Here is a 53,491-nt window from a genome sequence, read left to right on the forward strand (position 1 = left end):
AAGTTGTGTGCTGGCAGCTACTAAAATTTTCCATTCGATTAAAAGTATATAAATAATAAAATCAAAAGGGTACATAAAAACCGCCATGAAATCATCGCGCACGTTGTCTCAAATGGGAACTTAACTCATCTAAGATTACATAAGATGAATCATGCATAAAAAATTCAAAGTTCGTTATTTAAATCTATACGAATTAGTATAACTAAAACACTTACCATTTCTAAACATTTTTTTGGTATTCAATTTGGAAATTGAAGAAAACTTTTCGACAACCGATTACATTTTGATCGATACTAAAGGCTAATTTTAAAAACAAATGATCATGTACTAGTGTTTTAAACAATAGTTCAATTAAAAAGAAGGATGTTATTAATTTGGTTGCGCTTGACGAAAAGAACTGGTAAAAAATAAAAGAGCAGATTGCATACACATGATTTAAAATGCTCTTGAAAAAGCATTCTATGGCGTCATAGAATTCAAATTTAGTTTCTTATCCATTGCATAACAATACAGTCCTTTTTCAACTTATAATCGCCATATTTAAAGATATTCTAATCTCACTGAGTAATGTAAAGAAACATAATAAGAAGCGGACCAAATTCGTTTTTAAATAACCCCAAAAACAAACATCATGTATATCTATCAGAATATGGATCAACATGTCAGATGTATGTAAATCACCTTTTATTGCATAGAATTTTCACATTTCTATGCATGCCGTTATTCTAATATGTTGTTCATTCATTAATGCTTTATTTTCTCTATAGAGAGTTAATGATATGATACACATACAAGAATTGCAGAAAAGTAGCAAGCGTCAAAAATAAATATATAAATTGCTTCAGAATAAAAAAAAAATACAAAACGGTATGAAGAGAAAATAAACACATATAATTATACACGTATCTATAAACTGGTTGAATTCAAATAGAATGTAGGAGTGGAATGTAATGGTCTTATAGCAATAATCCGTCTCCCTGAGTAACAGAGGAGAGTTCGGTTGAAGTGTGAAAGTTGTTCATGCAAACAAATGCATACGCCGAGTTGCTCAAGTAAATAAACATTTTAAAATAATTCTTGAAAAGCCCACTGCGCATATCTATGGGTCAAATGAATGCGTCAGAAAACTCTGACAAAAACGCCAACAAAAACTAGCTTGCATATAGCTGTTCACTGTGAAACAATGCATATATTATGAGCTAAGCGATGAATTAACATGAAGTAAATTGGTTGGGTTTTTCCTGGTTGTTTCTATATTGAGCTAGATGAAATTTTGGAGAAAATCAGGATCATAAGACATGCACTCTCCCATCCATTTTGTCAGAAGATCCACTGCTCGCTAACAATTTTCCCCAGAACTCTAGTTTGGAAAGCCTCCTTCGCCCAGCGAATTCTGCAGGTAACACATCAAATTGTAAGGTTGAAAGATAAACTAGTACATGTATATGATATCAGAAATAAATCTTTTTTGCTTTTTTTGATAATTCAAGTGAAAATGACGTCAACTGAGTGCGAAAATTCTTCTTTGGCCGATGATTACAGTCCAGTCTCTACAACCTACGAAGGAAGATCTAAATAATTTAGGAAGATAGAGAGAATTTTGGAAACAAAATGCTGAAGTGTGTTAAGTTGACTGATCATTGTGGCTCCAAAGTTCACATCCGTAGATTTGTAACGGGAAGACAATGCATTTATAAATATGAGGTATTGTCACAGGCCAGTGTTGAGATTTTGATCCAATATCAGATAGTGTAAAGTAGGATTTTTTTTACCCTGCTGCATGCATCCAAGGCATCACCGTGGATCGTCATCCTAGGCTAGCGAAGATGGCTTCCGAGATCCTTATGGACAGTTTGCATTTCGAATGAATATTCTGTCAAATGTGGTACTGGAGTTTGACTGAGATACGTATGGATTTATGTCAAGATATCTGCCATTAGCTGGATATGTAAACAACCATGATTTCGATGATATGAATTTTAAACGCCACGAGCGAGAATAAAGTAAGAACCATTGATATATACATTTTCCAGTGTCTTTGTCTGTGATGACACTCCAACTCGATTTTGTACTGTACAGTCAAATGAATCTTTGAATATTATAAGGTGATAATTTTCAGTAGGGGCTAGATCAAATCTATCATATATCCCTTCGGGCTTTACAGGAATTGACCACGCCCTGACCAAAATTACCACTCACAATTACTCAAAGAATGATTCCTTCGTCGTTAAATAAAGACTGGAGATATATGGATGATAGTTTCCGAACGATAAGTCGTCTGCCAGTGAGGGGCAGTTTCTCATTTATATTGAAACCACTGATGTTTGGACTGTAAAACTGCAAAAAAAATCTGGTTTATATTGATGAGGTCATAGATATATGCTAGGTATTAACACGTGGATATAACCTTGTCTAATACCTTGCTACAAAGAGAATCAACTTGATTGTTTTGAACCACCACGACGTAGCTATTCGTTTTGAATCAGAGATCATGTTTTGCTGCAACGCCAAGTTTTAGAGGTTAAATAGAATTCAACTGCTCCATGTTATCATGTATATGAATTATATAAGCATTTTCATTCTGATATTTATCACCAGAAATTAAAAAAAAAGACGGAATCTCATTTCAATAAAAGTTGAATGAATCCCATGTCATTTATTTTCATTTTTGGTTTATTTTGTTTGTCCAATAAGAAATACGTAAGAATCTTATAAAGACGGACTAAATTCGTCTTTTAATAACTCCATGTACAATGTATGCTATGCAGAGCATGTAAGAATCATTAGTCACCCTTTATTGCATAGACTTTTCACATTCTGTAAACATATCGTTATATATTAATGTATAATATAATCATAAATATAAGAACACAACTCACGTTATACTATACAAATAAACTGAGGTTTTGCATCTTTGACACAGTGGTGATTTATTTACACTTAATGTTGTGTACAAAAATTCTCAAGATATACATGTTTCATGTTTCAATAAGCATACCTATATGGTCACATCAATTTTAACAAACAAGCTTACTTTCATCTCAGACTTACTATATATATGTGTGTCTGTTCTTTGATACTATTACAATGTATATTCACAATCTATCGTATCAACCCTCTGAAAATGGATATGGGACAAAATATTTAAAGAAATTCCCATAAATTCATAATTATATATCAAATACTAGTATGAAGAAATCAGATTTCATTATAATATTAATTACTACTGGTCCATACTGATAGATATGGTTACAAAAGGTGTCTACTTAAGCTGCAGGCGATGGTTCCCAGAACACATATACAAGCCAATAAATGATATTAAATACAAGAAAAACGGCGGGAAAAATTGCACGTGAAATTTTATCAAGCATTCGTGCACGCTCTTTATCCTCAAGTTTTGTAAAACACCATGACTGCTGATTCTGTGTCTTTTCTTCCTATTTAAAAAAGAAAATATAACATTCAAATTGTACTTATATTTATTGTTTAAATATGTTTCCTCTTTGACTTATATTACTGCTATAGTTTAATATATAAAATACTAGTTAACTATTTTAGAAACAGTATACTTGTATGTTAGTAATAATCTGTCTGATAAAACGAAAAGTTGATAGCTCACCTCATCTTCTTTTGCTTCATTTAACTTTGAAGTCACCGAATTTACTTTTCGCTGATCAACCCTTGCTAAAACATTCACATAAGCAAACTCTATCAATGCTGCAAACACAAAGAACAGACACGTTGACATCCATATATCAATGGCCTTTATATAGGAGACACGTGGTAGCGATGCCTTGGCTCCCTGACTTTGAGTTGTCATGGTCAATACTGTCAACAGTCCGAGGGAAATTCGGGCTGGAGTGGAGTCTACGTTTAACCAAAACGACACCCAGGACAATATCACGATGAGGAAGCTCGGAATGTACACTTGAATGATGTAATAACCCAGATTTCGATGAAGAAAAAGTTCTAATTTCAAACATGTGTATGTCACTGAAAGAAAAGAGACAGCATAAAGTTTCATCAAGTTCAAGAAGTAAGTGTTTTGTGGATTTTTTTTAGATGATTGACGGTTTGTAATTGTAATTTTTTCATCTAAGAATAAAATAAGATTATTCAAACATGTTTACTATACAAGATAAACATTTCTCGCATTATCACCGGTGTGAGATCGGTTTGTCCGGTGTGAGACAGCAGTGTGAGATTTTCTGTCTTACACTGTGTATTACTACGCCGTTTTAAAACGTAAACAAACGTTGTCTGCTGTTGGGAAATGAAAAACAGTGCATTGAGATTATCCATTAAGTAATTGTGTTGCATAATTAATTACAATTTTTCATATTTTAATTGAAAAAACTGTCGTATGCTTTCATTTAACTTGCACTATTTGAAGCACGCGGAGGGATAAACCGAAAGTAATCTTTTGAACGTCACAACAGAAAGTTGTCAAACATCATTTTTTAAGCTAATATAATGCGAGAAAAATAATCAATCATTATAAACTCGTGTGGGATAGTGAAATTCCACCTCGGGGCCAAGATTCACGGTCTAGGACTCGGCAAAGCCTCGTCTTAGACAGTGAATCTTGTCCCCTCGGTGGAATTTCACTATCCCACACTCGTAATAATGAATGATTCTATTAGTATTTTTAACTTAACAAACGGACAAAGCAGGAAGTCTAGCTCTTTTCTCTAATTCATACTATGTAATGGAACTAAACCCATAATAAAAGTGGTACAGATGAAGATTTTGGTAATGGAATAATCTGATTTGTGTTTGATTCCCGAAGGCCATGTCCTTTAGTTTACTAACAGTCCGAATTAGGTAAGGACACAAATTGTCCGAGAATGTAGCAATGTAAATCAAAGTACTGAAGTACTGATGAGAATTTATTATTTATCATTTATTCTAAATTCAACGATACGTAATTTCTCATGGCAAGTAATTTCTTAGCAGTATTTGAATAATAACGCAAATATTTATTCCAATACGAATTATCGAGCTTTTCAACAAGAAATCCGAGCTATAGACGGAAAACCCTATTTGAAAGATGATGTGTAATATTGAAAGATAGAATTAATGCCATCGAATTCTACGGTACATTTGTATCAGTAATCGAAATATTTCGGGCTAATCGTATCCAATCAACATTGAACTCTGGAGTAGGAATACATACGACCACAAAATTATCGAAATTGTCGTACTACTTAAAACTTCAAGTTGACTATTTAAGGTCATTACAAATAAGTTTCATTAAAAAACATTGCTTCTGAATACATTACATCGTATACTATTTTCAAGTATTTTGTTTTGTCAGCGGTGATGTTTGTGCGTAGGTTTAAACACTTTTTCACTTCCGGTTAACTAATAAAAGTAACTGCATAGGAGAGTTGATTAAAACTCCGAATAATCATGGTAATCGCATTTTATCCTGATTGGGATATCGGTCTACACAATAAGTCGTGACAGTTTTAATTCCGTGTCATAGTCAGTTTGAAAATTTCAAATCAATTACTAGAACTTTAAATAATCAATAGCTATTGAATATTAGATTTCACTTTTACGCTTGCCAAAACAAACAAACAAACAAACAAAAACAAAACAAAATGCTCCCTTTTCTTACGATGACGTCGTTTTGGTATATAATGTATTGTTGTATAATTGTATTACATACCACCGGCGTATGTCACATCGCAAATGTAATCCGTAATATTCTGTAGTTCAAACTGTGGTAATTGTAGATTGTCCGCTTTTTCAACAGGATTTGGATGCCATCGCATAACTAAGGTTTCTGTGCTGTAACCATCTGCATGGTAAAGTAATGATTACTATTAATCCAGAGGTGTTCTTCCATTATAAAACAACATATAGACAATATATAGCCAAAAGTAAATTTTCATGCAATAACTGTTTTTGGTTTTTGGGGGTTTTTTTTGGTCGGGGGGGGGGGGGGGGGGGGGTTATTAAATATGAAAAAAATAAGCCTCTTTGAAATTAATAATGTTTCTTTGAAAATGCGATAATCGACTTATTATAGTAAGTTTTTAAAAATAATCAAAAGGTCCACAAGTGTTTATAAATTGGTATTATATATTAATTCAGGCACTGAAAATGTCTCCTAAACAATGAAAAAAATCGCAATGTTTTGTTTCAGATTCTACATTTATTTAATTCTTGATTAATAAAATTACTCTATTTGAGATTTAAGAAAATCTTTCTTTTCAAAACACAGCCATATGTTGTACGAGAAAATAATATTTTTCTTACAGCTTTCAAGAACTATATAACACTTCTGATCGTCTAAAGGATACTTCTGAAGGTCCATTGTACACGAAAACACAGCAGTAACCCTGTTAGGATAAAAAATAAAAGTAACAGGTTGTTACATTATGCCTCTTCGAGTTGGTAAACGCGTCATGAATCTGGGTAATAATCAAATGCATCATTTAGAGTATAATCAATTTCCTTGGTTCCGAAATATCAATTATTCCAAACGATCTAAAATCTAGACGTACATTGTAAACGGAAATGATTAAGATCGGATAAAAGATAAAACTACAAAAAATGAAAAACCGTGACTGTTATATAATGACTACAATTACCTCATACTGTAAACAACGAGCCCATCTGGATAAATGTGCATGAGTTTGTTTGGAACTGTGACGTGATGGACGTCTGCTTTCTTTTCGTTTACAAAGTAAAGATCAGGCACCCACACGTTTGACATTCGCTTAGTGTCCAGTTCCAAGCGAGACATATTGAGAGTTGGAGTATAGTTCAAACGGTTGTCCACCCATCTTTGTCTCACAAAAAACGACATTGAAAAATCCTTAAAATATAAAAACAAACGAGGAGAATATTATTCATTGAAGTTTTTGAGATTGCGTAGTAAAAATATTGCTTGGTAATATTAAAACTATTTGTAAAAAAAAGATATCAACTTTGACATATTATTCGTCATGTTTTTAGAATGCAAAAACAATGGCAAGGAAGTAAAATGATTTTTTTAAAATCTTGTCAGCTGTGTTAGTTTTCCTACATGTGGTACAGTACATACCATTGTAGCTTCGTTAATTGAGTCAATTCCAATGATATAAATCTGTACCGAAGATTTGACAGGGGTATCTGGAATACAACAATAATTGCTGCATGATTAAAATGCCGAGTGCCCCGCACTGAACAGATATTTCTTATACGTCACAATCATTTGGTTATTAATTAATATGTTTGAACGTCGAGAAAGTGAAAGTACAGTATAGGGATTTGTTATATATAGAACTACATTGTAATTAATTAAACTTTATTTGTATTTAAGAATTATGAAAAGGGTAAAATCAACTCTTTTTTGGATAAAAAGGAATTTATTTAGCCCTTTTATTTTTTTTTTAATTGATGAATCTTACAAAAATAATTGTTTTGTTAAGTACAAAGTTTTTTTTTTGAAAATATCTTAGGTGAGTGAATTTCCAAAATATCAATTGTAATCATGACTCACTAGTATAATTGCGTATGTGCAACATGCTTTGTACAAAAAAGTTACCGTTGTCATAGTTCGGCGGGATTTTCCCATCATAACCGTTAAAGATCTCGGTTAATATTTTTTCCCTGTCAAAAGAGAAAACATGTCATGTAATGTTTTAGTAAGTTTTAATATTGAAAAAAAAGCTAATTATACAGTAGTAGGTGTTTTGAAAATACACAAGTTTTTCTAATGATGGACATTTAAAAAAAAACCCGTACACAATCTATCAATAATATATAATTAAAGAAGCAGGAGAGATAGAAATACATCGTACATGTATACTAGAAACATTGATAACAATGCGTTCTATAGCATATGTGTACATTTTGATGTCTCACTCTCTGTATTATAAGTGTTTTAGTCTTTACAAAAGAATGTATACATGTACATAAAACCTTAAAAAACAAAGATATTCAGGACTTTGATATAAGATCTCAGATTCAGAGGATCATGATTCTCTTGCTAACCTTTATTGTTTCTTGTTATATGTACAAACCTTTGATTTTAGAAAATATCTAATTAAAACAGCTACAACGTAATCTTTTTGAAATTGCATACACGATTTATAAGCTAACAAAACAAAAGAAAAATCGAACAATCAATATATGTTTCAGGTGACACTTAACACACTTGCTTTGAAAGGTGCGTTGAAATTTCTACAAGAAATTGTATTGATTAAATTTATGTAAGAAGCTGTTATACATACGGTTGGTTTGTTTTTAATTTCCTAAAAAAATATGCGTTACATGGCCTAAAATCCATATAGGATTTTAAATTAGAATTAAAACAAAGAAACGAGCCGTTTAAAAATGCAAGTGGTACTTGCAGATAAGAGACAACATTTCATTTTATCGAATAATTGTAAGACTCTTCATTCGCTAACACAAAGGGTTTTGAAAGATTTTCAATTAAAGCGAACAACTCTGAAAAGAACATCGATTAAGAAATATATCGTTCGGGTTAATGACTGGAAATCATTAGCCAAAAAAATTGATAAATAATCTGACCCAACACATTAGGAAAAATTTTAACAATAAAACCTGTACATGGTTAAAATATTTAAGTTATCATTATTATTTAATCACACTTATACCGAGTCGAAGTACAGAATTACAGATAAAGCGGATATGATAAAAAATAAAGCATGCATGCATTTAGTGACATATACACGTGTTTACATACATGTATATTTTCTACAGACTAGAACAAATAAAGTTTGAAATCAATATATCAAACTACTTACTTTCCGCTGTTTGTAAAAAAATACAAAATAAAAAACCTAATTATATTCTACTTCACAAACAAGGAGAGCAATTTTAGTAAAGAGAGCAAGAAAGCTATAATTTATTTAATAAACGTTTTCTACAAAAATATACAAAACACTACTCCCCAAACATGACATTCAATCAACAAAACTCATTAACATAGTAAATTACTTTAATACAAAAATAAAGCAAACAAACTGAAAAACTATGTAAACTACAAAAAGTTAAATTGCAATCAATCACAGCAGTATATATGTTTGCATCTTGTTACTCCTTTCAAATTGCTTTAATAACTTAAATATCTTAACAAGAGAGGTGGGGCATATATACATCTAAATACCTTGCGTTTTCAGCATAACCCATAGTGACCATGCAAAGAAAATAGATGCCAACGGACCTGGAAACAGAACTGAACACATAAGTAAAAAGGCAACCGTAGGTAAGTAATTAAAACGAGCATATAGTATAAAGTATATACATGTAATAATATACAAAATAGGAAGAAAAGTGCGTTTTACCGCGCGTTACTAAAAACTGTAATGTCGCCATAAGTAGGTCGTACAACAGCACCGAGAAAGGCTCCCAATCCGAGGCAGGCAATCAATCGTACCATTTCGAATTCTATGAATGGAAAATTGAAAGATGTGAAATTATGGCCTATGGTAAAAATCGGATAATTATTGTACAATCAACAAAACTTCGTCTTACCAGGAACTATGACTGTGTTAAATCATCTCTCACTCTTTTTGGATTAAGTATTACACAACAGCTTTTTGATTGCTTTCAAATTAAATATTTTTCATTGTAATATTTTTAGTTTAAAATGAACAATTTTTACTATTAATAGCTCATATATAACTCTGGGGGAAAAAAGAAAATATGGTACGAACGGAATGTCAACTACTGCAATTTTGGTCCTACATGAAGGCCTTAGTGAGTTATTAAAAATGACAACCAACCGAACTTTACAATTATATTGATAATTAGAAACGGGTGAACATATTGAAACCAGCCGAAAATCCCCATCAAGCCCTTATTGAAAGAGTTTCAAAATTAACCTGATAATATGAAGGAATGCTGAAAAATTCAAATTGGAGTGTTGTGTGATGTTTTATTTGGTATTGGCGCAGTTTTATCTCCACTTTGACACATAACTTCAAATGATCAAAACGATGCTATGGCCACGGCATTTTTTTTAAAAAGACAAAATGACGGGTTTCAGTTTGCGCTATTGCAGTATATTGTCATTTTAGAGATATAACTTCAAAAAATTAAAACTATACCGAGGCATTTTTAACACAGAGACAAAAACAAAGACTATAATGTTTCTACTGACATAAGATAGCACTAAAAGTAGCATTTCCTCTGAACATTGTCATTATGAAACAAAATAAACGCTGATGTCAAAGGATTTCTTTTCTCATAAGTACATTGTTTATGAAATAAAACAAACTGCGTGATTCCTTGAAATCATCTGAACAGAAATGCTATAAAAAGCTAACTTTCCCCTCTTTTGATCGAGTGTGAACAACCTTTAGTACAAAAATAAATTGTCATTAAAAAAAAAATTAAATAGATGCTCTCAGTCATACAGTGTCTCTTTCATTTAATTTTTTTTTGTTCCAACTAAATTAATACGCTTAAATTTCACTTATTAACTTTTGAGCATAGCATCTTATAATTTTTTTTAAACTTTATTGTCAACAAAATTTTGGCCATTCTTTTGGCCTTTAAAGAACCAAATATTTTTTTCCTACAAAGTTTAACATTCTCTCAGAAATTACAAGAATCGGTTTTTCTTTAGATTTAGAAATATTTGATTTAATTGATTCAAATGATTTCTGTTAAAATACACAAAAACCAATGCGCCTGTGTAATGAAGTTGTGAATAGAAAGAATTTAGTTTTGTCATTCACTATACATACGTCAGTGGGGTAAACAGTTTTATACTCTATGACATATGTTTCTATTAACACATTCAAAGGCTTTTAACGCTGTGAAATACCAATTTAATTGCTATTTACAAAAAAAAACCCAACAGATCTCAACATCAGGATAAATATAAAATGTTGTTCTGTCAAGTCTTTGAATTTCTTAGGAAGCATATCATTGAGTTACAGTGCATTAATTTGACCATTTTGCAACTAAAATGCAATAAAATGCATTTTCAGCCTGATTGACATTAATTTCCAGTATTTTCAATGACAAAAAATAAATACATTAAATAAAATTATGATCAAGATGATCAGAATGAAGATTAAGAAAAAATTATGTATATAGCTGCATAACTTTTGTGTGTGACATTTCTGCTCCTAAAATCGGCATTTTTGTTAGTAAAAACAATTTGATTTGGAAAAAAAGAGCTTTCTGAATATCAAGAGTTGTATAAAAATAAAGCAATTTGTCTAGATATGTCTCATATTGTATTGCCATTATAAAACATGGACGTTTTTGTCGTCGAAGTCTTCCTCTAATGCTTAAATGTATATTCTTGCAAATTTGGCTGGTGAAATTTTAGACTTTTTCTAAATGTTTGCATGGTTGCTGCAAGTATATATATATACATTTTTTAGATTTTGATTTCTACATGTGAAGAGGGCCTACAGTAGATGTTCCAAACCTATAACATGTTAAGGTTTTGGTGATTAATAAATACTTAAAGGAAGAGAATAATGAAATTCAACAGAATTGCCCTCCCAATAAACTTCCGCACAAGAATTCCTCGAAAAAACGTATCTGGCAATTAATATTAGATGGCCTTTCATTATGAATGTTGTGTTATTATGAGATAATGATCTTTATGTGCTACATGTAAATAAAATAAATTAATGCCATCTTACTTATATCAAAAATAATGACCATCAGGCATGTTCACGAAAGTTTCGTAAGATATGACCTAAGTGTGTTCCTAAGATATGACTTAAGAAAAAAATTAGGAACATCCTAAGATCTATGGTGGCATATCTCTGCCCCTTGTGTGCAAGTTATTTTTCTACTAATTATGTCAACATGCAAGATAAATATGTTGACATGCAAGATAGTTATGTCAACATGCAACATAACTATGTTGACATGCAAGAAAACTGCAATCAAATAAGAGTTATAAAAAATCTCAAATATCACACACGTGACATCCAAGATGCTAGATACGCTACCTATAGATGTCAACATGCAACTTATTTATGTTAACATGCAACTTCTTTATGTTAACATGCAACTTTTTTATATCAACATGCAACTTATTTATGTCAACATGCAACTTAGTTATGTTAACATGCAAGATAAATATGTTGACATGCAACATATTTATGTCGACATGCAACTAAGTTATGTTGACATACAAATTATAAGTTGCATGTCAACATATTTATCTTGCATGTAAACATAACTAAATTGCATGTCAACATATTTATCTCGCATGTAAACATAAGTAAGTTGCATGTTGACATAAATAAGTTGCATGTTGACATAAATAAGTTGCATATCAGCATATTTATCTTGCATGTTAATAAAAATAAGTTGCATGTCAACATAAAAAGGTAGCAACTAGCATCTTGGATGTCACAGGTGGGCGATATTTAAATGTTTTTGAGATTTTGTAAAATTCTTTTCTAATTGCAATTTTCTTGCATGTCAACATAGTTATGTTGCATGTCGACATAATTATCTTGCATGTCAACATATTTATCTTGCATGTCGACATATTTGATAGAAAAATAACTTGCACACAAGGGGCAGAGATATGCCACCATAAAGATCAACTTAGGACACGTCTTAAGACGTAGCTCGACGGTTACTTAGGAACGTCTTAAGTTAGGATATCCTAACCTTCTATTACCATTCTTATTTTTCACATTTATTCATACAGGTCGAATTTGAGAGACTTTTGCAGGGATAAATCGTCAAACATGTTGCCAGAGAAAATTGAACGAGTCAGTAGTTAACACAATAGGCCTAAAACTAGTAATTTTAACGTATACATTTTTAAAAATTTACATTTACTTAAATATATATCAGTGAACAATAACAACTTCATTAAAAATACAACCCCCCCCCCAAAAAAAAAAAACACAACAAAAAACAAACAAACAAACAAGATAAGACAAAACAAAAATAAAAAAAATTAAACAGCACCCCCAGAAATCCAAATTACTGCTTTTTTTTCGTGAAAATATTATCAGAACAGAGTTGGCTTACAAGCAAGTAATTATTTAAACAACACTTGTCCATTCTTTGAGTTTAAATTAACATTTCATAATCTTGTCATTCAAGTATTTGTTATACATAAAGATGAGCTTTTCATAGAATTTAACGTAACATGTAGAAACATAATCAATTTCCCTTTAATCTGCTATATATAGAATACACGATAGTAAATAAGAAATAAGTTGTAATATATCTAGAAAATTCATAAATACAGTTTATTCAACATTACGATTTTTTCAAAGATTATTTTCAGAATGAAGTTAGCAAAATTCGAATGATCATGCATGGCTTATATAAACCGATGTTTTACTTTTCAGACAAAGAAATTCGAATAATCTTATCCAAAAGTAATCAAAACTATGAATGTAACTTACTTAGTGTACATTAAAAAAAAAATAAGCCAATAATTTTCATTCGTCAAACAGAGACAGTATTTTCGCAAAAAAAAAATGCTTAATTTGTTACACACCAGGCAAGCATGTATCAACCGGGACACGGGGGTTGGGTGGGGGTCGGGACCCCTCTCCAATTAATATTGATAAAATGAACGTACATGATAGAATAAATGACTAACCCCCCCCCCCCCCCCCTTCCAGGATTAGGAATTAGACGTTTGTCGGAAAAGCTGGAACTGTAGAAAATATTGCTTAATTCTACCTGTCTTTAGAAAAAAGCGCCACAACAGCCCCAGTATCACCCAAAACGTTATTTTTATAGCCTTAGGATGGTCTTAGGACAAGGTAAGTGATGTCCTAAAGTTATGACAAAGTTATGGCTTTTCTTAACTTTAGGAAAGCTTCGAGAAACAGACTTAAGACTAAGAAGTTTCCTAAGATGTACTTAGGACGAACCATAGTACCTTCGTGAACATGCCTGCATGTGCACAATGAACTAAAAAACGGGACGAGCGAGTTTACCCAATTCCCTGTTATCCTTTAATTTCTGTCGAATTCAATTAAGTTGAAATAACACACCTAGAAAAAGTCACTCAAATTAACTGTTAATTATTTGATTATAAAAGAGATATAATGAATAAATAAACTGTGTATATGTCAAATAAGCGAAAAATTTGCAGTTTGGGGAACAACAGTAACAACAAAAGCCCGTGCGGGATTCGAACTCGGGATGAACGGATCACAACATCGACACTCTATATACTAGGCTATTGAGCAAACTACATATTAAAGTCGATAGAATCCTTTTTATAAAACGGAAGGTCGTTCCGATCAGAGGTCAGTCATTTTGTGATGATGTGTTATTTCACCTTAATGAAGAATCATATTTGAGACATTGGTTTATACGATTTTTTGAGAGGAAAAAGAACTACATTCAGAAAAGTTACACGAAATACTGAAATTGAGTCAAACACTTGCATTCTGAGTCTTAAAAGATGTGTATATGAAGAGCAGAATGAAAGAATGTTCTGTGATCAACACATGTACTTCTAAAACTAGTATGACATTTTTAACAAGAAAACCTTGAGAACTTTAAACTGTTCTACAACTGAAACTATTTAACTCAAATATTGAGAGGGAGTCGTTTATGATGCCTATCAATGTATTAATAATATATGTCCTTTGGACTTGTTTATATATATATACCGGTATCAATTTTTTAAAATAGTTTTGACGTATAAAAAAAAAATTCGGTTATGGTCCGTCTAAAGGCGTCATTTAATATTTAAATAGTCTATATAATGTATTTTACGCTTCAAGTCAATCCATTTTTTTTTAATAATTAAATGGGTGGAAATATTCATTACGTAATATAAATTGCTTGCTTAAGTATATATTTGCTATTGCTCCAAGAGGGTATTTGGTGTGTCATTTGATATATACATCTGTCTGACGTACCTAAAATATAAAAGATCTATGGCAATGGCATTTGTTTGTATTTCAAATAAAAGCTTAGCATATTTACTGAATGTTTTACTTTCATTATATGTTTCTCTCTAAATATTCGTAGATTAAAATCCGTGTCATTTTTTCCCTTCAGGTAAAGAAAATACGGATTCATTCAGACCCTTGTTATTTTTTAGCTTCACGTAACCTAGGTATATTAAAAGAAATAAAATGAATTCGACTGGAATTTAGCTACCTCACAATATAGACTATTCAGTTGATGACATTAGCGTTCTCGTAAAAATTTTCATCTTTCGATTCGTTTAATCTAAAAATATATTTTCTTAAAAAAAAACACTTATCACGACATGAAATATTCAGTTGAGTTTGCAATCATTCCTAATTTTAAAAGCAGGTCAAAATTGTTCAAGAGTAACACAATGAGAGAAAAACTAGTTAATTACTCAGTAGTACAGTTTAATAGAATAGAAATAGCATCCTAGGTTTTTCTCCTAATTATAGATCATTTTACCTACCTTTAGTATTGATGGTGAACGGCGTCGGAACTAGTCCATTGCATCAGTTCAAATACAATTTATACCTCACTGAAAACAAAAATAAAGGTATCAAGGTGACAACCTCCGGTAAAAATAACAAGTGTTCTCAAGTAAACAATTTCATTTTTTTTAAACCCGATTCCTTTAAACGACTGAAAGTGAAAGCGTCTTTCTGATCATATTCATCCGAAAATCAGCCCACGATCGGGATCAATAATTATTACATTCATATGAAAAAAGGGGTCCCTTAAAAACCTTTCGTAATGTTCTAACTCTCCCGCGGTTCCTGAATACATTAGGTTGTTAATTGATTGGGAATAATGAAGAAATGAAGTCGCCCTGTAGATGTCTTCACACATCGCCACAAAGGCACGCTGATTTACGCATTTTCTTGTTTGATAAAAACGGTTCGCATACTTAATTCCGAGCACAAGACACGAGCAATAGCACACTGCTTCATTTTCTTATTAGCGTTATTGAAGCTCCTGGAGACGGAATAAAGGGGTTTTGTGTTGACTCTTGAATAACTAACATAAGATATTGCTAACGACAGTAATCTTAACCTTTAAACGAGGTATTTTGTTTTATTATCAGCAAATCTGTAATCTTCACGCGACACAATGGACAGTATGAATTTTATACCAAACATGTAATGGTCTGTATATGTAAGGGTCTGCTTATAGAATAAGGTTTATAAATAATAATGTACGATTGGAAAATCCCCTGACAAAAGAAAATGAAACTTTCAAAATAAAAAAAATGAAATAAAGTTACGCGTAAATAATTCATTCAGTCATTTTTAAAGATACACAAAGGGATTAGTTTACAAGATTTTGCATCAACATTCATGAAATAAGAAAATCGGATCAATGTTAAAGGGGTATGGTCACGATTTTAGTCGAATTTTATTCTTCTGTTTTTATTATTTACAATGCTTTAAAAATTCATTTTTAGTGATCAAATGAAATTTGAGAGTCAGTCGTAAAGTTATAAGCAAGATACATGGCTCACAATTTAATGTTTGGTCATGTAAACAAGGCTCGTGCCCTGTTTTTGTTTACGTAGGTTCTATACACCACTAAAAATCTTTTTCAAGCTGATTTGTCTATCTTCGTATTAATTTTAAGCAAAAGTAAACAGTTCCTAACGTTTAACACATTTATTTTAGGTCTAAAACTGGAATTTTCACTCTGGCATTCAAAATGTAAACAAAAGCTTTGTTTACTATGCAAATAATTGTAAGTTCTGAAACTCGCCTATATCTCAACGAGTGACTCTAAGATTTTGGTTGCCTACTACATGTAAATATGCCGTACTGAGGCATCATAGACACTAAAATCGGAAAAATAATTTTGATCAAAATCGTGCATGACCATGCCCCTTTTAGAGTGTATTGCTTGAATCTGTCAAGTTGAACATTTTACACCCATGTTTCATATCGGGGGGGGGGGGGGGGGGGTAATAAACACAGTCTCTGTGGGGTTTTATTTTAGGAATAAGAAAGCATTTCTTGAGTATTATTAGGCAATGAAATATGCTCAGGGGTGATCAAATCCAATAAAGCCAGAAGGGCATTATGATATTAATTTTCATCACGCCCAACCAAATTTGATCACCTCATAAAATTCAAAGAATGATTCCTTATCACTTATAATCATGTAATTTTCTGCAGATTAGATTTTTTTTTTAAAAGTCATTCTTGAAATGTATTAGAACATACATAAGAAAATCGAGTGTTATCACTGAAAAAAAAACAACTTATGTCCGTTCCATGTCCTCTGGTTATTGATCACGTGTATTGTTTGAGATTGACAGGAAAATGCTAGCTATTACAGTAATCACTTTTGCCAGAAGTTAAAAGTTGGACGACTGCGGTTTGGCAAAATTCAATTAATCATACATACGACTTGTTTTAGGTTATTCAGTGTTTTGAACTCATCTGTCACCCTGTTTCAGATGCAATTTGCCAAATGGCACTCGTGTTTCTTAAAATGTAAATCGATTGTTTACGAGCAAAATACTTTCCAAAATAAAGCAGAGAGAAAGTGTTTATTTTTCTAATTAAAATTTACATACTCTTAAGTTTCTTCATCCACCACATTTTTGCTAAAATATTTAGATAATCATAAATACCTCTGTGTCCAAATTACGTTTTTTTTTTACTTCAACGGATAAAGATAAAATTAACTGTTTTACCCCCACCCCCCCCCCCCCCCCCTCTGCCGCTTCATGTTTCTACACACATGGAACCAAAAATTGCATTGTAGTAGACATGAAAACACCCGGATGATAACGTTGATAAAATTGGTTGCGAGGTGTTCCGAATTATTCCGAAAGGAGTTTCGGAGAAAATATATAAACATTTCCCACGTAAATCTCCGTAGGAAATTTGTTTTCGTTTATGTTAATTTCTCCGGGTAAAAAATAGATGGTGTCAATGAAGAAAATTTCGATCTTTTTCTCTTATATCGATTTCAAGTTTACTTCTTTGACAGGTACATGTGTGAGTATTTTCGTTAAAATTCATCAAAAAGCGAGGGAAGCAGTAATCTTGGACATACTATAGGCGATATTTGTCGCTTATCGAGTGAAGTTTCATGTAATCTATATAAGCTTTACGAGTACAGAACTACAGGTAATTACAAAACTCGGACAATGGACGTGGACATAGATTTAAGTACAATATTGCTGCAGGTGTATGCTTAAAAAAAACTGGTCATATTGAGCATTCATGCATAGTAAAGAATGTTCCGCTGTAAAAACATTCCGTATCCGCAGCAGTATCGCGTTCTTTTCATCACTATGTCTTAGTGAGAGTGTGCGAGAAACCTATCCAATTGCTACCAATTGCTGAGAAATTCATATGATGAATTGTGAATACCAGGGAGGAAATTACGCATAAATGCTTGCATTTAAAACGAAGTTGAGTGTAAGTGGGGATACCTTCTCTACTTTAGATTTTTTATCGAATGTACGTACATGTATTTCTGAAATAACAAATAGCTCTCATTTTTTCGCACCGGTTAGAAAGAAGTAATTAACAACAGCAATACAAATAGGAATTAGGAGTAGAAATGTGGCAATGAAGCAACAAATATGGATTACATTTACGAGCTTAATGATATTCACGAATCGATAAATGGGGTCATTTTTAGAATTTATAAAACAAATTTTGAATGTGAACATTACTTACTTTTGTTATCAAGTAAATTAAGAAAAACATTTGTTAAAAGAAAAATTAACTATCACCTTCCTGTGGAAGTAGGAAGATGAAGCAGTGTTCAGAGAAGTAACTAATATTGTAATTTGTGTAATTGTAACAAAATTTGATACGAATTACATTTTATTTTAGAATGTAAGACATTATGTTACTTACGTAGTTAGTATTGAGCTAAATATTGTGTGTTCACCCATTTACTTTTTTTGACATTCACAACAATAAAGTATAATGTGAAAATGATATTTTTGTTCATGTACCTTGTGTACCATTAGAAAGTCTTTAATTAATTAATCCGTGTGAAAATAGCGCCAAAAATGTAAAGCATGATTAATATTTCGTTCTTCCATACCTTGAGTTTTTTTTAGCTAATTATATAAATGCATCATAGAAACAATATCTTATATAACAATCATATATACAATTTTAAGATTCAACTTGAGTTTTTCAAAAACATCTTAATTGAAAATAATTTTGTATATATTTCAAGCAGAAACATCCATATGCCACTGAATAATGACGCATTGGATGTTGATACCATACAACCTTTAGATGATCTGTCTCATCTTGTTAGTAAGGAACAGAAACTCTACCGCGATCAAGAGAGCTTGCCAATGCCTAGCACCAGGAAATTGTTTTGGTTACTTGAGCGTGTTTTGATTTCTATGTAGGGCGCATGAGATTAATTATAGGTGCATTACACTGAGATCTTTAATAATTTGAAAAGCACAGACATGTAAATATTCTGTCATTTGATTCCAGGTGTTTCGCCGATCGAAATTTCGTCTTTTTTATTTTATGCAGAGTCACTTCAACAAACAAAGATTCACTACTGAGACTGAGCAATATAAAGCTGTACAATGAATAGTGTGCGCCTCTTCAGCCAACAGTAAACAATTATTCTCTTTTACACATTGAACTTTTTTTTAAAATTATAAATATAAACTTTAATCGAAAGGACAAATGAATATAAAAATTTCTTAAAGTAAACTCTAAGTAGATAAAAAGAAAACATGACTCGATTTCAGTGCATTCAGCATGAATAAAGAACTTGATCTCGTAAAACACAATTTCATCCCATTTAATCCAACAATAAATTTTTGTTATAGTAGAACAGATTGGATCAGACCAGAGGCTCCCATCTCACTCTCTGTGTTATCTGGGATGTTTGTTAAGTGCATCAATAGTTAAAATGCGTGTATTCTGTCCGAACAGAAGATTTATCAGATCGTTCGATTCTTCAAAACCCGAGAAGGAATATCTGAGGCGTGCACGTTAGTATCTAGAGGAAGTGCACTTGAGAAATCGCCAAAATTTTGGTTGCAGATATCGTGACTGCGAGGGGTCGTAGAAATATGAAATTTTGGCGACAGCTGAACACGCCTCGGGTATCATGGTATAGAAGTGCAAATATTTTGAAATTGTTATACAATTATTACTTTCTCTTGATAATCTTTAATCTACAATGCATGTACAGTTTGTCATCATTTGGTGTTCTTTATTTGTAGAATATTTGAGACAAAGACCGGTTAAATGTTTGGTTGTGCTCCATGTCCGTAAGATTACAGTCGATCCTGAGATTACTGCACGGGTATTTAAAAAGGAATAAAGTCAATTATATACGTGTTGAATCATTAAACATTAATATAGAAAATATATATAAAACTAGATCCGTTTTAATAGAATTAAACCTGTATTACATCACAAGCAACAAAAATAAGGCTATATATAATTTTTGAATTATTGAAACTTTTCAGATTTTCAAATTGTAAAGAAAAAATACCTATCTGGAAGTAAAAGAATTGGCACTAATATGAATTTCGTCGAATTGCTCGATCAAACTATTAAGTACGTGTTTAATTCTGTACTTATTCATCTTTCAATTCCAATCGGAACCGCGTTAATTTTGTTCTGACACATGGTTTTTTTCTACAGTTCTCTTTTCATTCTTATAAAATCGGCGCGTTAATACTGTTTTGACACACACGTTTTTGCAACAGTTCACCAGACAGGCATAAGGTAAGTAAACAACAGTCACTCAGAATCAATGCAAAGAATGCCCAACAATTCCTTCACTGTCTGTTGTGGGACCATTTACCCAGAGAAATGTCAGAACTGATGCCATTTACTGCCGTTGCGCTGAGGAATACATCAATCTCCATACCCCCACCTCCCCTCGGTTTTAAGCCTCGGTCAAGAAGGAGTTCTAAAGCTTTTTTATTGATTAAGAACACGAAGTTCAGTTTAACTCTAAATTACAGATTTATCACTCTCACGAGAGAAAAACCTCTCAAAGCATTAATAATATTGTTTCCCGCCAAAACAAAAATTTGTGCATGCAAAATGACCTTTCCTTTCAACTATTATACCATACTTATTCAGAGTTTCCATTAGAGGAAAATATCATGCACAAATCCAATACCAATTTTGGAAAACGAAATTTCTGCCTAATTTCCTCGCAAACTCTAATTACAACTGATTGTGAAGTAGTCTTGATGACTGTAGATTTAGAACATGGCTTCATTAAGGTCTTTTATCGAAGACTTTGGAATAATGTCCCAGAGCTTTCAATCTATAATCTAATATCAGAAGTAAAATCCATCGGTGAACTGTTAATTCCAATTTGTATTAAATTGTCATAAATTGACATCAAAGACCCAGTGATCATTTACTTTTTACAAAGTCTTCTGAATTATAAAGTCTGCGAATAGCTTATTCGTCACAATTCAGTGCATTTTGTCGGTAGAGGCAGATTTGTTCTGAAAATTGTTTCTATAACTTTTAAAACAAAAAGCGTCAATAAAACCGACAACAAATCGTGAGTATAATTACTAGTCTGAACTCCTGTATACAACCAAGCATGAAACTTACCCCTAGAAGTCACTTTTCCTCCATTATAACAACTGCTGTCGCACTAAAAGCAGTCGCTGGAACATCTGTAAGTATATACAGTTTAATGCAACACGTTTTTTTTTTTACAGTAATCCATACAACGAGGTTCATCAATATTGAATATATTATATTTTCGGTTTGATTGCCGCCACAGAATCACTTTGAAGTAGCTGAGCCAGTGAGTAGTTCATGCGTTAGGGGCTTTAACACACTTATTTACAGGCTATTTGTCGTGATCTTATCAACGTCTGCGTGAAGCAATCTTTCGAGCAAGCTTTAGCCTTGGTCTTGATTATTTCAAACCGATGTGTATACTTATTAAACTCAGCTGCTAGTAGATGCAATGGTTCAATGACTCAACTAATCCTCTGTTCATTTTGAAATGAACATTACATCGGAACTTATTAACAATCGATTTTTTTAGTTGATTTCGGACATTGTAATCTAGTTCAAAACAAACCATAGAGCGCGAACGGGCATTATTGGATCTAAGGTAGATATGATACGCTATCCCCCCTAACCATGGAGGTGCAGAATAAGTAAATATTTACACATGTAGACGTATGTTAAATAAATAAGAAGTTTGCGTTGAACCCCCACCATTTTCCTCGTTAACACAAACCCTTTATAAAGTTTTATTATTTAAAAGATCTACACGTATTTTTAAAGTATGATTTGTTAAGTTATACACCATTATTTGATGAAGGAAAATCGATATATTTTATCCTGTAAAGGAATATTTCTTCATTTTAATATAGAGCTATTTTAAATTCAAAGGAGACCAATACCGTCTTAAAATGGCCACGGCCATCGAGCCCTTTTAAAGTTAGCTGTTAAAAGCATCGGATTTTTGATCTAATATATATACGTAATCAAAATCTGAAATAAAAGGTTACCAATAATTTTATTATTGATTCTTATACTAAAGATACACTACGACTTTCCAACAATTACAGCATTAAAGTTAAATGCATTACAGTCCCGTAAAAAAGTATAAATCACATTTTTTTTTGCAGGAATGTATTTGTCAATTCTTATTAAATTATCAATGTATTTTGGTAGAGTTTATAATATTAATTAATATCTGACGTCCGCAAGCCTAGCAGACATATCACCACTCTATGAGAAAAAATGGTCCCCAAAAAATGATATAAGAAGAATACAATTTTCAAATGCACGTTCTTTGATGTTTTCATGGCCAACGAATTAGGTACACTCTAAAGACCAATTGCAAAACACCGGAATGCAGTCTGCAATCAAAGTTACATGTATTGTTGAAATTTACACGTTGATTTTCGTTTAACTAGTAGTAAACCACACAAACTTTAAAGTATGTGGTTTTTTTAATTGATACAAAATGAGACTCGGATATTTGTTACAAGTATCGACTTATTTTGATGACAATTCCATTTTCTAAAAAATTGTCTGTGAATGATGGTAGAAGGAAGCGAAACAAATCACATTGACATTTTGTGTTAGAGAAAATATTTTTAGCAAGAAAAGAAGAAAACATTGTGATTCCGTTTTGTTATATTTCTACATTCAAATCATACTTCTTTGTAGACACAAATATTAAGTAGATGCTGTCATTAGACAATAATACCCGCACCAAGTGTTTGCCCCTAAATAACACTGTTTTGTACCAGTGTAATTAAAAATGAAGGCCTCATGCAAGTTCCGGTAATACATTTAAAAATTATAATTTTCATAACTGAAGGATGAGATCCCTTCCCATATGATAATACACTTGAACAGCACTTTATGTGCAATTTGGGGTTGAACTGTTTGCATGTAAATTTTAAGTTAATCAATAATCTTAACATTTCATGTCATAGAAAGTATAATGGTCTATATAATTATTACAAACAAAATTAAATTATGCCCCCTCTCCGCGGCGGTTGTCGGTTTTAGATTTGCTTCTGTGTGCCTACATGTACATCACTGTGTGCACAGATTTAGAGAAGGGGTGGGAGTGAGGAGACCAGACCCCCCATCCCAATGAAAATTCATTTATATCAATAGTAAAATTACCAAAAATACACCTAGGCTCCAATGCCCTTACAGACATGTAATTGCTCTAACCCATTGCGCTTCAATGTTAGGTAACATTATTTTGGGGGAAAATATGATATTTATTCTTTATTGTTTATTTCAATAGGAAGCATACATCACAATATGCAGGTGTCCTGCAGCACCTTAAAGCTGTTATTTACCTAATAAAATAGTGCAAAGGGTTTTGAAGAATAGGTCATTAAAATACATGCATGTTACAAATAACTGATCTTTGGCTGAAGTTACGTACACAATACAGGTCTGCAGGTCTCATTAGCGGGTACTAGTTTTACCCAGCTCTTCGATTAGATGGGTTTCACGTGGTGTATATATACATGTATGTGTTTTCCATATGCAGAAAAGGATTAGTTAACATGCATAAACATTTCTTTTGTGATGACCAGCTAAAGGGATTCATATTGTGTTCTAATTGAATTATCATTGTGATGTTGACCAATATAGGTAAGCATAATACATGGATAGTGAGTATTATAGTAGCACAATATTATGAGACACCGGTATGTACATAAGTATTACTTTCACTTTCTAAATAAGTGATCTCCCTGTATCATCATCTTTTAATATTTAAATAAGATCCAGAAAATTTGCCAGGGGGAAGGGGGGAGGGGGGCGGCGGCAGTTAATATTTGAATTTGTTTGGGGGTAGGGGTTCCAAGTCATATATTTGACATTTTTTGATGTAATTCAAAATAAGACTAAGCCATACTACAATCATGAACATGAATAGTATAGAACAAAACACAAACTAATACATATATATATATATATATATATATATATATATATATATATATATATATATATATATATATATATATATATATATATGTGTGTGTGTGTGTGTGTGTGTGTGTGTGTGTGTGTGTGTGTGTGTGTGTGTGTGTGTGTGTGTGTGTGCCTAGGAAGTATTACAAAACACAGATGATAGATCTATATCTGGGTTCTTAAATTGAATCATATATCATGTACATATATTATTGTTTATTTCAGATGGTATGTAGGTCATGATCCCAAGTGCTCTTCCTGAAATTATCAAATATCATAAAAACCATTGAGATTCCCACCTTAATCCATTAATAGTATTCCTCCTTTGGTCATGGCGCATCAGATCATTATGGTATGTAAGTCATGACCCTAATGGGTCATCCTGACCCCCTTAGGATAAGAAATTGTCAATTATCTTTAAATTATTGATGTTTGATGATCTATCTCTATTTAATCTTATTATTAATTCTCCCAAATGAAATTTGGAGACAATGTTTTCGTACGATTTTTACATGTATTATTATTATTATTATTCTTTTTCTTCTTTCCCACTCTGAACTTGTTTCTCAGAGATGGCTGAACAGAATTGTACAAAACTCTAGGATACAATAGGCCTGCATATCTGGTTGTGCACCCTAGTTTGATTTTTCTCATTTGGGGTTAGACAACCCTTTTCGGGGGGGGGGGGTGTTCAAAAGGGTGTGGGGTCTAACAATGAACCTTAAGGGAAGAATCGTAGACCCTGTTGTAAATGGTCACTTGAAAACGGACAAAGATAATAATATAGGGTTTTCATAATCATATATTGACTGTTACTGGCAATATATAGGGTTTATTAGATCTGACCCCTGGGGTCATCCCCATCCCCCAGAAATTGGAATTACCATATATCTCAGAAACTGTTATACGCATGACCCCTATACCATAATATTCTTGTTCCTTATATCAAGGGGCAATAAATGTTATGTAGGTCATGGGCCCTGTGGGTGGTCCTGAACCCCCTCGAACAGCAAGTCCCTTAATATCTTCAAAACAGTTGAGATCCCCACCCTTAAACCATTTATATTCTTGTTCTTTGTGTCAAGGGGCATCAAACAGTATGTAGGTCATGGGCCCTGGGGGTGGTCGTGACCCCCTTCGAACAGGAAGTGCACAAATACCGGTATCTCGAAAACGGTTGAGATCCCCACCCCTTTACCATATATATTCTAGATCCTTAAAGGGCATCAAACGGTATGTAGGTAATGGGCCCCAGGTTTAAATATAATTTTTCAAAACCGTAATGCACATCTATAGAACAATCCCTATCATATCCCAAGAGAAGATATGTCTATCCATTAAATCATAAGAGGAGTTCTTTTTTTGGAGTGATAAACATCAATTTTCTGCTAATATTTGACTCCCTGGATGAAATTTAAATTTTTTAATCTTTATTGCACATCTATAGGACAGCCCCAAGTATATCCCAAGAGATGACGTATCTATTCTAAAAGTTGTAAGAGGAGTTCTGGGAACCATACTTTTTTTGCAAAAAAACGTCATTTTTTTTGTTGCCCACTGATCCCCATAATAAAAAAAATTCTGGAACCTGATCACCTTCAATATGACACCCCAATCATATTATAGAAGATCATTTGGCTACTGCAACAAAAAATGACGTTTTTGGAACCAGTTTTTTTTTATAAAAAAAAAAAATAACCCCCAGGACAAAATTGAAATTTCCGAAACCTTATTGCGCATCTATAGGATACATATTCCAAGAGATGATTTTTCTACTGTTGAAAATGTAGGAGGAGTTCGAGGAAGAGGTTTTTTGTGAAAAAACGTAATTTTTTACCAATTATTTGACTCCCAGGACTACCAGATAATTTTTGAAACCTTTTTACAAAACAACATGACACCCCAAATCAAACTCCAAGAGTTCAGTTTGCTAGTTTATAAAATGTAAGAGCAGTTTGAGAAAGTAAAACGTGACAGACGTACAGAAGGACGGACGAACGGAACAGAGTAACAACAATATACCCGAACTATCTTTAGAAAGTGCGGGTATAACAATTACCACATGTCAACACATGTCATTAGTTCTAAAGTCTACATAAAAGTAAAACATGGTCCCATAAAGAAGTGACGATAGACGCCCACTCTTCAGTCTTCATAGACATTTTCACAACACTTTGACACCTAAAAGTAGATATTGTTGGAACAGATATTCAGACATTCCAATTAAACGCTTTGTATGATGCTACAAATTAGTTATGGTATTGATGTATGTGCCAGAGCCGAAAGCTTAATGTTTATTTGTGATATTTACAATAAATCTCAAGGTTGTGCAATTCTCACTAAATAATTAATGAGCGAAAAGCTAGATTATTTTGATCGAGGCGATAGGTGATCAATACAGTCGTACTTATCTTAAAAGTTGAATACGGCAAAATTATGACTAATTCCGTTTACAACTATCGCAGCCTTTTCTTATATTTATGATGCATGTATCACCGCAAGGCACAAAAGAATACGCTACTTTCAGTTATTTAAATATCTTATGTCCTGACACATACTCTGGGGGTTTTTATGCCAAAGTTTTTTCATTTACATGAAACTTAAGTTCTACCATCTGTCAAACTTTAACTAATCAATTAACTGGGTTATTTTCTGTCAGTCAGATATGTACAAGAATTGATCGTATTGCAACCGAATGACTTTGTAAGAAGTTACACAAATTATTCACAAAGTATTGAGGATGAATTACTTAAACTTAAAAAAAAATATATGGTGTATTTTGAGTTTTTTTTTTAGTATATATGTAAACCATTTGATTTAATTCAACATAGATTTCAAAAAATCTTTAAGATATTATAATAAGTAAGGTCGTAGGATAAACTTACAAAAAGGCCTTACTAATAAAAGTGTGGCTAAGACCTGATAATCTACATGTAGTTTTCGATTTTTCAATCTTCGTATATTTCAAACATCAGAATATATTAATATTTTTGTAAGATTATATGACATTCAATGTAATGTACAGCAGCAGACCGCTTTATCCATTCCAAAGTAAATTAACATATTGTGTGCAGTATATACATGCAGAAGGTCTCCATGATACACTTACACATGCGGGTTGTACACAGTATGCAAAGCTGCTCTTTTTTTTATCTTTTAGCAGTTAAATAAAGCTGATTAACAAAAATTGAGATTTTAAGAATTTTTCTAGGAATTCAGAAAATAGCTAAAAATTCTAAAACTTCGAGAGGGATAACCAATGAGGCTTGACCTCACGACCCAAACCTATACCGAATAAGCCAGCCCAAGGGTTTACTCACGTACTATTTGACCATATTTTAATGAGTACTCACTAAACAGACTTGACTAAATCCATATATGGGTAAACTGGTCGTGACATAAAACATCGTTAACTGACATTACCGCGAACAGCTTCTAATGCATTACAATTACACATAATGGTGGTATAGAGAGAGGGAAGCTTTTGATCCATAATGTACACTAAACACAGAATGTCTTTCTGGACAAGCCCCCGTGGTCATCCCAGACCAATCCAATCAATAGGTCGACCACTGAACAAAGTAGACCGCCAGGAATTCCACTGACTACTATTGACGTTTGGTAACATGAAAAAATTATCCTGGGGCTCCGGAAGTCTGGGTGAGATAATTGTTTCCATCGACATCAGAGAAAACGGTCCTTCGATATGAACAGACAGAAAATAGGACCGTTTAACAACATTTAGATCAGACAGGCCCTGGTTTGCAAAGTTTTGAAGTTTTAAAATGTTTTTTATGTGAAGCAATAGCATTAGTGGTCTACTATCTTTTGGGTCACAGATCTTCTTTCTGGTATTTGTTATTAATCGGGTCTGTGCGACACCGTGGAACAATGATCAAATGTGGATGAGTTTAAAAAAAATGAAAATCAGAAAAGATATATTGCAAGATAGTCATGGCAATCCGTACAGTATTTATCGCACACAAAAAATAGACCAATAAAATTGTTGTTTTTTCCTTACAATTCATGTTGCCAGTTATCCTTGGTTATTTGTTGATTTTGATTCACTTCTCTACAAGCCATGTTTTGTTATATAATAAATCTGAGTGCTTTAACCAAAATTGAATACATAATTAAATAATTAATGAATGTGTTTCACTCCATAAAACAGCTTAATGGGTTTAGGAAATACACTGATTTAAATATTGAATAAGAACAAAATCCCCTTTCTCTCCTTAAAATGACAATGTGCTCTGGCAATGTTGGATAAGTAAAAAATACTACCATCATTTGATAATAATATTTTTGTCAACCAAATTTTTCCATAAATATAATACATAAGCATTTCCAAGAGAAACACTTTTATTAATTTTGCCCAACTTTGAGCTTTGTTGCTACAAGTAATTTACCCAATACAAGTAACTAAATCCAAAATCTTCCAATGAGTCCAAGTTCATTTGCAATAAAATAGAACAACAGATTGCGATAAAGGTCGTTTATTCAATGAACCCAATTTGTATTGTTTAAATTTGTTTGATAATAATATTTAATAGGATCGTTTAGAGCTAAATTACAACAAAAAGCTTTCAAGGGAACGATACTCCTGTTGCCTTTATCATTTTAACTTCATTCCTCTTGGGAGAAGATTGTCAAATCACATTAGAATTTTTCCTATTCGAGATATTTCATACAATATATCACATTAAAAGTATTCATATACGAGAGATTGTATACAATACACCCTTGTCTGAAATCAAGTGCGTAAAATGTACAGGTAAGAAAATATGTATGCTTGACACATATCATTCCCCCTTGTATAAGTTAGATACAGTTATAAGATATAGATAACTATATAACAAGTTTAAGAATTTGGTCCTCTCTTCAAATTAAATAATGGCTAAATTATCATTGTGAAAAAAGGTTTGCTTTCATTATTACCGGTATTACCAACATAAAATAGTAATGAACTTCAACACTTTACACATGACAAAGACAGCTCTTAAAACAATGTATGAATTTTATAAGTTACTTTTGAAAAAAAGAAAGTTAAAGCATTAATATCAATTCTACGTAAGAATCAAAGATTTATGTAAGGGTCTGGCTACACATAGTCACTAATGTTCTTTAAATTTCATACATAGGTGTAAAACGCTAAAAGACACTAAAAGTTGGTTGCTGGAGGCAACCGTTGCCGTAGTAACCGATGTTAAGATGGAAAAATACCAAAACTTACCTAATTTGAAGCCATATTAGAAAGTTTTGTTCACTCATATAAAATATTAGACATAAAACAATCTTTGTCCTTTGGGAAATTTTTATGTCAAAGATAAAAATTGTCGGAGAAATCAATGCTTTTGAAATGTTATCATGGAAACCTTTATTATTCAATTTTACATCCCTTTCATTGCCCATGCGATATGAACATTTTCTTTTAAGAAAAACATTACATGTAACACTTAGCAACTATGGTAACAAGACCAAGTCATAGGGTAATCTGAAGTAATTGAAGGTGATTTTGGTATGCTGTAATTCTAGAATATTGAAAATTTTAGCAATTGCATTTGTTTATATTGTTAAAATATGCCGTAATTTTTATTACATCACAGGAAAAGCTTTGTTTTGCAACCAAAAAAGTGTTGTTCCTATGGAAATTAAAACTGCATTGATAATCACACAGATATTCTTACTTTTTAAAGACAGCGAACAACGCCTTTACTTAGTTCAGGACATAAACTTGATTTGTTCTCACCAATCGATATAAAATAGTTATACTTTATGTGTGAATAAAACCCGTTCGAAAAAGCCTCAAAATTTTAGAATTTATCTCACTTTTGAGCATGTTACAATAGCAACGGTTTTCAGTTTCATTTTTATATTCTTAATTTGCACTATCATAATAGTGAGTTAAAAAATTCTAGGTTTGCATTTTCATTTCAAATCAAATAAAGAAATATTTATCAAATTCTGTTCAGTTACCTGGCAACAGTTTAAAGATACGTATTGCACCATTAATGGTTTTCTTTCTTGTAAAAAAAATTACAATTTTTTAAAATAATATACTCTACCCTATAGACTCCAAACTGTTTACGTTACTCAAAATATGTTGTCAAATAAGCATTAAAATGCTATTTTGACATCTTTTCTATCTATTACCATCGCAACGGGACCACTTTGCAAATAATATATGGTGTTAGGCTTATTTGCCCATTAATTTCTTTAAATTGTAAAGTATGAAAAAAATCCGTGACTATCCGTGGCCACCGAATTTTGATTCTTACAAAATTGATCTTAATTCGCATCAATATAAATCTTATTGCAACTGTTCTGTCAGGTTAAGTGGTCATAGCAAATAAATCATTAACTATTAAATGTATCGCAAAAAATCTTCAAAACAGTATACATTCAATGCATTCGTTAATAAATGAGCAGTCCTGTAATTTCATCAATATGACAAATGCCAAAAAGACAAAAATAATACATAACATGGACTTTTATACCGTTTTCTATACATAATTATCTTGATTCTTTCTCTTTATAAACAATAACTTAGTCTTACCTTCCTGTATCATTTGTCTTTCTATGTGAATTCTAGAGGAATAAGAGTAAGAAAACGTAGTGAAGAGTCCATTCAAATAATAATGATTGTCTGTTGAAAGCTCGTTCCCTTATCCAATTTTCGAAAACTCGATATGACGGGAAAGTCTGTAAAAGAATGCTTCAGGGCATATCGATTCTATGATTGCTGTATTATCATTATCTTCATTATTATTACAGAAACAATGTTAATGACTAAACATCTGTATTTACTTCACTCAAAGCCGTATAAATGTTTATTAGCACTTAACAAGAGGGTTGTTGTATTTATACTTGGCATTATATGAAGATACAAATATGTTGGTTAAATAAACTTCAAACACTTCGATTCTGAACAAAACATGCAAGCATGTGAGTCGAGTTTATCAACATATAAGAGGTCACTGGCAATTTCCCACCCATTCCCCCTCACAGTTTAATATTGCCTATTTAAAACATGTTTAGAACACAATTCGAAATTTTTGAAATTATTATTGGGGCATCAGAATCTATTGAAAATCGCGTGAGCACGAAAGAAGATGAGAAAATTTGGAGTGACGCAATTCTATAATGTTTCGTTAGGACTACTCGCATATGTTTCGATAGCCGTATTGAATGTTTGACTTTTGTACTACTTTCACGTACACCGGATTCTGACTATGCATATTTAGTGTAGCAAATATTTCCATTCAATAAGAAGTCATTACGTGATTGAAAAGATATACAGTTTCCTATTGGGTGTTCCGAATGCCGTAACTGTATTATTTCACAAGAGAAATAGTTGTCTCAATATTAGAACTTGGAGACCATTAGAATCAGAGAAGACCATTATTTATCGCAAGATCTAGCATTTGCAGTGAATTTATTGCACCATAAAATGGCGCTGATATTATTCTTAAGGGCTGACACTTAACTTAATGTTGAACATCTATATTTATAATTTACCAATACACAACGAGATACTTGCACCAGAGTAACTTTCTATATACCTTTGATATTTCAATGCCATAATTGAATTTTGCCTGATCAGTAATTGCTGTGAAATTAATTAGAAACATACTATCATTTTTGATAAATTACCCCGAAATAGCAAAAATGAGAAATATCTATTTAAAGTAAACATAGGAATTAAGATTTGAAAATGTTTGAATATATAAAATGCATAAATTCGTTTCTTTAATGCAAAGTTTAAGTTTTTATTGAAAGAATTTTTAAAATGATGTTCAGAACGAAGTAACAGAGATCGCAGACTGCTAAATATAATTGACATCATGACGGAAAGTGTAGGGCGAGTTCATCATGCATCGAGCAGACACTTTGGATCGGACACCTTTGGTTTGAATATGCCAATAAATATGAATGCATTTTGTTTAGATGAAATGTATTTTTGTGGATCATGAACAATTTGTGTTGACAACTCTTGGTATATATGAAATATTTCTGAATAAATGATGAATGCATAACATGTAGACAAGGGGGGGGGGGGGGGGCTTGACACTACTCCCACATTTTTTTAAAACAGGCTTTTATCTGAAGATATTGACATTCAGTTTATAATTAAAATTGACTTTATGTTTGCATTGGAAATTATTATGTGACGTTCAATTTCCTATGAAAACACTTCACGTCATCACGAATTTTGAATATCTCTATTTATTGTACGGTTAAATGAAAGATTCAAAATTACATAACCAAACTGATATGTACTTAAGAATGAAAAATAATGGTTAAATCATATCTATTTGTTAATAAAACAAATTTCTGGCACTATATTTTAGTCACGAAAGCAAACTAAATACATGTAACATGTTAAGATGGCTGTTCCATATATGTTTCATACAAGTATCTCTGACTAAGGACGTATATAATGGCTTTAAAGCGAACACTTAAAAAGTCGAAAAGTTTGTAATTTTAAACCAACTGCAACAAAAAGAATTTAGGCATAATTGTAATCAATTTCAGTGTTGATTTTTATTCGTGCCTACTCCTCTAAATATCCAGCTCATTTCCTTTTTAAAAACTTCAAGATAAACCCGGCAACATGGCATTCTGCAAGAGCAGATCATGTGTCACATAAGAGAAACAATTATATACAACTTTTTTGTCTAGCATATTACATACAATTTCAAGGTATATATCAGTAGCACAAAATTGTGTAAAAGATGGAAAAGACAAGTAAATTCTTTAACTAGTTATTCTACCACAGAAATAACGAAAGATAACTCGTATTGATTTAAGTTCACAAGAACGATCCAAGGCTTGTGGATCAAATCATTTTTAGCATAAGCAACTTTACAGGTTTTCATCCAATTTGCGATCTTTCTCTTATTATAAAAGCGTGATAAATAACTGAGTTTTGATAAAAGGGAAAAAGAAGCTTGCACACCTCCTATTTACTACATTCCACGTATCTATTCAGACCCACACAGTAAATCTGGAAAACATGATAAAATAAATGGTGACAGATTTTTCTGATGATCTAAATCTGTATTGTAATGACAATAAGAGTACCTAACTGATTAGACTCAGAATTGACATGAAAATGCATAAGATTTTTCAGATATCTCAAGCAAAAATTGATCAGTGGTTTTTAAGCTTTCCTTTCCTTTGATTGTATAAAATTTCCCTTCTGCATTGTTATTAGAATGTGACATTCATGCGATTTTTCAATTATAACAGTAAAAGGTAATTACACCGGGAGGATTTAACGTACTTAATCAGTTAATAGTAAGTGTGTGATATTTGGAAGACCCATATCTTACACTACCTACCTGCAGTGGATTATGTTATACTTATTGTAACAAATTTAAAATACACACGAATATAGCTACAAAAAATCCTTTGGGATTTATATATGTTTCCCCTAATATTCGCTGTCAAGGAACATCTAAAGTAAACATTTCTATGACAATAAATTGTATTGTAAATTCCCCCATCATCCCGATGTTAAGATCACCTGAGTCTGACGTGCGTTTACAATTTTACATTGGTAACTTCTTAAAAACTACAAGGCAAGTTGTTACCATTTTTGGTTTGAACCATCTCTAGGATAAGGGGAATATGGATTGTGAAATTTATGACAAATACCACCCCTGGAGCGCCATGGGTGGTACCAAATTTGCAAAAAAGTTCTAAATTTCCAAAATACTCTCTACAATCACATATTTTTGAGAAATATAAATGCATAATTATGATGTGTGAAATTCATGGCCCCTGGATCAGGGGTCAGATCCTAGGGTGGAGCCAATATGGCCATAAAGTGAAAATGTGTTAAATAGTAGAAATCTTCTTCTCTATTCCCCTATGTATTTTGAAGAAATATAAATGCATGGTTACGATGTCCATGAAGTCTTCTTCCCAAATTATTGTTAACTAACCTAGGTGAAAAGGCCTTGGGTAAGGCCAATAGAAGTTGTGAAAATGTACAACTTTTTATAATATTTTCTTATGTACTTTCACATGTTAATTAAATGCATGGTTATGATGTCCATAATGTCATAATTGTGAAATTCAAGAACCATGGAGCAGGTAGTCAATTGTTTTAATGGGGGAGGGTGTGCCAAATATGGTCATTTAGTGATTGTGTATTTTTTAAGTAACTTGAGTCTATTGTGTAACATATTAATGCTGGTCATGTGTTGTCCGTGAACAATTTCACATTTTTAACTTCCTCTTAAAAACTTTATTATATAATAATCAATTTTTCTTGTGCATTGTATGCTTGTAAGAATAAACTGTTTGCATGTTGTATACATTATACATGAAATGTGAACATAATAAAAGATTGACCATTTAAGGCAAGCAGGTCTCTTTTTACCAAAAGTTTACAATTTTGGCCGAAATCCATTGACTCTCCCCGTCCCTTTTATTGAATTGATGTTTCCAAACAGCAAAATGTAAAAGTGGGGTAACAGTCAGAGAAGTGTCGGATTATGGTTTAGACTCCAAAATGAAGTTAAAAATGCAAACATGGGTCCATCTAACGGCTATTGTCCTCAGGTGACCCTCAAGGCCTGTGAGCTTCTTGTATGTTTAGACTACAGTGACTAAGAAACTTCTCAAAATTTACATTTCTTAATGCTCTACCAAGATATTTCAAATGCTCTGCAAAATATCAGTTGTCAATTTTAAAGTGAGGTTTAAGGTCTTTCAACAGTATATATACAAGACTATACCATGTTTAGTACATATTGAGAAAATGCCATATTCAGAACAAAATGAGGTTTGATTAAGACTTGAGTCTTTCATAAAAAGGAAAGAAGAAATATTAAGCTCCGTATCTAACTATGAAAAATATATTTTGCTTTGTTGATATAAATGGAATTATTTTAATCAACAAATGTTTTGTTCCGCTCCAAACAATTTTTTAAACTAAACTTAATAATATTTTGGGATATACCTTTACCTTTTCTTTCTTCAATTTATCTTCTATGAATTCTTATAAGACCATTATTTTACTACTGACATATTATTTTCCTGATTTATTTTTTTTTTCTTTCAATTTTTTATGTATAGAAATTTTTGATGGTTAAGAACATACTTATGTAAAGCAATGTTCTGAACAATTTTGTAAAATTTGAATCATCGGATGTATTTGTTTTTTATTCTTTAATTTAGATAGCATTTGATAAGAGAGTTCCTACTCTATAGAACCAAAATGTCAATAATGTCAATGTCAAATCAAAGTACCGAAGTACTGTCGGGGTTGATTTTTTTTTATTATTTTCAATTCTAAAATCAACGATATGTTATTTTGCCTGGCAAGTAGTTTCTAATCTGTATTTGAATTATGCACATATTTATAATATGAATTCTCGAGCTTTCCGACAAAAATTTCGATAAAAACTCCATATGAATCATGTTGTGTAATATTTAAAGATATCATAAATTCCATCAAACTGTGTATCAGTAATCGAAATGTTTCTAAAATTGTACACGATATTGAACTCTACATGTAGTCCCGTTCAACCAGACACTCGGCTGTCTCCGTTAATATCCGACTACCAAGAGAGACTCTTTGCTTGTCGGAGATTTACGGATACAGCCGAGCATCTGGTTGAACGAGACTATATTGAACTTTGGCGTAGGAATACACACAACTACTACAAAAGAAAAACCAATTCAATTTTTCGTACTATATAAAATCTGACTATTTTCAAGGTATTTACATGTATAAACACGTTTTTTGAAAAACAATGGTACAGCATACAGTACACCGAATTTATCTATTATTTTCAAGATCTAAGTCTTGTTAGCGGTGATGATTTGTGCTTAGGTCCAAACACTGTTTCACTTTCGGTTTGCCAGAGTAACTGCATAGGAGAGTTGATTAAAATCAACTCCCAAAAATGGATTTTAAGCATGTTTTTGATTTGAAGTAACCAAAAAATTCGAATTCGAGACCTGCAGGTTAGTAGACCGAAGCTTAATTAATTGCGCCACGGAGCATGACACCATATTATGGCGATATAAACTGTTTCACATTGCGTTAAAATCGCCATGTTGTTGATATCCAGTTCTTAAAAAAAATAGAAGAAATGTAAAATCCAGTTGAATTATGTTGTTACAGTTGTTAAAGAACATTTAGACATGTAACTGTGATGCATATATTGTATTGACGAAGCAAAAAGCTGAATGTGGATGCAGCATTTATAAAACGTATATGAATTTGATGTAAATTGTAAAACATCTTGCAATAATTATCATATTTTAAGAGTACAATCAAATAACATGTAGAGGTAGAATAAAAATAATTTTCCTTCGTTTTAACATAGGTTCTCCTTCGATACTTACCTTGTAATTTTCACTAGTTCATTAAAGTACACTATAATTAGAGCTTCGTTAAAACGCATCAAAGTATTGAGATTACAAGTTATCCGTAGTTTGCAATTGGTTGCAATCAGAGATGCTGATCATTATTCACCGGAGGGTGAATATATCCGATATATAAAGTGACAAGTTGCTAATATACCGTGGGTAAATTGGCGGCAAGATGATTGTGAATGGTACCTGCATCAACAAGACTAACGGTCGTGTCGGCGCAACCTTCATCAGCGTCTGGACCGGTGTGTCAAGTTTAGTAGCGGTCATATGGCTGGGCAGATCCATGTACAAACAACGACAATTTTCCCAGCCGAAATTTGTTGCTTTGGTTGTTTGCTTCAGTGATTTGATGTATTCAGGTAAGAAAGTCAATTCGAAAAAAAACCCAGAAACTTTACGTAGAATTATAATTTTTTTCCGGGCTCAATTGTTTTGTTTTATTCTTTATTGTCTCCTTAATCACGAATAAATATTTCCAAGAAATTCAGAAAGACTCTCTACACTATGCATTTTAGGAGAATCCAACAAACTTTGTTTTGATATCAGTTCCATTTCTATGATGTTCATTGTTTGAAGATTCATTCTGAAATGATTACATGAATGAATCTTTCAGTAGTTAACTTAATAAGTACTGAGTGTGTTGAAAGAGCAAATTATTTATTTGCTTGATATATTTATACATATTGAAAAAAAAATAAATTGACACATGAACAAACCTGCATTTTTTGTTTTACGTTTTAACAATAATGTATAATATACATATTATGTAAAACATTTTCTAAAACCCAGGAATAAGCAATTCGCAGTTAGTTGCAATGACATGGCTTGGATACTGTGTTATGGGAGGATTTCAAGGATGCATCCTGCGGGGTTTTGCCAGAAATTCCACCATGGTGGGTTCTCACTTTATGGTGGTTCTCTTGGCAACAGAAAGATTCATTGCCTTGCGGTTTCCATTTCGATACCAGCAGCTTATGACACCTAAGAAGGTGGTGATTGTGGCGGTCAGTTTGTACCTGTATGCGGTAAGTTAATTTAAGAATGCTAGACGGACGGGAACATTGTTAAGCTACAGATGTATTTACCTCTTTTAGACCCATGAACTATTTATAGAGATAAAGGATAATGTTAAAATTTTAAAGCATAAATATATGGAGGTTTTTTTTCCTAAATGATTATTCATTGAAAATAATGTTTAAAAATTTAACAAAAATCCCAAGGTAAACTTGATGACCATCCAGCTTTTTTTGTACTTATTTGATATTGGTCGTTAACTTCAAAGTCTAAAAACAGAATAAATACATCCTTATACCGTTTAATAAGACTTAGTCATTCAATACTTTGTGCATTTTCAGACAACGGATAGGCCATGCGCAAATCTAGCTTTATTTTTTTGTCCAAATGTTATTTAAAGACAATTCTTGTTCATTTTTAATGTTTTAATGAGAATGCGTTTTTTCTTTTGATAAAATTGCTTTATTATTTACCTTTGATTCATGGGTTTAGAAAAATTATTTTTATCCACTTTAGAATAATTTTTTAAAGAGAAAATAATTATGGCCATAGGGCAATAAAATTTCTACAGGATATTTTTATTTCCCGTCGGATCAAGTACCTGTTTGTCGTATGCGATTTATGCTGAATTTTTGCAGAAATCGCTACCTCATTAGTCGCATGAACTATCAAAGAAAGCAATCAATTGGTTTTACATCTTTCTTTTAGCAAATCGTTAAATCTATCATAAAAGGTTAAAAAAAAATATATCAAAATAATTGTTATATACATTAGTATGTATACAGAGACAGGCTATGAGAGAGAAAAAAGTTAATGGTAAATAAAAAGTGATGTACATGCAGATGAACACATTATTAAAAGTTATAAATTGGCAAGTAAATTAAAGTTTATTACATTTATATCCTATATAGATGTCACCTTAATTTTTCGCCGGTGACAACACTCCGCCTGTGACAATACTGTCTATACACATATAGGGAAGACGTTGTATCAAACATTAAAGAATGTTTTGAGAAACTACTCCCTTAATATTCTAATCGCAGTATGGCGTGTTTTCCGAAATCAAACGCATCTTGTATCTTTGCTGATATAGTATATGTGTGACTATTTTTTTAATAAAAGGTTTGTAATGGTTAATCAGTATGACACATCTTTATTCCAGGACGATTTTGTCCACCATTAATTTATTTTCAAGTAAGCTACTGCCAGTGTTGTCTTTCTGATACCATTATTCACCATTCGTTTGCATTTTAAGCATGTTCAATGCTGATGTTTACTTTAGTCAGCAGGCATGTAACATAACTTTTGAAAGTGGTGGAGGCAACCACATCCAAAATTTCTTGACAAGCAAAATATAAAAAAGGAAAATTCCTTAAACCCCGACAATCCTAATACGGGGGGGAGGGGGGTGTTTGGGAGGATACGTTGTTTTCCTTTACTTAAATTTCACTCACTCTTGCTTTCCTTATTTTTTTCTTCCGTTTCTTGTATGCTCCCTAAAAAGGGGAGGGGCCAACTGCATTATAATTCAATTTTATTTATATAAATTTTAAACAAAAATCAGTGCACATTTTTAGCAACCTTCTATGCAAGATTTCACACAGACCGTAAAAGATTTGCCAGTTTATCATTTTTTCATAATTCACTCCTTTATCTTTTTCTTTCTCTCATTCAAGTCATGAGCGGTTAATGTAACCTTCGCCTACAAAAACATGCAGAAACTTTCCACCTTTCGGATATTGCACTTTAAAAAAACATAATTATTAATTTCTACAGATCTTCCTTGCGACCTTGCCATTAATGGGAGTGAACAAATATGGATATCAAACGTGGTGCGACTTCTTTTGGAACGACACTTCTCCCGAGGGCAGATTCTTTGTCATTTTGTACCTTTTACAAGGTAATTGTTCACATTCAGCAGCCTGAAGGTCAAAAAGATGCAATGTGGCATGCATTTTTGATATGAAATACAAACCATTTACATATTAAAACCTTGTCGTTATGCTTATATAAATTAACGAAGACAATTATTGTTCAACATTAAAGCAGTCATTTTGGATATAAAACAATCTATAAAATTTACACAATTAACAATTAATTTAAGGGGGTTGACGTTTTAACTTTATATTTAATAGATCAGTGTACTTACCACTCCTGTCTTCTGTGTTGTTTTTTTTTGTAGGAATGGGTTGCATGCTGTATACAGTATTTTGTAATATCAGTGTGGTACACGAATTGCTTGCAATAAGGCGGAGAATTGGACCAGGATCCAAAGTTATATCATTCAAAGAGAAGCTCGACCATTTCAAGTTCATGGCAATCATGACGTTTGTTTCCGTTGCTTATATTGTGTGTTCAACACCATATCTGGTAAGCTGAGGTCAAGGTTTTTATTGCGTTATCTTTTCCAGAACTTCTTTAACTTATTCGTGGCGAATGTTTCTAGTGATCAAAATCATGAAAATAGCATTTTGAGTCTACTAACGAGGGTTGTTCGGAAATTTTGCGGGCAACACGAATATTTCCCTTATTAAGTGATGAATTTTGGTGAAAATTGGCAAAAACGATAAGAAAACTCCAAAAAATTAATATTTAATCTAGAAATACTAAAAGAATATTTGATAGTTTTGTTTACTGTAATGTTGTTAATTTTGAATTTACCGGGTATTTGTAAATTTTGTATTTACTGCCACCCGGTAAATTTAAAATTTACAACATGTCATTACGACGGTAGATAACATGTCGGCGGTCAGGATACCCGGCGCAGGCATAAACTAAACATGTTCTTACAAGTACTAGTCTCCGTAGACTTACAGTTAATGGTAAAAAGAAAACGAATTAACTATGCTTTTTTTCGTTCGTTTGTAAGGTGTTTAAAACACAGGAGCAATGGAAAGCGTTAAAATGACTCTGCGATAAGTTTGCGGTTGCTCTGAGTCACTTAACAGAGGCACATTGGTCATCTTACCTGGAATGATCTAGTATTACCATGGACTAAAAACTTTTTACATTGATAAACTCTATCCTGAATTAAGTTATAGGGAAATTTCAAGGGTTTATTTTTCCCTACAAGATGAGGAGAAAATGTCTCAATAATTATAATTTCCAATCAGCTTGTATGTAAAAATATGTCTACAAATAACTCATTTAATTTAATAGCTTTACAATGGTATTGAGTCTTCATTTTTTTCTACCTCTTGGATTGAAGAAATACAAACGTTTGAATATCTCGACCTATAACTGATTAATGGATTCCATATTTTGGACTATCAAAAACAATGGAGCCTACATACTCATACATGTATTTATACGGCGACAAGATTTTAGTTTATTAGGCTTTAATGAAGCAGATAATTTTATCGCAAGAGCAACTAAAAGTAAGGATTTAAAAGCCAACAAACATCAAGTTTTGAATGAACATTGATTTATATTTGCTTTTACCCCCCCCCCCCCCCTTGCGCATGCACAGTTGTGTTGTATATGCAATGCCTCGTTTAAAGTAAAAATTATGTTGTAAAATAGAAATCGGCCAATTTCGTTAAAAAGATAAATATTGATACGATTAGTTTTCATGTTATATGAACTAACATCGACTGCGTATTTAGTCTGTCTATGTTTCCTTTTTGCAGGTAAGACTTGCATGCAATCAGTTTGGCTTCAATTTATCAGTGACCAAAGACTTTGATGCTGTGAGGATGTACATAGTCAACAACATGACCAATTCCTACTTTATTTTATTCATCCAAGCTTTGTTCCATCCTAAAATAATAAACAAATTTCGCGCTTGCTGTAGACGGAATGAACAAGAAATTGAAACAAACGCGAGAAATACCCAGTCTTCTGAAGTTGTCTGACAAACATAGTAATGAACCTAAGAGTGATGGCTACACTTTTATCGTTCATAATTGATTTTTATGTTTTTTTTTCTCTGTTCTGAATCTAATTGAGAAACTTGGAATGTCATTATCATTAGAGTTTGCAGTAAAACAAACTTGTTGTATGTATACAATTATATATATGATTTTTCCTTGGTTTGCTTGATAAGTATATTTTGTCATACAAAAAAAATCTTTTTTGAAGTATTTAAGTTAGTCCATCCATAACTAAGGTGAATTTAACAATTTTGATTGATCTATACTACATCAAATACATATTTATACCCCCGCTCCGAAGGAGAGGGGGTATACTGTTTTACCCTTGTGTGTCTGTCTGTCTGTCCGTCCGTCCGTCTGTCTGTCTGTCTGTCCGTCCGTAACAAAAATTTCTGTCGCATTTATCTCAGCAACTATTTATCGCAGATGCTTGAAATTTTAACACAGTGTTTGTTAAGGCATGCCATATCGCGGGATATATTTTTGTACCAATCGGACGTCAAGTTCCTGTTAAATGACGACTTTGCTTATTTTTTAACCAAAATTTTCAAACAAATTTTCGTCAAAGATTTCTCAGCAACTGTTTATCGCAGATGCTTGAAATTTTAACACAGTATTTGTATAGGCATGCCATATCGTGGGATGTATTTTTGTACCAATCAGACGTCAACTTCCTGTTAAATGACGACTTTGTTTATTTTTTGCCAAAATTTTCAAACAAATTTTCGTCAAAGAATTCTCAGCAACTATTTATTGCAGATGCTTGAAATTTTAACACACTATTGGTTTAGGCATGCCATATTGTGGGATATATTTTTGTATCAATCGGACGTCAACTTCCTGTTAGATGACAACTTTGCTTATTTTTTAAACATATTTTCAAACAAATTTTCGTCAAAGATTTCTCAGCAACTATTTATCGCAGATGCTTGAAATTTTAACACAGTGTTTGTTAAGGCATGCCATATCGTGGGATATATTTTTCTACCAATCGGACGTCAACTTATTGTTAAATGACGACTTTGCTGATTTTTTAACCAAAATTTTCAAACAAATTTTCGTCAAAGATTTCTCAGCAGCTATTTATCGCAGATGCTTGAAATTTTAACAAACTATTTGTTTTGGCATGCCATATTGTGGGATATATTTTTGTATCAATCAGACGTCAACTTCCTGTTAAATAATGACTTTGTTTATTTTTTGCCAAAATTTTCAAACAAATTTTCCTCAAAGATTTCTCAGCAGCTATTTATCGGAAATGCTTTAAATTTTAACACAGTATTTTTTAAGGCATGCCATATCGTGGGATATATTTTTGTACCAATCGGACGTCATCTTTCTGTTAAATGAGTACTTTGTTTATTTTAGCCAAAATTTTCAAACAAATTTTCCTCAAAGATTTCTCAGCAGCTATTTATCGCAGATGCTTGAAATTTTAACACACTATTTGTTTAGGCATGCCATATTGTGGGATATATTTCTGTACCAATCGGATGCCAGCTTTCTGTTAAATGTCGACTTTGCTTATTTTGCATATTCACATCAGAGCGGGGGTATCACTAGTGAGCATTGGCTCACAGATATCTTGTTTAAAGCTATTATAAGGCTGACATAGACCAAACTTGGGTGTATGTACATGTATGTAGTCAATTAAATCAACTTTGTGCACTTAATACTTTTTAAAAGAGTTGTCTGCCCTATAGGAAAATTGATAAAATTATTTTCTGAAAATATGTATGGTAAACTATGAATCATTTTCGCATATTCGAATACGTTGATAGCTTTGCAACTTTTTACCAAGAGAAATGTAAGAAAATTACTTGTACGAAAGAAATATATTTAAAAATGCATTTTTCCCTTAGACTTCAATGTTAACTTCAACATATGATAAATTTATTAAAATTAATTTTTTTTAAAGATTTCAAAGGTGCAACTTTATTATTTAATAAACCCTTAAAATCACACTAAGATTTTAGTGATCAAAATTGCAATCTATTAGATATGAAATACGATAGTTATGGATGGACTACCTTAAGTTGAGATGAAATATGCATTATTGCTTAACACAGCTCGTAGATAGGCACTTCTCGTCATATCTCTCTTTCATCATCGATATCCTTAAAACCCAAATAGAAGTCGCACACCTCTAAGCAGTTAAAAGTATTTTGCTGTAGATCTAGAGGTCTCACCTGTGAGGACGTACATCTTACCTCGTCGTGTTACTCAATCACAAAGTTGTACTGTGTGAATTTTAAACCAAACATTATCTTCATAAATGTGATCAATTTCATGTACATGTATCTTATAACTTGACAATGTATTTTTTATTGCTTGAAAAGTTTTCACAATATCTCAACTGTGCGTTTAAAAAACAGGAGTCAAACAGATTTTTTTAAAAATACTTAGCCCAAAATCTCGACTAAGCCATGGTTTTTTTAATAGTTGGTAAGATATTGATTTTGATTTTCAGAACTATGTTGTTGAGGATCTGATATTTATTTGACATGATTTTATCTTTGAAATCATTGTCTGAAGTTAATTTGATATGATCTCATCTGTGATAATTGTGTGCTATTGTTAATTTATTTATTCGTATAACTTAGATGCTTGTATTAAGTTAAAATGTAATTAAAATTTCAATGAAAAATAATACAATGAAAAATTATCAATATTCATTGTGATCAAAAAATCGTTCTCTAAATAAGAAAAATTAAAACTTTTTCATTTAATGACCAAACTTTGATATGAAAAAAAATGTTTCTTACAAAAAAAAATTGTTTTAAAATGTAGCTCTGGCAGGTATGAGATAAATTTTAATTTCCTATGAATTTTTACATGATGAGTTAGAATCAAGCCGTTTTTAAAAGTGTTTATGCTTGAAATTCATTGAATGTTACGTGTCAATATATTATAACATAATTTTTGATGGGCATCGCATACTGAGGACAGTTTGTAATACAGTTTACATTCCCAGAAATAGACTTTAATTTAATATCATATGATTATAGAATGCATTTATAAAATCTGGTAACGTAAGCAACAAATTTAAAGTTTATATACTTCATGAAACATAAAAATTGAAATAGAAACTTGGTTGTTTCCGAGTCTAATGAAAGTGCCCACGACTTGAATTTAAAATCCAATTTACATAAACTTTCAAGTTGAAGAATTTTATTGAGTTCAGTTGATGTATAATATCAATGACAGTTTCACCATTTTTCATTTTTGAAAAAAAAATACAGGGAGCAGAGGATATAACCTTCGAATGACGTTACAATAATATATTTATCTGACAGAAAGTAGAGAATCCATGAGGTACGTTATGCTGGTAAATACAAAATGTATGGAAAAGTTAGCAAATGGCTTATTTTCATTAAACTTATTCAAATTTTGGTCAAAATGACGTCTTACAGGATATCAGGATTCATAATAGTACAAGATGTTTTATGCTTGAAATATTCTTCTGTTTAGTTCTCTTACCCACAAAAAGTAAAAATAATACAAGTGTTTATTCAATCAGTCTTACACACTTCAAGTTGACAGGTCTGCTGGACCAATATAATCATTGTAAGAACGCTACGTCACAGCTATTTAAAATTTATTTGATCGTTTGATCTCGGCGGGACACTCGAAGTGCTGTGTGACATGAAAGTCTTGTTGCAACTATAAATTATACTTTCATATGTAGTGAAGGGCATATGATAAAAACGATCTTGTCTGCTGGGGTTTTTGGAACTTATAAACGCAGAAATGCTGTCATTGGACTTCAGGCTTGATTATGAGCAACATATCTGTCTGAAAGTTCAACAAATCATGTGTTGCCTTTATAATCGATCAAAAACTTATTCTATAGCACAATATTTCAGATTCGGAACATAAAATTTCCAGTTTTATATCTTTGATAGAAATATAGTTTATGTTAAATGCAAATCAATTCTTAACGTACAAATTCTTAACTAGAATTTTAAAAAGGGGATAATTAAATATCGACATTTGGTTACATTTTTGTAATGCGATAAAACATGACAGTAACATATGTTTATCTTCAATTGGAAAATTGAACAATTAAATAATTCTTTGATCGTACTAGTATAATTATGGCAATTCATTATCGTGCTGATTATCTATACTTATAAATTAAGGCATTTTGCACATAAACTTCAAAACGCCTGCACCAGAGTACTGACTTGCACCTTTGGTATTTTAACACATGTGTAAGTAAGTAAATAAGTAAATTATTTATTATAGTGACATGTGCATATTATGTACAATTGTGCCGTATGATACAAATTTTATAACAACTACTTGTACATGAATATTGGGCACCCAGCCCAGTGGGCCTATAAGTCACCTTGGTAATATTAACAATTATAGTTCATCACGCGTTATACAAGGTGTATCAATTATTTACTAATATTATGGTTATGGTACATATTAAATCACAATGTTTCATCAAAGTGTATATCCTAGAATGAATAAATTATCTATGAAGAAATTGTCTCCAAATTCGGAATGCTTTTACACTGAATTTTGATAACTGTCTAAATTTATGGCTCATTAAATAGGTAAACACATATTGTCTATCACGATTCAATAGAGCAAGTGATAGCAGCTGTTCGCCCAGGATCTCAGTGCGATATTGGTTATAAAACGGGCAGTCAAACACAAAGTGTAGTTCATTTTCAATTACTTGTTGGGTACCAAAAGTACATAATCGCTCGTTTGGAGATTCTCCTACATATCGCCCTGACTCGATTCTTAATGGTAGGATCCCTGCTCTGAGTTGAGCCATGTGAGATCTTTCCGCTTTGCTCAGATTGAACGATGTATAATTTTTCTAAGCCGAAATCGGTCTTGAAGGTCTTGTACGTTCGCAATTTTGGTACGTTCTCCAATGAGTCTTTCCATATTTCCGAGTAGAAATTCGTAAGATGCGACACCACCAAGCCCAAATCAATAGCGCATTTGGTGTCGTAATATTGCCTTATTCCAATCTGGTTCATAATGTGTTTCACGTCGCTGCACCAGTTATCACGGCATCGTGCATAGTCCAGATTTAAGGTAATCTTTGTTATTCAGTCATCCTCAAAACATATCAGCTTGTTCCAGTATCTCAACATGCAGAACCACCGTCGAAATTGATTCGGGAGCCAGCCTAAATCACCGTAAAGGAACAAAAATTGGTGTAAATCTGTGAACTCCCAGGAAGTATCTTATTGCCCTGTTCTGTATATTGTCTATAGCCTGAAACTTAAGGTAGCCCCACACACCAGCTCTATAGTCTAGGATAGGTGCAACACACGAGGAAAATAGTTTTTCGCACGACGTAAAACCAAAATATTTGTTATTATGTATTTTGGAGATGATTTTTCCAAGTGCACGGCCGCCACTCTTAGCTATAGTCTGTCCCAAGTTATTGCTTCCATCAATTTTTGATGATTTTTAATAAAAATACACATACCTGTGAAAGAAATACAATTGAAATCGATAAAAGGGAATATATCCAAGATATCTTCACTAAACAATTATCCCTTTTCACTCATAAAATTTCACAGGAACGAAAACAATTTTCTTACGGAGATTTGTAATGGGAAATGTTTACATCTTTTCTCCATTCGGAATACACTCGGAATACCTCGTGCAATTTTTCAAGGTTATCATCCGGGCTTATTAATGGCTGATGCAATGCCAAATCTCCGTAGACTTTCAATTTTGGGATGTGTATTGAAAACTGAAGCGGTAGAGGGAGCGTTTCAAAACAGATGATCTGGACATTTTTCATATTAGAGGATGAACGTAGTTTGAGTACAAAGGTATTTGCTATTATTGAAATATCAAGCAAAAACTCGGGACAGAGTATAGTAGTTCTGCGTTGCTATCGAAGCAGCTATTGTAATTGAATGTCACTCCTAGGTATTTGTAATAATCCACGGGTTCTAGGGCATTACTACCGATAGTGAAATTGAAGTTCGATCTTTTAATTTTGCCTTTCCTAAAGTGAACGCACTTGGACTTATTAGTATTGATAAGAACTCTCAAGCGTTTGCACCAGTGGTGAAGCTTATCCAACATCCGTTAAGTTCCGCTTTGGATTTCGCTATCATTGCTATGTCGTCCGCATACAGTAAAAGCGACATCTTCTTTTCCCCTACATCCACACCAAGACCGAGTTCATTAATGTCTTGAACAAGGTCATTTATGAATATCGAAAACAATGTGGGAGACCGGTTATCTCCTTGTTTCACCCCAGTGTTACAAGAGAACCAATTGGTAAGCTGGCCATTTAACAGCACACACGATTCTGAGTTTTGATAAATACTTTTCACAGAGTTGTACACTTAGCCATCAATATCATGTACTAATAATTTGTACAGCATCATTTCTCTGTCAATGAAATCGAAACATTTTCGTAAGTCATTTAAAGCTACGAATAGTGATTTTGAGTTTCGAATAACAGAATTCAACGTGAATACGTGTTCTTCACACGACCTGTTTTTTCGGAAACCGTTTTGCTCATCAGCTAATACTTCATGTGCATCCAAGTGACTTGTAATACGCTGACTGATAAAGGCACTGTAGATCTTGCTGATACAGGAGAAGAGACTAACTCCTCTATAGTTCATAGGAATTCTAGGATCTGTTGATGCATCTTTGAGAATCGGACATATGATTGCTTTACGCCAAACTGATGGAACAATACTTGTATCAAGGATCAACTGAAATAGTCGCGTCAACGTTTCTATGACTTTTTAAGATTTTAACACTCCAAAAGTTATCCCGTCGTAACCACTTGCGGACTTCGATTTCGTTTTGAAAACTAAACGGTTTATTTCATCGAATAAAATGTTTCTATTCAGTGTTTCATTTGGCGAATATGTCGGATTGTCCATTCTTGACTCTATGAAGTGTTTATGTGCCCTCACTTGTTCAAAGTGTCCTTGGTCAAAATCATCGCTGTCGCTTCCGTTGTACAAGTTTTTAAAATCAGTACGCCATTTGGATTGCACAACTTCCTCATCATTTATAATCATTCCCGATTCCTCTATGATTTCAAGTGGTATAGCTTTTTTGTTTTTCGGACCGAGATTGCGAATTTTTGCCCAGAAATCGTTCGGGTTTTTCGTGCACATGTTTTCTATTTCTACGGCACTTGATCGTCTGTATTATCGTTCTGTTCGCCTCAATGTCTTATCAAACAAATCTCGAGCCCGGGTGTATTCGCAACGTAGTTTTGCCCTCATATTGCGATTTCCATCGCATTTAAGGAACTCTTTCTCTTTAGATGACATATTTTCCCATTGGTCCTTCAGATGGTCATTCCAATAAGGTTTTGTGTGTCTGAAACGCTTTTTTGCCGACTTGGTTTCTAATTATACCCCCGCTCCGAAGGAGAGGGGGTATACTGTTTTACCCTTGTGTGTCTGTCTGTCCGTCAATCTGTCTGTCCGTCCGTAACAAAAATTTCTGTCGCATTTATCTCAGCAACTATTTATCGCAGATGCTTGAAATTTTTACGCAGTGTTTGTTAAGGCATGCCATATCGTGGGATATATTTTTGTACCAATCGGACGTCAACTTCCTGTTAAATGACGACTTTGCTTATTTTTAACCAAAATTTTCAAACAAATTTTCCTCAAAGATTTCTCAGCAGCTTTTTATCGCAGATGCTTGAAATTTTTACACAGTGTTTGTTAAGGCATGCCATATTGTGGGATATATTTTTGTACCAATCGGACGTCAAATTCCTGTTAAATGACGACTTTGTTTATTTTAGCCAAAATTTTCAAACAAATTTTTGTCAAAGAATTCTCAGCAACTGTTTATCGCAGATGCTTGAAATTTTTACACAGTATTTGTATAGGCATGCTATATTGTGGGATGTATTTTTGTACCAATCCGACGTCAACTTCCTGTTTAATGAGTACTTTGTTTATTTTTAACCAAAATGTTCAAATAAATTTCCGTCAAAGATTTCTCAGCAGCTTTTTATTGCAGATGCTTGAAATTTTTACACACTATTTGTTTTGACATGCCATATTGTAGGGTATATTTTTGAATCAATCGGACGTCAACTTCCTGTTAAATAATGAATTTATTTTTAGCCAAAATTTTCAAACAAATTTTCGTCAAAGATTTCTAAGCAGCTATTTATCACAGATGCTTGAAATTTTTACACAGTGTTTGTTAAGGCATGCCATATTGTTGGATATATTTTTGTACCAATTGGACATCAACTTCCTATTAAATGAGTACTTTGTTTATTTCTCGCCAAAATTTTCAAACAAATTTTCCTCAAAGATTTCTCAGCAGCTATATATCGCAGATGCTTAAAATTAACACACTGTTTGTTTAGGAATGCCGTATTGTTTGATATATTTCTGTACCACTCGGATGCCAGCTTTCTGTTAAATGTCGACTTTGCTTATTTTGCATATTCACATCAGAGCGGGTGTATCACTAGTGAGCATTGGCTCACAGATATCTTGTTTGGGAATAGTGTTGTTCATTTCATATATGATAGTAGTGCACAATTTATTGTATATATCATCAACGTTGGTTTGTGTCTCCCTGTACGCTTCGATTTCTTCAATAATATTATTAATGCAATTTTGTTTGTTTCATTGCTCATAAAATCAGCAGGTACTCAATTCAGTTTGAAACGGGTTTTCTGTTGTTGTTGTTGATCAATTTTTCCCTCAGGCGAGCGTGAAAAATGCTATGACCCGTGACCATAAGCTCACACACAAGAACAGAGTGGTCGGGCAGCCTTGATTTTTCATTGATAAGGGTATACATACAGAGCTTTAGCCTGTCTACGGTTGATTGTATCATCATCACAGAAAATGATTTGATGTTTTTAAACGAGTCTTGAGGAATGCAAATGTAGTCGACCACCGCTTTCCCCTTCCTCGAGATCGACGTAAAATTGTCATCGGTCGTGAATCTGCCGTTCAATTCGCAAAACTTTGTTTCATTTAGAAATTCCATAAAATCATGACCGTGTTGGTTGATACATTTATCTAGCGGCTCTCTTAGACACACATCGTCCTCATTGCACAAATTTTCAGTGAGCGACCCTATTCTAGAATTAAAGTCTCCTAGAACGAAAATGTTATCAGTATCGCTATTGATATAGATTTGGGACAGGAGGTGGCTGAAAAACGTCTGAGCATCTCGACCTCTGTTGGAATTTTCTGGTGGCAGATAGCATGAATAAATTTAGAATTCAAATTCGCTGTGTCGATGTCGTAATTTAAGACCTAAAATTCCATAAAATTATTAGTATATCACTGAGATGTCGAACACTTTTAATATCCAGTCTTTTACCAAAATACCAACCCCCTGAAGCTTTCGGGGCATTAATATGTATATGTTGCCTGTTGAATCCGAACCAAACATACGTGTGTGATGATGTCTGTTATGGTAGGTTAAGCCACGGATGCTAGCGGATTATAGCACATCACAAATAACGCCACTCTTACTTTTTCTAAACTTTAATCTGCGCATGCTCAATAAACAATCAAGTCGTACATAGAATATTTCTTATAATATGACATCTCCCTTTTTTCAAAGGAATTGGAAATTAACTTTGATTACACAATAAATTTGATGTATTAATTACATTGTACACGAATAACAATTAACTGAAAAGCCAAAATGGCACATGTTCGTTTATAATTATTGACAGTAAATTGTATCGAATGTCTAAATTACACTTCATCATTGTTAATATAATGACTGATAATATATTTATAATATATAAATAATAAATATTATTTTAATTAATATATTTCAAATTAAAGACAACAGAGTATTTAAAGATTCAGTATCTGTTTTGGTTTAACAATCCTGCCTGATCTGGTAACATATTGCTTGTCATTTTGTACTGGTTTAGGGGAGGCAAGGTTGGGCTGGTCACCTAATGTGTTAGATGTAGTAGGGTTGGACAATGTCTGGGTCAAATGTCTCAGGCTTTGGTTTAGGTTGAGTAATAGGCTGTGGGGATATTATTGATAGGTTAGGGGTTTCAATATCACTTTCTGCCTTTTCCCTGGACCTAAACATGTGTCTTCTATTTCTCCTAAAGACAGAGCCATTGTGTGTTTTAACAATATATGATCTATCATTGTGAGGTTCTAAGACAATTGATGGGGTCCATGTCTTGGAATTTAGCTGAACTCTAACGTTATCTCCCTTATCCAAAGGTGGTGATAATTTTGATCTCTTGTTATAATTTTGTTTTGATTTCATATTATCACTCATCATGGAGTGTTTGACATCAAACTGGTCATGGACATGAGGTTTTAACAAGGATGGGTGCATAGGCAAGTCTGATCGTAACCTTCTAGATATAAGTAATTGAGATGGTGAAAGATCAATACTGAGGGGTGTTGAACGATAAGCATGGAGGGACATAAATATGTTGTGTCCATCTTTCTTAGACTTTATCAACAGACGTTTGGCAGTTTGGACAGTTCGTTCGGCGAGTCCATTAGACTGTGGATATCTGGGACTAGAAGTTTGTGGTTAAAGTTCCTCTGTAGGGCAAAATCCCTAAATTCATGACTAGAGTATTGTGGACCATTATCTGATACTACTTTCTCTGGAATACCATTTCTAGAGAATGATTTTTGTAATTTAGAGATAACACTCTGACTAGTTGTGTTTTGAAGTTTAAAGATTTCAAAATATCGACTGTAATAATCTACGACTACAAGAAAATCCTGATCTTCCCATGTGAAAAGATCAGTGGCAACAACTTGCCATGGGTATTCAGGAACTTTTGTCATGTTCAAAGGTTCCCTAGGTTTTGAGTTGCGGTGGGTAAGGCATGTAGTGCAAGTAAGAATCATATCACGTACTTGTTGTGATATACCAGGCCAAAACATAGAGTCTCGGGCCCGTCTAAGGGTTCTCTCTACCCTTGGGTGACCTATGTGAAGTTTCTGCAACATCTCATATTGCATTGACCTTGGAATGACAATTCTATTCCCTCTCATGACTAACTGATCTATAACAGACAATTCATCTCTAAAATTCCAGAAATCTCTTACAGAGAGTGGACACTGAGCCATGTGCTCTGGCAAACCATTAAGGATAGTACTCATTAAGGTAACTTACTGAGAATCTTGAACAGTCTCTGACCTGATTCTGTCAAGACATGTGTCACTCATGGGTATAGTGCTAGATATCATGTGAACTTGGGCTTCAAGATCATCAGATATAGATGGACATGTACCAGGTAAGTATTTTCGAGACAAAGTGTCAGCTACTGGAATTTTCTTACCAGGAACATGTGTAAGGTGAATAGAATACCTTTGAAGCCGTAATATCATGCGCTGCAACCTAGCTGGCGCTGAGTGAATGGGTTTTTGCATAATCGATACCAAAGGCTTGTGATCAGTTTGAACTGTCACATCTCTATCATAAATGTACTGGTGAAAATAACTACACCCAAATACAATAGCATACATCTCTTTCTCTATCTGAGCATAATTTACTTCACTAGGAGTCAGTGCTTTTGATGCATAACAAACAGGTTTGCCATCCTGCAATAATGTAGCTCCTAGACTATACTTTGAAGCATCTACTTGCAACAGTACGTCTTTACTGGGGTCAAAATATGAAAGAATAGGTCCTGGAGACCTTGTAAGAATGGACTTGACCTTGTCAAAGGCTTCATCTTGGGCTGCATCCCAAACAAATTCAGACTTAGACGATAAAAGCATTCTCATGGGAGCAGTTACCTCTGACAAGCTTGGCGCAAAGTTTGCTAAATAGGTAATCATACTTAAAACAGTATCAAGCTCACTGTGATTCTTAGGGGGCTGCATCTCGCTGATGGCTTTGACCTTTTTGGGGTCAGGCTTA

The 53,491-nt window shown here is 32.8% G+C and overlaps 2 protein-coding genes across 7 annotated transcripts; one reads left to right on the top strand and one right to left on the bottom strand.

The window, feature by feature from the left end:
• Positions 1-2,779: 2,779 nt before the first annotated feature.
• LOC128192163 (glycine receptor subunit alpha-2-like) lies at positions 2,780-31,027 on the bottom strand. Of its 6 annotated transcripts, XM_052864645.1 has the most exons (12): positions 30,895-31,027; positions 21,480-21,544; positions 15,371-15,439; positions 9,306-9,408; positions 9,128-9,184; positions 7,496-7,605; positions 7,058-7,125; positions 6,603-6,829; positions 6,268-6,350; positions 5,675-5,806; positions 3,620-3,993; positions 2,780-3,437 (listed from the first exon to the last, which is right to left on the bottom strand). In XM_052864645.1, exons 4-12 carry the CDS (start codon positions 9,398-9,400, stop codon positions 3,267-3,269), a joined length of 1,317 nt encoding a protein of 438 aa, XP_052720605.1. In that variant the 5' UTR covers positions 9,401-9,408; positions 15,371-15,439; positions 21,480-21,544; positions 30,895-31,027; the 3' UTR covers positions 2,780-3,266. The 6 variants fall into 6 exon arrangements, with proteins under 6 accessions (XP_052720605.1, XP_052720606.1, XP_052720604.1 ...); XM_052864646.1 differs by lacking the exon at positions 21,480-21,544 and having other exon boundaries at positions 30,895-30,958; XM_052864644.1 differs by lacking the exons at positions 21,480-21,544; positions 30,895-31,027 and adding an exon at positions 15,647-15,881.
• A 5,761-nt stretch (positions 31,028-36,788) lies between these two features.
• LOC128157155 (prostaglandin F2-alpha receptor-like) lies at positions 36,789-41,898 on the top strand. The gene is made up of 5 exons (XM_052819571.1): positions 36,789-37,093; positions 37,524-37,759; positions 39,525-39,648; positions 39,931-40,118; positions 41,378-41,898. Exons 1-5 carry the CDS (start codon positions 36,904-36,906, stop codon positions 41,600-41,602), a joined length of 963 nt encoding a protein of 320 aa, XP_052675531.1. The 5' UTR covers positions 36,789-36,903; the 3' UTR covers positions 41,603-41,898.
• Positions 41,899-53,491: the final 11,593 nt, after the last annotated feature.

Source organism: Crassostrea angulata, chromosome 7, assembly GCF_025612915.1.
Source record: "Crassostrea angulata isolate pt1a10 chromosome 7, ASM2561291v2, whole genome shotgun sequence".
Taxonomy (NCBI): Eukaryota; Metazoa; Mollusca; class Bivalvia; order Ostreida; family Ostreidae; genus Magallana; species Magallana angulata.

Coding starts and splice junctions, on each gene's coding strand:
- LOC128192163 (XM_052864645.1), bottom strand. CDS start 9,400: ATGGTACGATTGATTGCCTGCCTCGGATTGGGAGCCTTTCTCGGTGCT. Junction 6,830..7,057: donor CAATTAACGAAGCTACAATG/GTATGTACTGTA, acceptor TTATATTTTAAG/GATTTTTCAATGTCGTTTTT. Junction 3,994..5,674: donor CGATGTGACATACGCCGGTG/GTATGTAATACA, acceptor CTTTTCTTTCAG/TGACATACACATGTTTGAAA.
- LOC128157155 (XM_052819571.1), top strand. CDS start 36,904: ATGATTGTGAATGGTACCTGCATCAACAAGACTAACGGTCGTGTCGGC. Junction 37,094..37,523: donor CAGTGATTTGATGTATTCAG/GTAAGAAAGTCA, acceptor TCTAAAACCCAG/GAATAAGCAATTCGCAGTTA. Junction 37,760..39,524: donor TCAGTTTGTACCTGTATGCG/GTAAGTTAATTT, acceptor TAATTTCTACAG/ATCTTCCTTGCGACCTTGCC.